This window comes from Coffea arabica, chromosome 9e (genome assembly GCF_036785885.1).
Source record: "Coffea arabica cultivar ET-39 chromosome 9e, Coffea Arabica ET-39 HiFi, whole genome shotgun sequence".
NCBI classification, from domain to species: domain Eukaryota; kingdom Viridiplantae; phylum Streptophyta; class Magnoliopsida; order Gentianales; family Rubiaceae; genus Coffea; species Coffea arabica.
The window spans coordinates 34418716-34489981 of record NC_092327.1 but is presented as its reverse complement, the minus strand read 5'-3'; the positions used below and the strand labels follow the sequence as shown (position 1 = coordinate 34489981).

Sequence of the window (71266 nt, the reverse complement as noted above, 5' to 3'; positions counted from 1 at the left end):
GGATTGGCAATCACAATGACAATGAAAAATTCCTCAATGGCAATAACTATTGGTAAAACTTTTCAGGGGTTTGGTATTGAAAAAACAAGGAATGGCTTTTCAGATTGAACTCCCCTCCCCCCCTCACCAAAAAAAAAAAAAAAAACTTTTTTCCCTTCTTCTTTGTCGCTTCCCCAACCTTCAACCACCGCCACCACCACTCTTCCAACAAAATGGTCACCTTGTGTCCAAAAAAAAAAAAGGTCACCTTACTGTCTATCAATTATATTTGGAGGAGTTGAATTCAAATTTAATCGAACATTTGATTGTTCCATTATGCCAAGAGTGAAGCTTAGAAAAGAACAAACAACAAGGTTAATCTTCTAATTTTCACCGTAAGTTTCCTACACAACATACCAGTTCAGTAACCACCAAAACCTGAGTATAAATCAAGAAACCCTCTCATGGCAGCCATAACACCCAGAACTACCAAGTGGCACCTAGAGCCGACGAGTTTGTGCAGAATGAAGTAAAGGCAACAAGTATTGAATCATGCATAGTGGAATTGAGAGATGGAGAGACATGAAAATTGGAGAGTTGGAGAGAGAGTGAAGCAAGGAGGAAGATGCTGCTGGGTTTTTTCATTTGTATTCATTCGTTCCCTTATTTGTTGGTGTTTCAAGTTTAAAAATTCAGGAATGGGCGAAAGTGCCCAATTTGCTTGGATATGAGCATTGCCCACCTTAGGGTTTTCCATAGTGATAGATACATACTCATAGGTGTCAACCAAACATCATGTATGGGTTTCAAGAGCTCAAAACCCATAGTGGAGTGGGGATTCCCCCCAACCAAACACCTGGTGAGTTACTATTATGTTGTGTGGCTGTCAGTGACAAGTCCATTATCTTTGCCATACAGTCCTCAAACTTCTTTCATGCAATCTGGGATTTTTTGTTTATTGTATTACCATTCCTGGAAATTTGGAAACTCTCTGTGTGTAAACTCTCTTTATGCAATAACATTTCATGATCGTCTATTACCTTTCTTTCAATCTATCTGATGCTTTTGCTTTCTAGGTTGCTAGTCAAGAAACATATGGAACCCTAGGTGCTATTGTGAAAAGCCGGACTGGGAACCGTCAGGTTGGTTTCCTTACCAACCGACATGTAGCAGTTGACTTGGATTATCCAAGTCAGAAGATGTTCCATCCCCTGCCTCCAAGCCTTGGGCCTGGGGTGTATTTGGGTGCTGTGGAAAGGGCAACATCATTCATAACTGATGTCCTTTGGTATGGCATCTTTGCCGGGACAAATTCAGGTATTATCACTTTAATTTTTAAATATGGTTGGTTGGCTTCCCCATTTGCTACAAGAGGAAAGTAAATTGTTTAGGATGCACAAATTTAGCTTGCTTTTCCTATATTAAGGAGCAGATAACTACTCCTAGATGCCAGAGTCTAAGTTTTGGGGATTAAACTACTTCTAATGGCCACAAATGTAACTTTTTTCTTTAGTGTACTGTGAAGTAGTTCCACAAGGTCATTTCTAATATTTCTGAACATAATCCTTGTGCTTCTTAAGATAACTGTTGTGTATAAATCATAGTAGGTTGATTTGATGAATCTTATTACCATGTTGATTTGACATCTATCATCAAGATACAATGCTTCAAAGTGAATCAAATTATTTCCTACAATTGACTTATGTGTTTTATACATTATTAAAGAAAGTACGTTTCAGTGAACAACCACTTCAAATAAGAACAATTGCAATTGTGTCTATCTAGTTAGCAGTGTGGAGATCTAGCCAACATGAAATTTGTGATTTGGGAGAAAATATCTCATATTTGCTCACCCATGGCATGGTGTTGTCAGGAGGTGCAAAGGTTTAATTAAGAATATAAAGATGAATACATGGAAATGTGAAATGACATTCTTTGCTAATGCGACATTACAGCTAAGCACTTTCTTATTATCCCATTTTTCTGGCTTTGTACAAATTTAAAAATATTGTATGTAGAATGATTAGTTGTATCTCTCACTAGACCTCCTAGTCATTCTTATAGATATAGATGTATGTAACTTGTGCTTGGCATGAACGTGATTGTCAGTACACATCTTATATCTTTACCAGTAACATGCATACTTGTCGTAAGGTTGATGTTGATCACACGGATGCCCAACACAATGTTGTGATCCTGCAGAAACATTTGTTCGAGCAGATGGAGCCTTTATTCCTTTTGCAGAAGAATTTGACATGTCCTATGTAACTACATCTGTAAGAGGTATTGGTGAGATTGGTGATGTCAAGACCATTGACCTACAGTCACCCATCAGTAGTCTCATTGGCAGGCAAGTGGTAAAAGTTGGAAGAAGTTCTGGCTTGACTACTGGGACCATAATGGCCTATGCACTGGAATATAATGATGAGAAAGGGATTTGTTTCCTCACTGATTTTCTTGTTGTTGGTGAGAACCAGCAGACTTTTGACCTTGAAGGTGACAGTGGAAGCCTCATTCTCCTGGCAGGTGAAAATGGGGAGAAACCACAGCCCGTGGGGATCATATGGGGTGGGACAGCTAATCGAGGTCGGTTGAAATTAAAGGTTGGCCAGCCTCCTGAGAATTGGACTAGTGGAGTTGACCTAGGACGCCTTCTTGACCTCCTTGAACTTGATCTTGTTAAATCCAGTGAAGGGCTCCAAGGTTTGCATTTCTGGATTTCTGGTTGTCATTGTGCATCATATAGCCTGAGGTCATCCTCAACAACCATATTATCTGCTTAGACATGAAAATTGCCAGTGATTGTATTTGGATTCGGAATAAAATTTGAGTGCGTCTAATTGTTACAGATAGTAATCCATCGAGTTTCTTATGCAAGTACCTATAAGACACATGGGTGCACACGTGCACTTTGAAAGCATAAGCACCTCATGTAACATGACTCTTGATTCTTGGTGACCTGTTCATGTTATGAAAAATCACTCAAATCATGCTGTGTAGTCTGGCATGTGAAAATACTGGACAGCTGAGAAGCCAGATGTGTAGCTTTTGCCCTTCATCTGCTGGGAAAGAGGATCTGTTGAACCATGTCCTTACAATGCTGTAAAGTCTGTTGTACTCTATTATCGGAAAACTCATTTCTGTGAAGCTAGAATAAACTGTACATTTTGTGCGAGTATTTTAGTGGCGAGATGGATCCTGGTATATGGTATATGTGAATCAGCAATGATGGTTGACTTGCTATGGATGCATCAACACAATAGATTGACGAGTGCATTTATATACATGCCTATAATTGTACGAGTTTAGCTGCTTGACCTATTGTCAGTTATATGACATCTAGCTATAGCTCTTGCAGTGAAATTATTTAAGCAAATGCCAGCGCATCTGAAGTAGTGCACTTGTAAACATAACCTTCTAGAATTCTAGTGTAAATTCTCTTTGCTATCTAATGCGTCTCTTTCTTTCTACTTCCATATATACAGAAATGTAAGAATCAAGGATCTTGCAAGCATTTTTTTCCTTCCATGAGTACTTCAGGTGTCTGTGACTGACCCTGCTTTTCTTTGTTTCTTTGTGAATAGCTGCACTTCAAGAGCAAAGAAATGCATCAGGGACTGGAATGGATTCTACAGTTGGAGAGTCATCGTCTCTCGATCGAATTCCTTCCAAGGATAATCTTGGTTTGAACATGGAACAAGTTCCTGCAGATGGGGAGTGTTGCCAGGAAATTGTTCCACCATTCAGGCCTGATGAATTTCACATTGAAAGTGGAAGTGAATCAGCCCCAAGTGTAGAGCTTGAATTCATTCCAAGGTTTGCTGGGACATCTCCCATGCATCAGCACAGAAGTCAAGGAGAGAACACAGTTTTGAAGAACCTTTCTGTGCTCAAGAATGGACCTGATGATGAGATTTGCGTTTCTTTGCAGTTAGGTGAACCAGAACCAAAGAGAAGAAAGCATTTGGAGGCCTCCTTGTGCATTAAGAACCTGAAATAAAGCCAGCAATCTTATTTTTTGCCTATGAACTTTCCCTTTGAGATTTATCCCATGGATGGATTTAAACTTTTTCACCAGTGGTGCAAACAGCAAACCTGCATGCATCCAAAGTTTTGAGCTCTGAGGAAAAATTTGTCCCTCCTTGGAGAAACAATAAGTATTCTTTACCCCATGTGTTTCTGAAGGTTACCGTGATAGGCTACTGTACAATATAGATAAGGAAATGCTAGAAGGGAACTGAAATATTTTCATACTGTTGTATATTACTTCGATTAAACAACTGGGGACTGTATCACAAGCACTTTTGGGGGGTATTGTTGTACCCGACAGCTTGGGAAGTAGGTGATAATATTCTTGTAATATACGAAATGTAATTCTTCTATCAGAAATTATCAGTGAAACAGCAGGCATTTGAAGGAATTAGGTGTTTAATTCCAATGGTACCTGGTTACTCCTTTCTTTATATAATAAGAAGTCCATAACACTATTAAGGCCAAGTCTGATTGATATGGACCAGATTTTTATACTTCTATGACAAGACTTGCTTTTTTGTTTTTCTTTTTTTAACCTCTCTCCGTACTTTTTTCAATCCTAACGGTTAAACATGAGATTCGAATTCTGAACCTGGAATCATTAGGTCGATCTAGTAGTTAGTCTGCTTGTTAATACTTTTTTCAATCATATTTTTATTTTATATATACCAAATTGATACAAACTTAGCAATCTAAATAATGTCCGGATCTTAAATAGCAATCTAAATGGGTTATAATGTCCAGAGTTCTGCTGTACACATGCCAGGTACAGTAAATGGTCCAATTATTCTTTGATTCCCATATCATAACAAAGTATAGTTTCTTTTTTTCCTTGCTTAATTTCTATAACTCTTTCACTCTCGATTCCATTTCTGTTTTTGGTTTAATATATAATTAGTTTCTAAAAGGTCATGTCCTTCCACTGAAAATCTAATTCTACCATGCAACGAAGTTTATTCTCCAAGAAGATTTCTTTCCTATTCTTGTTTGGTTTGTAAGAGCAATTCCAAGGAATTTTCTTTCTAATCAGCTTAATATCATTTAATATAAATGTCGACACAACTTATAGTTACTCAAATAGATCTAGAGTTTAAATAGTTCAAACCCAATTGTTATTTACTTGAAATAGATCACTTTCTTTGACCTTAGGCTAATGATTTGTTTGGATTGAGCATTATTTATCCAGTTTTATTTGCTTACATCATCATTACAATTTCCAATACACCTTTTTATCTTCTCAATTATCTTTTTATCTCACATAAATCACATCACAAAAAGTGCTACAGTAAAAATATCCCAAATAATCCCAAATAACTTACAATCCCAAATAGATTGTTTCGTGGTAGCTTTCCTCTCTGTGTGTGTATATATATATATATATATATATATGTCTTTCTTGTTTTTTTCTCTATTCTGTCTTTGATTGGGATTTCATAGTGGATGTGACTTCTTGGGTGAAATGATCTATTATTTTGTGTTTTCTTGCCAAATATAGTAATTGTAAAAGTAGTGGGCACCCCAAACTCCCTTTTGCTTTTTTTTTTTTTAATTTGATTTTCTTTAGTAGATTCTCTCTTTATTTCCCACGATGCACTTCTGGATGCATGGAGATGTCTTAATTTATTATCTATGCCATGCATAAGTGTATTATAGAAAATGGAGAGAGATTTGATTGGAGAGGAGCCGAGTCCTGTTTTCTTCTTCTTTTTTCCCCCCAATATTTTGGTCTTTGAAAGATAATTTCCACAATCTACCTAGTAGGACCTACTATCTATTTTAATTTGCACAATTATAGTTGAAAATCAATTTATAGTTTTTAGCTGAGGGTTTATCAATATTTCCAATTTTCTTAACAAGATAGAGGAAGAGGTGCTTGATACTACAATTTTAAGGAATTTGTTTTGTTGTTTCACTTTCTGGCCAATTAATGTACGTCAAGAGGAAAAAACACAAGATTTTTGTTTGAAAAATATTGGATCCAATATTTCAAACTCAAAAAATGTTTTTTTTTAAAGTTATTTAAAGAAATTAAAAGCCATGTTGTTTCACTTTCTGGCCAATTAATGTATGCCAAGAGGAAAAAGCACAAGAATTTTTTTTGAAAAATATTGGATCCAATATTTCAAACTCAAAAAATGTTTTTTTTTTAAAGTTATTTAAAGAAATTAAAAGCCATATGATTTATTCTATTTTGACGTTGACTATCAAAATTTCGCAAGGATTTTTAGTAGTTTAAAGAGTTATAATTTATATTAGTATAACCACGTGCAAAACAAATGATTTATTACTTTGACGTTCATTCCAATTTTGTGATCTCTTCAATCTTCATGTAATTAAGATGTATTAATCAACTAAGCATTACCAATCAAGCTCTTGATTGCTTTTGGACGGTATTTAGAAAAAAAAAAAAGTTTACAATTTTCCAAACGGGGCACATTCCATTACTCGGTTGTGCATGGAAAAAAAAGAGTTGATAATTTTATAAGTTTTGTCAAAAGCGGAGGACCTCTGAAGCAATTTGCAGGTCTCCGTTTAGCTTCCGTCATCTCTGTTTTTTTCATATATTATTCTTCCTCCATTTTTTATCTGTCAACTGCAGAGCCTTCTCAGCTTCACTTTACTCCTAATTTGCAGCTTTCAACAGTAAGTTTCAGACCCAAAAAATAAAAGCTAGAGCAGAAAAAGAAAATGGGACCCCAATTTTCTTCACTGTTTTTGTTCTTTTTTCTTGATATACAATTTTTTGGCTAATCCTTTTGTAAACTGCAGGCAACTTAATTATGGGAATCTTTTGTGTTCAAATTGGCAGTTTGTAATCTGGGAGGTTCATTGGATACGAAGATAACCCTATGCTACATCTTTTTTGGCCTTCAATTCCATGTAAGTTTCAATTTCTTGCGTTAATAAATGTAAAAAGTTGTTGGGGTTATTGTTTCTGCTTCTAAAGCTTTAGAGCTTTGAGGGTTATTTATGACATCTTTAGTTGAAAAAAGGATCAATTTTTTTTTTTGTGATTGTACTTTGCATGATTAGTTTCTTTAAGAATTCTACCTGGGCATTCAGAATTGGATGCATTCCAATCCATTTAGCAAAGCTCCTATTCTGTTGTTGGGTGGAGATGCTTAAGTGCTATATGAGGAACATGCTCATCTCTCTCTCTCTCTCTCTCTCTCTCTCGTTTCTTTTTTTAAGTGTATTTCAATTTGGAGTTGCTCTATTTTTAAGCTAATGGTGTCTGGTCGAAATGGAAGAGGACATGGGCCACCAGGAGTCTTCTCAAGTGAAGGAGCTCTGAATATGTAAGCTATTAGGTTTGTTTCTGATATTGTATTTTGAGGATGCTGGTTTTTATGTCTCTTTTTATAATGTTTGAACATTATTTGTGTAAATTTTGTATTTTTATCATTGTTGTTGGGGTTGTAATTGTTATTTCATAGGATGTTCAATTTAATTGGATGTTTAAACAGGTCTTTGTTCATAATGGAAAATAAGTTAATTGACTGAATGTTACCATTCATTACAAAATGAGTTAGAACAAGAATCAATATACAAGGATCTTGATCATTGGATTAAATGTGGAATATCACTGGCTAAAGACTAAATTTTAATCTAATTTTGTGGACTTAGTTTAGTTTCCAAGCTACATTTTTTCATAGCTTGAGAGAAGGATGTTCTGTGTAATACTTCATCCCCTGGGCTGGGAATGACAAAGTAGCACTGTAAAGATGTCTTCAAACCATAATCTACCATTTGAAGACAATGAAAGGGAGTATGACATTTTATAGGATATGTGTCTGGTGAAAGTCAATCTGGCTTATTTGTTGCATTTTGAACTTTTAACTAAATTGCACTGGAAGAGGGTTCATTTGCTGAAGCCATTTGATCACATTGTGTTCCCAAGTTCCAGTCTATTGAGTTTTGAGTCCATGATTATATTGGTCTCAAGTCAATCGAGGATGCAAAACTGCTTCTTTTATTATTTATGTTTGAATTCTAGATCTTTTGCTTCTTACAAGTCCCTTGAACAATTTAAAACTTTGGTTGCTAGAAAGGAAAGGTCATGATCAAAGGAGTTAGCTATGTCTCTAGATGTCAGAAGAGATCTTTTTTGATACTCCTTAACATGGTAATCCTGAAACAATTGGAAAAAAAAGGATAAAAAATAACGGCAGATAATGCATGTTCTGGTCAACATCATGGCAGTTGAACTTTTCTGCCGAGAGAAAGTATATGTATTTGTCCAGTTGGAAGGAGGACGAGCTATTGGATATTGCAAAAAGTTAATCAAGGATGAGTTATTGGACATTGCAGAATGTTAATTTGCTTTTGTAGAATAGAGGTTTTCATCCTTTCTTCTCCCCTTGATGCTTTATTGTCCTTGCCGTATTATGTATCCACTGCTGCAGAGCGAACAAAATTTTTGCATTTGATGCTTTACAGTTTGGTGAGTTGATAATTTTTACTCCATTTCTGATTTTTTTTCTTGTCAACTTGGTCATGGCATGGATGATGCCTCAAAGTGTATGACGGCCCCAGATTATTGTCAATTAGATTCTGGTGACAAGTTAATTTTAAGTCTATGTGCAAATATGTCAGGAATTAGTATTTCATACCATATGCCCTGAAGGCCTCATAACCATAATTTGTAAGCATTAGCATTCTGATAGTATGGGTATATGCTTGTTTGTCAGTGTCCTTATGTGTTGGTTTGTAGGAATTACTGTTAAGGTTGTCTCCTCATCCATCAATTATCCTTAACCTACAAAGTCATGCAGTCTATCTATTTGTTGAGCGAAGTTAGTTCAAAAAGCAAAACATGAAAAAGGGAAGAGGGGTCATCCATACATGGGGTGACATTGGTATGGTTGCTGGAAATGCTAGGAACAACTACATACAAAAAGATTTCTAGTATATTGTGTGTATTAAAAGTTAGATGTATTGGATTAAATGACTGATGGCATATATTTGGAGTAGGAATCAACTGTTCCCATTTCTTGTTGAAGAAATCCCATTTAAAATCGACAATTTCTGTTTTTTCATCTACAAAAAGCAGTTCAGTTTTGTTCTTATTTGGTAAGCTCATGAACTAATCAGATTGTATGCGCCATCAGTGTTAGAGGCGAAAACTGTTTCTTCTGGTGATGCCACTTCTAGATTCTGTTGGTCTTGTTTATGTGAAAATTGGATTTGGAGTTTATGGATCATATTCTGCTGATCAGTGAGATTACATTTTCCTCACCTCCTAATCAAGGAATTCTCTTAAGTCGACTACGGATCCGCTACGATTTCAAGTGGTGAGAAGATGGATTTCCATGGGTTAAGGGTTTGTCTGCTTGAGGTGGTGGTGTCGTAGTCGGCAAAGATCATTGGTGGTGGTAATTAGTCATAATCGTTTTGAGGGTAGGAACAAAGTTGAAAAATTGCAACCAAACACCCGAAAATTATGAAAATGCAAATCTTTTCTTAGAAAATCATCATGAAAATGTTTTACATCCAAACAAACAGAGCCTGATTGTTTTTGGTTTTCGTTCAGAACCGGCTGTAGTGCATGGTGGTTTTATGCTCCAAAAACTAAATTTGTTTTTGGAAAATTAGGACAAAAGCTAGTGCACGGCGCAGTGTGTCAGCCATGATGCTTAATATATGTAAAAGGTGATTAAAAACTCATTTCTTTATACATTTCCTTCTATTCTTTTGAATTTTTGCTTCTCAAAATTGGAATTAGGTGGAGTCCGACAAACAGAAAAAAGTATTAACAGTAAATAAGCTGCCAAAGGGAGCATGTGTGTAGATTTCATAATAAACAAGTAGGTTTGGGGGTAGCTCATTACTTATTTTGCACCTTGTTGGTTCCGTGGCAAGATTGTGCAGCTTTGGAACGGCATTCGTCCATTGCTTTCTCTCCCTCTCTCTCTCAGAGTTAATAAACTACCAAAGGGAGCGTGTATAGATTTCCGAATAAACAAGTAGGATTGGGTGGCTCATTAATTTTGTGCACTTCATTGGTTCCGTGGCAAGATTGTGGAGCTTTGGAACAGCGTTCTCGTCCATCACTATCTCTCTCTCTCTCTCTCCCTCCCTCCCTCTCCCTCCCTCTCCCTCCCTCTCTCAAGCTTCAGGGTTCATATAGCACAGAGATGGACAAGAACAGGGTTGACAAAAATTTTAGGCCCATGTTTTTAATTCACATGTACATGCGCAACAATTTTGCACCAGTGGTAAACTTCAAATTATATTTGAAAAGATGTACATTGAATTTCTAGAATTTTCTTTTCCCTTTTTTATTTGGGGCTTTTGAAATGCTTTGGAGGCATAAATTGTGTTTGTTGATTTTGTCATCATTTATGCATACATGAGTTCTCCAATTTTATCTAGATCTAGATTCCCGTATCTAAACTTAGGTTCAATGTCGTTAGCTATACAAGGACCATGAATGTATGAAACGATCTTACTAATGGCCGTGGACCTAATCAGCGCATATGACCTTAGGCTACTAGTGGTTGGTTTTCGGTGGTAGTTTGAAATGCTTTCCAAATAAACTCAGTGTCTTTTACTTAATGAGGTAAATTTTATTCTTTTTTTTCTTCTTTGTCATACTTTTCCCTATTTGGCCTTTGATCTGGTTTAGATGGTGGATATGACTTCAAGCATGAACTGATCTGTGGTAAAAATGCCAAAAAATTATTATAAGGCACCCCCAGTCACCTTTCTTGCTTTGTTTTCTTCTCTTTTCCCCCCAATATTTTGGTCTGTCCTTTTAAAGGTGTTTTGCACATGCACATCTTAGCTAGCAGGACCCACTATCTGAAATTTTAAGGATGCAAAGTGATAGTTAAATATGAATCATATCTATAATTAGTATATTTACACTTGTCATTGATGCACTTTTGTGTTTGTAATGTCTTCTCACCCACCTATTACGACAAATTTCTCCGCTTATTTTCACCATTGATATGGAAGATATGCTTGTAGCTGTTAGTTCTTCATACTCTCCATGATCATATAAAACAAATAACTGAGCAGTATTTGATAATTGGACAGAAAATTTGTTATTCTATTTTGTGTTGAGTAGTCGATTGCAGAATGAATGTAAAGACATGATCTATCATCAAGTTTCACACGTTTGTTAGAAAGAGAATGCTTATTGCTAAGTTCACCTATCATATATATGTATTTTTTGTGCTTTTGCCTTGCTTCAGATACTTGTAACCAGTAAGAATTTGCAAACTATCTGACTGGCACAATCTGCATATATGTCTGTTGGAAGTATTGGATCCTCAAGAGTAATGGTATAATTCTTTTTCTTTCCACACTCACTTGTAGGAAATTCCAACTCACTTTTTGTCCAAGATAGAGGAAGAGGTGCCTGATACTGCAATTTTAAGGGATTCTTCTGGTCGCTCCTGGTCTGTTAAAGTGCGTCAAGAAAGAAATGGCATCGTTCTTGCAGATGGGTGGGAAAATTTCTCTGTGCATCATTCTTTAGTGCCATCAGCGAGCTTTTTACTCTTTAGATATTGTGGAAATTGGTGTTTTGAAGTAGATATCTTTGCTTGTTCTGGATTGGAGAAGGAAATAGTGGATGCTAGTGGAAACAGTGAAGCTAGCCCTTCTGGTGTGAAAAGTAAGAAAGATGGACGAGGTAAAAGAACAGTTCGTTCTGTGAAAGACAACTTGCCAAAATCTTATGTTCCTGGTCCACGTAGCTTAAGTCTTAAAAATAAAAAAGACAGACGAGGCAAAAGAAGTGTTGGTTCTGCAAAAGACCACCTGCCAAAATATTGTGTTTCTGGTCCAGGTAGTTTAAATCTTAAATATACATAAATAATATTCATTGCATTACAGTGATTTGAAAATTGGTCTTTTGAAGTAGACATCTTTGGTGATTCTGGACTGGAGAAGGAGATAGTCAGTGCTGGAGGAAACAACGAAGCTGGCTCTTCTGGTGTAAAAAATAAGAAGGGTGGACGAGGTACAAGAAGTGTTGGTTCCGTGAAAGACCACCTGCCAAAATCTTGTGTTCCTGGTCCACTTAGCTTAGATCTTAAAAATAAAAAAGACAGACGAGGTAAAAGAAGTGTCGGTTCTGCAAAAGACCACCTGCCAAAATATTGTGTTTCTGGTCCAGGTAGTTTAAATCTTAAATGTACATAAATAATATTCATTGCGTTACAGTGATTTGAAAATTGGTCTTTTGAAGTAGACTTCTTTGGTGATTCTGGACTGGAGAAGGAGATAGTCAGTGCTGGAGGAAACAACAAAGCTGGCCCTTCTGGTGTAAAAAATAAAAAGGGTGGAGGAGGTACAAGAAGCGTTGGTTCCATGAAAGAACACCTGCCAAAATCTCGTGTTCCTGGTCCAGGTAGTTCAAATTTTAAATTTACATAAATAATGTTTGCTGTGTTACAGAAACTTGACGATTTAAATTCCTGAATCTGCATTTGAAAGAAAAATTATCAGAAAAGTGAAACAGAATGCATGGTTAGAAAAAACCAAGCTTAAACTTGCCATAGACAGATGTTGCACGTATTTATGCTTTAGTACTTGGTGGAACAAGATCAGGACATTTGATGGAAAATAGATAACTATGCTCTAGTTGGTATTTACCAGTGGGCTTATGGAGCAATATAGGAAGAGGCTAAGAACAATGGTACCTTGCTGTGTCAGTAGATAGTTTAGACTTTCATATTCTTTCACAAACATAACACTGAGAAGTAAATATTGTTCAATTACTTAGGTTTTCACCAAAATTGCCCCCTGTAGTGGGAAAAGAAAATTGCTAAAGACCAGAGTCACTTAGCTTAATTTTTAGGTACTCATTGTTGCAACGTAGTATGCTTAGCTTGGAATCATGAGTTGAGTCACTCTAATCTTTCTGTCAAGCACCCATTCGAGTGAATATCCTCATAGTTGAATGAGAATGACTTCTTTTGATCTTCTTTCCTGATGGCTCTTTCAACCCTTCAAGGTGCTTTTAGATTTTTTACTGTCTCTTTCAACTTGTCCCTCTTTAATGTATCTCTTTATTCTTTAGATTGTTATTCTCTCTAATAATTCTTAAGTTGAGGTATTCTTGCATATCTACTGTAAGTATGCTTGTTACTAAGTCAGTAGTAAATTCTCTTCAGCAGCAAACAGTTATCTAGAGATAAAGTTTGTCGCTTTTTAGGTTTCATGAAGTTAAAGTTAGAAAAAAAATGTTGGGACTCAATGTTAGATGCAAAACGTAATCTTGCTTATAGGTGTAGATTGCTATGACTTAGAAGTTTTTGTGGAGGTTGTGCCAATAATATTAGAAAACAAAACCTTGTTCAGGAAAATGTAAAACAGGTTTCACTGCCTGAATTTTTATTTGATGACAAGTTCACATATGCTTGGTTAACAAAATTATTTGAGCTGCAAAGCATTGGTTTTAACAATCCTACTTTGATTGGGTGCTGGGTCAAGTACTTGTTTTATGATTATGGTTGATGCATGTTGGTGGTCATTAATTTGTGTTAAATGGTTCATTCCTGGGTAATGCCACAAATGGTAGAATTTTAACGCATTCATGACGTTGATAAGAGTCTACTGGTGATCTGTCTATGATGTCTAACCCAAAGAATAAATGTAGGAGAACTACTGTTTACTTTGAACAGTTCCTTACTAGAGTTGATAATTGTAGGGGTGCCATACAGAACTAGAATTGCCTGGAACCCAGAGCGTCTTGGTCTTTACCTAGACTCATGTTTAGAAGAAGCAGCTAAGGGGCGCCGTCGGTCAGGCAATTTAACACCAGAATCATGGCAAAAGGTTCAGTCAGTTTTCAAAGAGAAAACAAATATTGATTTGACACCGACACAGTTATCAAACTTTTGGAGCGTTTTAAGGAAGAGATATATGGTCTGGTCAAAGATCATAGCAGAGGCTGGAAATGGTGGGTATGATCCAGTAGCCAATAAGATCAATTGGAATCAGAAGCAGTGGGAGGAGTATATAAAGGTGGATCTTACTACTATTTATGACTTGGTAAAAGTAATATACTTCTTTTATTATGTAAATATAGGACCTATTACTTTGTCTCAGGTGAATCCAGTTGCAAAGCGCTTCCGAAAGAAGAAGTTGGAATATCCTGAGAAGATGAAGCTATTATTTGGTTGCTACACAGCAGTACATGAAGATGGTGGGGTTTCATCTGATGAAATGTACTACAGCAGCATTTGAAGGTTGTTCACATGTGCAGACTTTGGAAATGAATATCCTGGTAAACTATTTTCAGGAACTGGCATATTGAAACCAGACTTTTGAAAGCTTGAAAAATGAGCAGTTATTGGAGGTTGAATAAAGAATCCATGGAAGAACGTTAGGTCTGTTTTGAAATCAATAGGCTTTGAAACTGTTAAAATTAAAGCATCTTCGTAGCTATATTGTTTGATGATTTTGATATTTGATATTATATTTTCCTTTTCTCATGATACTGAATATGTTAAGAGTTGATGCATTTTTGTGCAAGTAAGTTTTTCCAGCGTGTGCTGTTTCTTGTTTGCCTTTTGCTTTTTGCTATTAATGAGAAGTGCTGTTTCTTGATGCAAAGCCTCTTTTTGTCTCCTTCCTTTCAATATGGCCATCCCCAAATGCAATCCCTTGAGTTTTGCGTGGTTCCAACTTCCCCAATTCCGGCAACCTGATCATTAGATGCTCGTGCATAGTATGAAGTTTTGCCATAACATAGAAATTAGAAAGACCATTGCTTGGGATGTCTCCTTTTGCCCTCTTTCCTCAGCTTTCTTTTGGGTAATTTCTTTTCATAAAAAATATGAGGTTGATGGTTGACCCTTTCTTTTTGTGAAAATGTAGTTATTACTGGAACCCAGTTACATTTTTTCCTGGTAATTTTCCTTGACAGAGCGTTTCAGTTTGTTTTAGTACCAGAAACAAACATACCAGCTCCAAACATAAACACGTAGTTTTCACTTTTCCATAGTCTCTAAGACGGCCTAGATTGCAATCCGTATGTTTCAGTCAAATCTCCCTTCACACGTATTTTACTACAAATGTTGTTTACATCTAACTCGAATGTTTTAGTTCTTGCTTTTACTGGTGGGAAAGTGGGATTGTTGCCCACAGAGGAATCAAGGCAGTTGTGATGGTGAAGAAACCCTTTTATATTTTGATTTCCCATGGCTTTCTCATTTTTTTCTGGGGTCAAATTTGCTCATTTTATTGATCAGCAAAGTTAAAGAGTGCAAACAAGGAACTCAAAGAGTTCCAATTACATCAGAAGGAAATTCATTGCAATTTATTTCTCCATGGCATTGGAACTCTAGGTTTTAAGCATCTGTTGCAACTTCTTGTATTGAATCTCGTAAGGTTTTATGGAGAAATTGCATGGTCACTCTGAGACTGCTTAAACATGATTCGTCAGCTTGAAAGTAAGGTCTGCTTTTTTGTATTGTAATTTTGAAAATTGGAAGCAGCCCTTAACAATTTATGAATTTTTGTAAGGGTTTATAAATTGTAAGGGTTTAGGGCTGCACCCCAATAATTTGCACCCCAATAAACCCTTAGGTATAAAATTTTTTTTAGGTTCCAATAAGTCATTTCTGTTAAGTTTAACGGATTCCGTCACCTTTACAATTTAGTTTAAAGTACGGGATGTCGTGTTGTATATTTTGAAATCACGGGAGACTTTTCTGTATATTAGATTTACCACAGAAGGCTTTTTTTTTTTGTATTTTACCCTTAATATTTAGTTTTTGTATGAACTCTTTTGTTACTGTTCTTGTCCGTTGTTATGTTCAAAAGGAAATATCAAAAAGCTGGTCAGCAACCAAGGAAATAACACTTTGTTAAGACTTGACTAAAGTAAATGGAATACATGACTCATCCTATCGTTTCGACCAAAAAAAAAAATGGAATACATGACTAGAGCATTATGGAAGTCCTAGCTGCAGTTTTCTTTTATCCAATCATACCTAATACCCAACAACTTTCTACCATTTTCTTCAACAAAACACTTGCAAATGCCAACAGAGTTGCGACGAATGGACACGACATAGTAAGAACCAGCAAATTCTTGAACCTCAGCGATGGTTTCATTTCTGAATATTCCATCAAGATTGATAGTTTCAAGAACTTTTCCAGATTCATTAATTCTGACTCCTTGGGGAATCGTATTTGGAGCAGGCTGTTGCATAATTAGATTTGCTCCAATCCAGAAATCACCCAACAATGTCCTCTTTATGTTATCTGGCCTATGGATGCTCAGGATTGCCTCTGCTGTGTTGGCCTTTGGTCCTTTCAACCAATATTTCAGGATTCTGTGTCCAGTGTATTCTGAAACAAGGACAAAAGAACCATCCCTGCTGACCCCTGTACCACCTGGTATCTGAAGCCCACTCAGCAGCACCTGAACCTCTTTTGTCTTCGGATTGTATGACATTAGTCTTCCTGTTGAGTCACCGCTTGAAAGTGCTTGCGGCAGCTCTCTGTACATAATTTGCTCAATTATTTATTTGCATTATGGCTACAACATTACATAATATACGTGGTGATAATGTTTTGTTGACTACCTTACTCGTGATTAAATGCATATTTATAGTGTTGTGGGCATAGATAGAATCAGAAAGTTTATACATAGGGGGTGAAGTTTGACAAATCTGAAATGGACAAACTCCACTTTGCACCCTCAAACTGATATCACTTTTCCACTTTGCATCTTAAACTTTAATTTTGGACGCTTTGCATCTTAAAATCTCAATTTTGGACATTTTACACCCTAAACTCTTAAGTTTGTCCCATTCAAGTCTAGTTAATGACAACTTGTACAAAATTAATGGCATACAGAACCTAATAAATCAATGATAATATTGTAGCAAAAATTAAATAATACCTTGTCATTAATTTGCACCATTTTTTGGTTCATTAATTTTGCTAACAATATTAGTAACTGAAACCATATGAATAAATGTTAATGTGCTAAAAATGGTCAAAAAAGTTAAGGGATCGTTGTTGGAACAAAACAGTACTTTCTCATTAATTTTCACTTCACTTTATCTTGTTAATTTTGTGAACATAGTCATTGATTAGATTTAAACGATAAACTTGAGAGTTTAGCATACAAAGCGTCCAAATTTAAGAGTTTAGAATGTAAAGTATCCAAAATTGACATTTAGAGTGCAAAGTAAGAAAATGATACAAGTTAAAAGTGCAAAGCGGAGTTAATCCAATATGAAACTTAGGTATATAACATAAATATATTTTCAAGTTCTTGTGGAGAAAAAGTTTAATCTACAAAGAACATTTTCTAAGAGAGTGAAACCGAATTTCCAGAGCCTGGAACCTACCCCTCTCTATTTATGTCCATGACCGTGGGAACTTCATTCAATGTAGTTTGAGAAAAGTTGAATGTGTGTGTATATATGTATGCATGTATGTGTGTATGTATTATTGAAACTAACGTCTACTTATATATACATGTAAATATGTATGTACATAAAACACGAGGGTTAAAATTAAGTTTTACCTGAAAGTATATTTAGTGCTAATATCCGTGAAGTAGACCATTTCGGTTGTCGAATCTACATCTAAACCATCAAGCCATTTGAAAGGACCACCTTCTGCACTTGTAGCAAGTTGTTCTGCAAGGCCTCCATCAGGCCCGACCTTGCACAAACCAAAGAAAGCATCTGCTATGTAAAGCTCACCTGTTCTGTAGTTGAATCCCACACCAAATGGTCTACCACAGATTGGTCCTAGATTGGGATCATCTGTGCCATCACATTTTTCCTTGGTTCTTCAATATCAAAACCCCATATCAAAAAACAAAAAAAAGAGGGGGGGGGGGGGGGGTTCATTCTTACTAGTTAATTTCATGACTCAAAAAGTGTTAGATCATTGGCTAAAAGGTAGTTAACTCACCTGAGGGGTGAAGCATGAGCAAATTCGACAAAACCAATTCCAGGACCTTCATATTTGAGAACTCTACCATCAGAGACACCCGTATAAGGCCCTTGGCCAGTCAGATCAAAAGCAATAGCTTCGGGTCCAGAAGCATGCAAAATCTTGAAAGTATTCAGGGTTCTATCAGATCGAACCACATAAGCTAAAGAAAAGATAAGAATGACATGAATGAGCTTGGTCATGGTTTTGACCATTCAATCTCTTGTATCATGACATTATTATTCAAAGTCGAGGGACCTATTTATAGGCTACATAGATTGTATCAATTTCCTGGTCTACTACTAGTAATTTGCTAATTGACAATATATTTAATCAGTGGCCATAAGGTGGCTCTTAAGACCCTGCTTAGGTTGTAGGTGGGGGTTCAAATCTCACCTGTAACAAAAAAAATTCAAAGGTTGCGTCATAGTACTTCCTTGATCTAGTAAAGTGTGTGTACCTACTAGCTCCTAACATAAAACCTATTTAGGCTCTTCTCCCCCGTAATCTAGGATAGATAGGTTATACAATAGTTGTCGTCTCTGAAAAAAAAAATATATTTAATCAATTTTCTCGAGCCAAAAGATACATATGAATTTCAAACTTTCAGTATTGTCAACGCCTATACCTTTCACACAGCAAGATCTGGTGCACATTTTCCAAATTTCCGAAGTCTACGTTCTAGAATTGGTTGACAAAGCAATTCAGAAGTTAGACTTGTTTTTGTTTTACTAAAACAGTAATCCATTGATAAAAACAACTAGAGAAACCAATATATTGTCAGCCACCTTGCACTTCCACTATAGGATGAAGATATAATGAAGCCGGCAGCATGGAAGAAGAGCCATGTTTGGAGTTTCGTTTCCTTAATGAGAGAATAAAGTATTGGTCCGATTGGATCACATTGATCCAAACACTAAAGTTTGGAAACTAGAATAATAAGACCTACAGTTGAGGATTATTTAAGATTCATAAACAGTTTGAGGATGTTGACACCGTTCACTTTCTGTCTGTTATCCTATTCAATCATTTTGGTGCGGTAATTTAAATATTTTAGCAGAGCAGTTGATTATAACAATATCTAAGTCTTGATGGTTTGCCATTCTATTAGCTGGGTAATTTTTAGGACCTACAATTTAGGAGTAGTTTAAGGACATTCTAGAAAGTTTTCAAAGAACAAAAAGAAGTTAATCTTATGTATAATATAATGTGCATACACTATTGCTGTCAGATAAATGACATATATGTAAAATTTAGATTTCAAATTTAAATTTAAATTAATTATCACGCATCCAGTGATAATAATATATTCTTTTTTTTTTTTTTACTGACACAGTAGGTAGGATCCGACTAATTCCACTGTGTTTGTGCCCTCGCTCCTCAAGAGACACAAGACGTTAACAAGAATCGAACCGCAACCACTCGATGCCAGGATCTAAAGAGGCTTCCCCAACACCGGCCGAGCCAACCTGGAGGACAGTGATAATAATATATTCAATGTAGAGAAGATTAATTTAAACAAGAATATGAAACATGCATGGGTCACTTTGGAGATTGGATATGCCACACTCACTTTCCGAATAGTTTGACCACAGGAAAGAAGACAAAATTTTACTTCTCCTTTTTTTTTTTTTTTTTTGTGGCAAGGACAAAATTTTGTTTCTTGCAACTACTCTTAAGTGAAATGGTGAACCCAGAAGGAAGGAAAAAACAAACGATCAATTTGAATATTCTCCAGGGGATAAATTTCGCATGCAAAATAATTCAATTGACTGTTACTAATTTGACATTAGCCATTGACCGTTCCACGAGAAGAGTTGTATTACACTATTATACTGAGACAACACTTTGTCGTTTTGGTTTCTTCTTCTTTTTTCTTTTTTATTTTTTTTGGGAGGCAAATTGACTAGTATTAATTGGTACAAGTTATTTTGCAGGTTAAAGCGGGAAGGTAAATATGTATGAAAATGAAATGCTGAGTTGACTTTGAAAAAAAAAAAAAAACTCTGGCGTTTACGGAAATGAAAGTGGTTTGACCACTAAAAATGCAAAACGTCGTTTTCTTCTTTTGCATGCTAATCTAAAAACAAAATGGTTGACCAAGAAAGGGGATCAAACAAAAGTGGTGTCGTTTAAAATATTTTGAAAAAAAAAGAATAGTTTTCAAAGGTGAAATGACACCACCAATGTTTACATGTTTGCTATAATTTATATAACATTCAATATTTAAACAAGAAAAAAAATTGATGGTTGTTGCTTAGGAATTATTTTTGTTCACTTGGTTAAAATTCATAATATTGGTGTTAGTTTTGTTTCATTTTTTTAATGTAATTATTAAAAGTTGCAAAGTATTGATTATTCAATAGTACTACTAATTTTTTGAGCAATTAAGAATACATGTTTTCTCGAATTTTTTGCTTGTGCTTATAATTTGTCATCTTAGTTGAGGGCTTAATACTTATAAATAAAAATAGGAGCGAACCACAAGTGTGGACTAATTTTTTGTGGAAGTAATTCTATTTTGATACTTATGGCAATTATTTAGAAGAGTTAAGTAATTAATGCCCAATTAAAATCGTCTAATATATATGAATGAAAAGTTTGTGCATGTTTTATTTGTCATTAGGGCAACGATGTATATCAATTGTGCTGGACGATTTCCAACAATCCGTTAATGAAATATGTTTTGTTATCAAAAAATTAAAATCGTCTAATATATATGAATGAAAAGTTTGTGTTATTTTAAGTCGGAATTGTCTAAATGTTTAAATGTATAAGAAATGTCTAAATTTAATACTTCAAAACTTGGTCAGTTGCCATAGAATGGAAACTGTGGTGTATATTTCTGGGTCCGAAACAAGTAATCTAATGGCTGTTGTCAAAGGAAACGAATAAACCACTTGTATCCATGAAACATTTCGAGGCCATATAAATAGATCAGAAATGGTAGAAAGAATGAGAAAAAGTAAAAGAATTGAAGGCTGTCAAAAAAAAGTTTTTTTTTTTTTGTTTTGTTTTGTTTTGTTGGTGTCGCTGCAAATACTTTACAAAAAAAATTGCTTCTGACAAAAAAAAAAAAAACATGATTGCCATATTTACCAAATGCGGGAATTTTAAGTGAGAAACAATCCCCCAAAGCGCCCTAATTTTGTGACAATATTTCTTACAGCATTATTTGAAGAAATTTGCCCAAGATCATGTTGTTGAAATTCCATGACGGATCGTTGGATCACACGTCAATGACAGGGTAATTGTGATATTTTTCATTTTGTTTTCATGATTACGATGGATGGATGGTAGGATATTCCTGCTATATTATAGAGTTCCTTGTCCTCAGCATCCCTGTTCCTCCTCTGAGTTCTCTGATTCGATTCTCAAATCTTCATTTTCCGTATTACGATTTCATGAATTAAAACATTACATTTTTAACCGAAATTTACACCACCGAAAGCTAGAAAAATTAAAAATTTACCTTTGAAATTTGGGGAAAATGACAAATATTTATCTACTGAATGCTGATAAAGTTATGATTTTCTATTGACTTCAAAATTAAAATATATTCATTCCAACGTTTTGGTTTCCAAAATCTGACATAATTGTATTTTATGTACACAGACGTGCACACTTACGCGTGCGCGCGTGCGTGTCTCTGTGTATCTAAGCGTTGACCCCAATGGAGGTCCTAACAGTTTTCATTAGGATGGTATGGTCCAAAAGTCTATAGTTGTTTAACAATTCGTTTCATTCTGAATATTGTAATGGTCCAACATTAACGCTAGCATTGATTGTCGATAAAATCGAGTAGTCCTTGTTTGAATTGCCATTTCCTGTCAGCAAATTACGTCGTTTTTCGTAATCACATTTCTCTATTATTTTTTTTCCTCATATACATCAAATCGCTATAGTAATTTTTCCATGAAAAATGACGGAAAATGCAATCCAAACGATGTTATGACATTTCATTGTCACAAATAAGGTTTATCCCAATTTCTTGTACACGACCATTTCTATGCATTAAATTTCTGGAAAAAAAAAAAGAGAGAAAAGAAATCAGCAATCTCTGAAACATGGGAATCCATTAGAGTAGAGGATTATTACTTCTTATTCCTCAACTTTGGGAATACCACTTGTTTCAATTGTTGTAATTATTAAGACTGATTGAATGGCATCTCCTCAACTTTGGGATAAATGTGAATTATACTGCAAATTCATAAGACTAAGAAAAAGGCACTCCATTTTTTTTTTTTTTACCACAATTTGTTTTATCATATAGTTCAATAGATGAAAACTATATGATAAATATGATAGTAAAAAATGCGATTAACAAAAATCAGTGTGTAAATAACATTTTCCTTTTTCTCTTTCCCTCTTGGAAACCACAACATGCATAGAAGCCTACATAAAGCGAGAAAATTAAACCAAAAATAATTGAACTATACAAATGCAGTATCAGTGGTGGAGTCAGGATCTTTATTCAGAGGGTGCAATAACATTAATTTATATGTATAAGGCGTTGGTTTGTAGATTTCTAGAGCAACTAAATATTTGTAATAGTAAACCAAGGCTAGTTTGAGTTTTTTTTTTTTTTAGGTCATCTAATGATATAAAATTATGCATAAGAATATAACTTATATATTCTAATTAACATACACAGTAGGCAAATAATTTGTACACAATTCAGGGAAGGGCTTTTAAGGTCTTCCTTGCTATTAAATTTAGCATTCGAATCCTATATCTGATAGTTGGAAAAGAAAAGTGTACGGGAAAGGATGGAAAAGTTTCAAAAATAAAAAAAAAAAATTGTACATAATTGAATTGTCAAATGAATATTTAGTTGATTAGTAATGTTCTGGAAAGCTTTTTTATATTGACAAAAAAAAAAGAAGTTTCTAGAACATTACTAGATTCATCAATTTTAACCGCTTTAGAAGTCACAAATAAAGAAGGCTTTTGCACAAAAGACGTTTGGAGCAATCCAGAGATCACCTACTAAAGTCCGCTTTATGTTATCTTCTACTGTTGGTCCTTTTAGCCAGTATTTTATGATTCTGAAACAAGAACCAACGAACTGTCTAGTGCTTGACGCTCACTCTTGGCAATTCCTTAACCTCTTTTGTCTTAGGATTATGTGTTCGACATTAGCCATTTGACATTGTTCCTTGCAAAAAGCCCAAACTGTTCCCAAGAGAATTTGGCCTATTCACTGTTTAATGCTCTCTCTCTAGGCATCATCACTTTGTCCATTTGTAGATGTAACGGGACTTGTAAACTTGTGTTAGAGTAGAATGCGATAAATGATGGGCTCTTCTCTCTTGCATCGGTGAGAATATCCCATCACGTTAAAACTCAATACCATTCATAAAATATCTCATCACTTTTGGTAGCTATAAATAAATTTCGTATAAAATTGATTAAGTTTTATCTTCTGATTAATAATTACAAATTTTGTTTCAATTTTGACTCATTTTTCATCGTTTAAATGTTGTGTAAATTGAATGTCAAAGTATTTTGAAAAGAATCTTATTTTTTTGGGAAAATGACATGTTTCATCCTTCACATTTCGCAAAAATATTTTTTTCGTCCCTCACTTTTAAAATGAAGCAAATTCGTCCCTAACATTTAAAAATTAAAACTATTTTATTCCTGAACCTAATTTTCAATCTGAATCAAACCATTCAATAACCCGGTAATAAATTTCAAAAATAGAATTGATAGATCATTCGGTCAATTTCATCATATTCACATGACATTTATTAATCCAAAAAAATATAAATTATAACATAAAATATTCAGTGTAATGCCATTCGTCTTTTTTTTTTTCCTCTAGTTATTTTTAGGCAAACATTTAAGTACCGACAAAACTCGCATGACATGGTAAAAGAAGAAAAAAAGTGAAAGATCTCTAAAATGAGAACAATCGTTTGACGAAAAGCCTTCTTATGCCAACACTTGTTCTTGACTTGAAGAAAGATTCCAATCCTCAGAAGGATATTGGCATAACAATCAATCAGGCAAAGTCAGAGAAACTGTAGGCCAATTATGAAGTTGGTTGCGTGAACGTATCTAGAATGCGTGCAAAACATGGGGAAAATGTCAATGAAATGGAACCATCATCACGTCTTGATATGTCAAAATTAACATTTTGATGAATTTAGCAGCCTGGTCAATATGAATACCAAGCAGAAGAAGCAGAGAGAAAAGAGAACAACAGCCAACATCGACAACACCAGGAAATTCTCTCCAAGAAGGTAGGATTTTATCATCATCAGTCAGTAGAAATTTTATCATTCAACATCAATTCAATTGAATTAGGATTTCATAGCAACCAAGTGGAACTATTTGGATTCCGTTCTTGCTAGAACATAATGGATATCCCAAATTGAATTTTAGTGCTCAGACTCTACTTATATATCAACTTATGAATTGATGCATAGCACTTTACTTTTCTGATATGGGATGGGGTATCATATCTAATCCTTCAAGTAGATCTTATATAACCATTTCCTCACTTCGTGTATTTATGCATTAAGGACATTGTCCCTTTTACATTGCGGTTTGAACTTGTGAACCACGTCAACATGGAAGTTTCTTTGGAGTTATCTTTTAATGACGCTAAGATTTACTATATCAATGTCGGTCACTTGAAAGGTGATCCTAAGTCCTTTGAATTGTTCAAAGGCCGACCAACAGCGGCTGTCTGTCGAATTCGATAGTTATGACACAATATACATATATATATATATATATATATATATAATGTAAACTTTCATGCTTTTATTGAGCACAAAAGAGAGAGTGTGCAAAGGAAGTAAATCCAAATACACCACAACAACTTACAAAGAATTCATCTAAAGCAACTATGAGAAAGTCCAAGTTCCATCACTAAATCCCAGTTTTCTTTGTTTCGTGGGATTTTCTTCCATCCAGCAATTGTAATCTTCATAGCCTCCAAAACATTATTCACAAGTCTTGTAGCATCTGCAGGAGTTTATGTTATGAAATGACAGGTGCCGAACCTGTGCAATAATAATAAATAAAACCTAACTACCACATAAAGCAGTCAATAATCAATTCGAGTACTGGAGCAGGGACTCTAGGTGTGCAATAGGTTACTTGATTCACCCTGTTCCCGAAGAGTTTGCTTAATCCGATATACTTGAATTAATTATTTAACTGAATTTACTAACTTAGTAGACAGTGGTAAGCAGGGTCGTCTCCTCAGGGACTGGCGAGAAATTTATTTCTTTTCAAGTCAAGATTAATAGGGGGTTTTGGGATTAAACGACAACTAAATAAATTAAATGCAGAAAATAATTAATTAAAAGAAATAACTAAGAGAAACTCTAGCCAAGGGTATACTTCAGAAATGGTTCATGCAACTGATCATTGATTCAAAGGTAATTCCAACATTTATTAATAGAGTGGTTATAGTTGTCTCGCACGCGCTAAACAACCAACCCTTCCTTAATTTATCGATAGCTAAGGTACGACCGTTAACTATTTCCCTAACCCAAAAACAACCCTAGGTACGACCGTAGGATTTAATTTCTAGTTTGCATTAATAATTAGAAAGGCCCAATCCTAATTAACAAACACGCTACGAGGGTTTGTTTAAATTAGATCGTATGTTTCCCTGACATAAACCCAATTACGCCAGTTGCTACTGGGATAGAGATAACGAACAATTACGGATTCAATTACCTCTATTTAGCAAAATAGCCTGTATGAATAATTAATTATTGCGCACTAATCAATCATACACAAGAGCTATAACAGTTAAAAGCAGGAAACATATGAATACCAATAAATGGAGGAAACAATTAAAATAAATTAGATCTCACAGTAATTGTTGAACCAAGTCTTCAGTTGTCCCCTTCACTAGAATTAAGAGGTTAGTCCTCCATTAATCGAGAACAACCATGCGAAAGAGCTATTCGAACCTTACAAAATTGTTCCTGGCCAAATCGGCCAACTAGCCAAAGAAAAAGTCATAAGAACAAAGCAATTGTCCTCTTTTATTTCTGCCGTCAAAAGAAGATCCGAATTTGTTGCTGCCTTCAACTCTTAATCACGCGGGATCCGGCCTTCCTTTCCTATTTTCTAGCTTTCTAAAACGCAATCAACTTCCTCCCTCACAATCTGTAGTGATTGATGCCAAAGAAATCTCCTACCATAGGAAAACTAACTCCTAAAAGATAGCAAAACAAAGTGCTTAAAAGTCTCCTAAACCAACCCAATTACTAATTAGAAACTTGGCAGATAATATCATCTTCCAGTTGTGATGACGACTCCCACTTGAATTAGGATACTGCCCTGCATAGAATCCCACACACTCCAAGCTTGTTTGATGTCTTCTCACGCGTCCACACTTACTTGGAGGAAAATCTTCTAAAAGCTGCTATTTTTGCACTTTCCTTCTCCAATTGGATAAACATCCCCTAAACATACAATTCAAACAAAATATGTCTATTAATGCAATATCCAATCCAATAAGAAAGGGAAATTATAACAAAATTAATGCTAAATTAGCGTTCTATCATGAAACACTTTAATTATCATCAGTCATCATTTCATTGATTAATCTTTTATTTTGTTATCAATTTCTACCTACGTTCAAGCAATCAGTTTTCTTTCGAACATTGGATATGCATTCCCTAAAAAAAAAAAAAAAAAAAAAACATTGGATATGTACAAACATTTTAGCTCGAATTCTTTAATCCCAAAAAATGCACTACCATAGGAAACAGAGAAAAAAAGAAAGACAGGAGAGTGAAATGAATTGGGGCGCAAAACATCAACAGATGTAATGCGTGTAGGGGTTCTGTAGGATTTCGAACTTCCTAGAGTCAGTCCAATTTTATTTGGTCAGTGGCATTTAATCATGCACCAACCATCACTCTTCAATATTTTGGCTGATGTTACAAAATAATATCATTTTGATTAATTTATGTAACTTCGCCGTTGGGGTTAATGCAACATCTTATGGTGTAAGAAGTTTTATACACCATAATACTTAGGGATAATTTTAGAAACCTCCCTTGAGGTTTCTAACGATTTCATTTAGATCCTCAATGGCTTCAAATATTACACTTTCCTCTCCTATTTTGAATTTTCATGTAACAAAGTCAGTCCATATATCTCAAAAAACTGATATAAAAGGCTGAAAAATATTATTTTTTTCCACACTACCATTGCATACTAACATAATGGATTAAACTGAAAAAAAGAAGGACAAGAAAAATGTAATAAAAAGGAAATGAATTGATCTTACAAAATTTTTTTGGGTTAATATCACAACAAAATCATTAAGAGAATTAAATATCTAAAACTTCATGCAAAGAAATACTTAAAGAAAAATATCAAAATTTTCTTTTCTAATTCAGATATTAATTTTTCGATGCTGTTGAGTTTGATAATATGACATACAAAGGAAAAAAGTGTGATAATATCGCCTACTTTACTATTGCTAATAGGGAATACGCCCATTCTTTTTCTCTTTTACAATTTCAAACCCTTTTTAAAGTTGTATTTCAAGCATCAAGTTTAGATTTTAATTCTTCCAATATATATATATTAATGCGATGAGTAAGTTTTCAAGATAAATGTTGTTCATTTTTTTAACGAATAGGAATTTTTTTTGTTAGATTGGTTGTATCCTTCTTTATAAGCCATGGAAATGGACATTGGTTGACTTGTTACATTAAAATTCAAAATAGGGGTGGTAGCCTGGTAGGTATAGTACTTTAAACCTTAGGCATGCCAAGTGGAATTGTCAAAAAAACTTAGGGGGAGGTTTCTGAAATTATCCCTAATTCTTAAACATTTGTTCTTTTGTGTGCAAAACAAAATAATACAACATCATACACATTAATTTATATAAAATCCGCCGTTGAGAATACACTAATCACATGGCGTAAGAAGTTACTCATGTTTTGATCCCTTCCTCTTGCATTTAATACTCACATTAGTGATATATATAAGACTCCATCGCCTTGTTAATTTGTCTGGTCGAACTTGCCTTCAAATCTTATCTGAAGTTGCACCCCAATTTCTTGGGTATGTCACTAAACCTCCCCTCTTAACTTTTGGAAAACACCACAGCCCTAATTTCTTCGAGTCAAAAATTCATAAGCTTTGATCCCAAATTACCAACCAAAAGACAAGTTGGACATTTAAAATTTGGAATCGAGGGACTCAAGTTTTTGGATTTTAAAGAAAGGAGTTACTGAGAATGAAGCTACAATGCGTGAAAGTTGTAGAAAAATGTAACTTGAATTACGATCTAGAAGTACAACTTATGACACGTTATTTTTACCTAACATTCGATATATATGTACCTCTCAATAGAAAAAACAAAATATTACATTGAACTCATTGAGACAAAGAATAGAAGTCGTTAGGTTGCCAACCACGGAAAGGATAATTTATGCAGTTCACAATATAAAGGGTTCTTGATGTTTTTTCACCGGTGAAAGAACTGTTAAAATTTGACATATTTATTCAAGTTACCGGACTACCATGAATGAAAGACACAAAAATTGTAACTAGAAACTATGATACCACAACTGATATCTAACAGTTTGTTTAGGGATGTAAGTGCAAATAATCCCCGTCGCGGTTATTCAATACTGAAAATTAGAAAAGAAGAGAATAAGGTGAAGAAAAAGGAAGAAAGGCAGTACATGACATGAATAATCATTCACAAAAGGCAAAACCATAGATTACCCTTTGAAACTTCTTAAGCGCTATACGTAGTACAGATATAGATTGATGTAGTTACTACATACTACAACAAATGTTTCTTTATCTTCCATGAATTTACTGATCCTGGAAAGGATCGTATGCTTTCGCAACCAGGCACAGGGCATTTTTCCTGGCTATACCTATTCCAAAAACCTCATCCATGTCCAAGTCCTTGGGGTTCATCTCATCAGGAAGTTTCCAGTCAAAGTGGTAAAGTAAATGAGCTAGCATGAGCTCCACAGTGGCTAAACCTAACGTACTTCCTGTTCAATATAGTTTATAAGCTTTTTATATTGATTTTCTCTTATTCTCCCGTTGATAACTAAATGAACTTGGTAGAGTTAAATTCAATAGGAGATTGTGGGTGCCCAATCCTGGGAATCTTCATAGTTGGATTTTTATGGTTTCCCTGCAACCTATAAATTAATAGAATAGTGGTTTTATATTAATTTGGACTAGTGCTCTTGTTACTTCTGTTAAAAATTTCCCCGAGAGCAGGTTGTTAGGCAGCCAAATCAGCATATAGGTTGCAGGGAAACAGAGGGTTTTCTTATTCTTTTTCCCCAAAGCAGCAGATTCCCCAAAGCAGCAGTCGTACAAAATTATTGATGCATGAGTTCGCCGTCTAGGGGCCTAGACGGAGCAAAACGCCACTGTCTACACTATTTCTTTAGTAGCCAGACCAGTAGAGACTGGATTAGCGATCAAAGGGACCACTATCTAGGCTAGCCGGGGGCGGAATTCAATTCCACTCGACCACTTCAGGTTTGGGGTAGGGAGAGGTGAATGCCCCAGTACGTATGCGATAGAGTATACAGATACTTGAATAACCCTGAAATCATCAAAGAAAGCAAGGTGGAAGAGCTGAGTGGTAAGACTCGTTTACTACATAATAGTAGACCGGCTGGTTAATTTTGGTTTAGAGTTTTAGAGAATAAGAAAACTTGTGTTAACTTTGAACCAATTTGAGTTATTAAAAAATTGAAGTGCTAATGACAATAAGACACTTGGCGCAATTCTAATGGTAGCACTTGGGATCCTTGGTTACATTTTTCTAGTGCCAATCCAATGCCACCTATCTAGTGCCAACCCAACCAAAAATTGTAACAGATTGAACTCATTGAGACAGATAATATAAGTCGTTAGGTTGCTAACCACGGAAAGGATAATTTATGCAGTTCACAATATAAAGGGTTCTTGATGTTTTTTCGCCGGTGAAAGAACTGCTAAAATTTGTCATATTTATTCAAGTTACCGGACTACCATGAATGAAAGACACAAAAATTGTAACTAGAAACTATGATACTACAACTGATATCTAACAGTTTGTTTAGGGATGTAAGTGCAAATAATCCCCGTCGCGGTTATTCAATACTGAAAATTAGAAAAGAAGAGAATAAGGTGAAGAAAAAGGAAGAAAGGCAGTACATGACATGAATAATCATTCACAAAAGGCAAAACCATAGATTACCCTTTGAAACTTCTTAAGCGCTATACGTAGTACAGATATAGATTGATGTAGTTACTACATACTACAACAAATGTTTCTTTATCTTCCATGAATTTACTGATCCTGGAAAGGATCGTATGCTTTCGCAACCAGGCACAGGGCATTTTTCCTGGCTATACCTATTCCAAAAACCTCATCCATGTCCAAATCCTTGGGGTTCATCTCATCAGGAAGTTTCCAGTCAAAGTGGTAAAGTAAATGTGCTAGCATGAGCTCCACAGTGGCTAAACCTAACGTACTTCCTGGGCATAGTCTCCTTCCAGACCCAAACGGGATATAGCCACAATGGGTTCCAAGATAATCAACTGATTTTTGCTCGAATCTCTCAGGCATGAAATTTTCTGGGTCGTCCCAGTTTTTAGGATCTCTCCCTATTGCCCAGATATTGATTAAGACGCGGGCTTTCTCCGGTATGATATATCCATTTACCTCACAATTTTCTGCAGTTGCTCTTGGGATAAAAGCAGCAGCTGGATGAAGCCTCAGAGTTTCTTTTACCACCATCTTGAAGTATTTCAAGTTCTGGATGTCATCCTCATCGATCGTTTTCTTACCCTTGCAAACTCGTCGTAGTTCCTCTTGTGCCTTGGTCAAAATCCCTGGATGCCTCATTAATTCTGACATTGCCCATTCAATTATAACAGATGATGCGTCCAATCCAGCAGCGAAGATATCCTGCAAATTTAAATGATATGCACTGCTTACTTCTCCAAATTTATCCTCTATGAGAATAAAGTTTTGAACCTTGTGCTGAATATTGAAGTACTCATTTGGTGACTTATTACCATTTCAGCAACCCTTTGGGTTGAACTGTTCAATATATTTTTTTGGTCCCACAAAGGGATCAGTAGTTTATAATTTATGTTTTATTAGGGAAGGGGGCAAGGGACTAGATGCAATACAATACTTACCAAAAGGACACCTTTTATGTTTTCAGCTTTTATCGGAATCTGATATTTGCCACTCTCCTGTTGTTGTAGTAGCACATCAATAAGATCTCCATCTCCCGACTCAGCGTTACCCATTTTCCCACTTGCGTGGTTCGCCTTATGTTGCTTGATAACATTCTCGAGAACTTCATCCAAGTAATCGTGCATCTTTTGCAACTTGTGCTTCAATCCCGTAATGGCATGTAACAGTTTCAGGGATGGAAAGAAATCAGCTACGTTGATTCCAGCTGCAAAAGCAATTGCTGTCTTCAAATTCTGAATCGTGGTTTCCTGATCCTTGTACACTCTACCAAATGCTGCTCTACAGATCATCGAACTTACGTGGGCAAAAATCTTGTCCGTCAAATTTATTGCTACTCCCTCAGAAGACCGAATCGAGTTTGTAAGTTGGGAAATTTCATCTTGGAAAATAAATGTAAAGGAGCGCACTTTCTTTTCACTGAAAAAATCCATCATGCAAATCTTACGCATTTGCGACCAATAATCGCTGTAAGGAGCAAAGATCAAATCTTGATGGTCATACCAGATGATTTTGCTGGCTAGAGTATGGGGCCTTGCAGCAAAAGCAGGATCACGAGAGACTAGAATCTCTTTAGCCATGTCGGGCGATGATATAACCACAACAGGAACTTCACCGAGGCGAAGGTGCATGAGCGGCCCATATTTTGCAGCCAAGTCTCTAAGAATGTGGTGTGGAAGGCCACCAACTAGGTTGTGCATGTTTCCAATGATAGGCAATTTTGGCGGGCCTGGTGGAAGTTTTGCAGGTATGATTTTAGCAGATGTTTTTGCTCTCTTGGAAATCTTTGCTAGCAAAAACAAGAAGGAAAACAGGAGGAGCAGACTGGTAAGGGAGCTAGATTGGAAGGGGATAGGAATGTAGAAAAGATCCATTAGGAAATTTTGTTGAGAGGACACAATCCAAGTGGTGCTCAATTAACTTGACTAAACGTTGTATTTATAGCTCCAAAAAATGATTCTCTCCAACTATGATGCAAATTAAAGAATTTCTGGTTTTCTTTTTTTATCTTGAAAAATGTGGATGCGCAGTTGCGTAACCACCCCACTCTTGCAATTTGCAATTGGTTGTAACTTTTTACGTACGTAAGCATTTTGTGCTTGGAATTTCAGTTTCAAATCGGCACGAGTATCATCAGTTTGAGTACATCTAGAACAAAACGGTATTAAACAGACAATTTGTTGAACTCAGGAGGCTCACTTGACAAGGGAATAAGCGGTGATCATGGTAATATTATGAATTCTAAGATTCAACTATCTAATGGTGCTTCATAAATAGCAGTACTAAAGATTAAGCATTAATGGAGGGTTTCTTTCCAACATTAACGCTCGTGTCCAGATTGCATCACTTTTATGTTGAACTCAAGTGATATATTTCGATCTTGATAAGCAAACCACTATTTAACTTTCATCTTGATCATACTTGAAGAGATTATGTAACAATTAGTTCTTCTGCAGTGATTGTTTGGAAGGAATAGGAAGCAAAGGAAAGGGAAGGAAATGGAAAGATGACTGTTTTTCCTGTTTAGGTTGATTTTGGAGGGAGGGGGGGTGGGAGAGAATACTTTTTCTTGCATACTTTTTGTGAGAATAAATGGATGAATGCTATGAAAAGAGATTGAGGAGGGTAAGGTGGCAAAACAGGTTTTTGTTATTAAAAGAAGTAGTAACTAATTTTTTTTTCTCATCCTTTGTGGCACTTTGAATTCTTTGTGTTTGGATTACAATTTTTTGGAGTTTTTATAGAAAATGTACTGTAGCGATTGGATATGTGTGAGATCAAAAGGTGATTGAAAAATGTTAGGTTCATGAGTAAAAAGAATTATGTCCCACATTGGTCCAAGAGATAGAGAAAGAACGGTTAATATGTAAGTAAAGGCCCGAAACTTAACATTTTAAGCTTTTGGGTCATAGTTGGGTTCCTGACTTACATATTGGACTCTTTGGTGGACTTTCTCGAGATGTTTCTCCCTATCAAATTGATATCAGAGTTTCAGGTTACGAAACTGGGCTACTCATAGGCAAGTGGATTCTTCTCGGAGTTGGACCGATGAAAATTCTCTTCTTGGTGGTGGACTGAAGAGTGGGTCCATGTTTGGGAGAAGAGATGACATTGGTGATAAAGGTGGACTTGCATTGAGTATTAAAGTAGGTTCAAAAAAGAGCTTGTAAATTTGGATTTAACGTGGGGGTTACTCATGAAGGGGGAGATTTGTTAGGTTCATGAGTAAAAAGGATTATGTCCCACATTGGTACGAAAGATAGACAAAGAGCGGTTAATATATAAGTAAGAGCCCGAAACTTAACAATTTAAGTTTTTGGGTCAGAGTTGGATTCCTGACTTACATATTGGACTCTTTGGTGGACTCTCTCAAGGTGTTTCTCTTATCAGAAAATATATTCACGAAAAATATAGAAATTTTTTTGATAAAAAATCCCTTTCCAAACAAGACTATCAGGGTGTGTTTGGATTGCTATGTTTTCCGTGGACACATTTTTCAATCATTTTTTTACCTCACATATATTAAATTGCTACAGTAATTTTTCTATAAAAAGTCCAGAAAAATACAATCTAAAAATTGCCTTTTCCACCAGTATAGAATAGCTAAATTTGGTCCAACATCAATTTGTTGCACTACTTCACTGTAAAATTGTAAGTACTATGGCGCTGAGACGATAATTGAAGGGGCAAATTGTCGGACATAAAAAGTTTGAGGGTGCAAAGCATAATTAAATAAATTTTTGTTTTCTCACTTTTGACATGGAACAAGGAAAGTGACAAAGGAGAGCATATGTTACAACGGAGAAGAACATATTAGATCACTTTAACATATATATAATTATACAATGGATCATATAACAAAGACGTGTTTCCAGAAACACATTTTAAGTGAGCATAAATATATCTTTTAATTATAATTATTATTTTTTTAATTTATATATATTATGTCATGAAAAATATAGCAATTTTTTTAAAAAAAAAATTCGTGAATAATCTTGTATCCAAGCACAATCATTATCTTTTGTCACGTTCTCTTTTGTTGTTCTTCTTACGGCATAAATTGAAAAGGAAGAAAAAACAAGGCGTTGAAAATCATTCAAGGCAATTAAAGAAACTCATCGCACTTTTACATTGTAGATTGATATACACGTCTTTGAGAAGCTAACACGTATGTGCTCTATGACTTTCCAATTTAACCACTAGTATTATTGTGACACATAAGCCCTATCAGGATCATCCTGGAATATTTGGAGGCTGTCATGTTCCCTCATCTTGGGTTAAGCAAACAATGTGCGGATGTGATGGCAAAACGTGGAGTACAAGAAGAAGAAGTTTTTGTTATGTATCTGCATCCCTCATCTTTTGTTAGGAAATTATGTAGGACAAGTCATAGATAAGGTATAAGTTTCCTCTTACGAGTACGATTGGCCATTTTTTCAAAAATAAAATTTTTAAATATATATTATAGTAATACACAATAACAAAATATAGAATTGGTCATTTTAAAAAACAAATATTACAGTAATACACAATAACTCAAAAAACATTCATCCATATAATATATCAAATATTTCAAAAAAATTTATAATAAAAATTTTTCATAAATACTATTACAGTAAAATTTTTTAAAAACACCCCCCAAAAACAGTTAATCCAAAAATAATTATTTTTGAAGGTGCTTTTGAAAAATTTTACTGTAACAATATTTATTAAAACTTTTTACTATAAAAATTTTTTGAAATATTTGATATATTGTATGAATGAGATTTTTTTGAGTTATTGTGTATTACTGTAGCATTGTATTTGAAAAACTTTTTTTTTTTTTTGAAAAAATAGTCAATCCAAACGGAGAAGTCATTTTAGCAACCACAAGAGGAAACCTATAACTTATCTAACATCATCACTACATAATTTCCTAACAAAAGATGAGGGATGCAGATACATAACAAAAATTTCTTCTTATTTGCCATCACATCCGCACCTTGTTTGCTTAAGAAGAAGATTTTGTTATGAATCTGCATGCCTCATCTTTTGTTAGGAAATTATGTAGTGATGATGTTAGACAAGTCATTTATCAAGATTCAATACCAGATATTTATTTGCCAAAAAAGAAACAACCCAGATATTTGAATGTAAGTATTGGACATATGTAGATTTTTGCCTTATCTAGCATAGGTGGGTTGTCTCTCCTTGTCTGAGTTCTATATGGAGGTTATCAACGGAACAAGATATGTCAAAAATGTTACTCTTGTTGTAGATGGAGATGGGGACCGAAATTTATATTATTGTATCGAAACTTTCGTTATGATAACCCTAATTTTAATAACACTTCATATACCTCTTTTTTTAATATATAAAAATTTCGGCAGAGTTTCCCCTTATAAAGGACAAAACTCCCTGCCAGCAACCCATAATTCAACAACAAATTTACATCATAGTGAAAATTTTAATCATTTAAGATCTGAAACTAAGATTAAATCTTCTCTTTTCAAATTCAGCTCTTCCAGTAAATCTGAAAGATAATCCTTGAATATCAGCGGTCAATCTCCCCCCCTTGATGTCCTCCTAACAGATTAACAGAGACACTTCATATAAATAAGATTAACACTTCATATACCTCGCATATCAATAACAGAGACAGACTTAGACTCAAAGAAGTAGATCAAGCTATAGTAGGCTTTATCATTCTTCATTTAACCTATTTTTAATAAAATAAAGTATAAAATACAAAAAGCCTCCCCATGATTTAGCCAATGTACACATTAACTCGTCGTCATTTGAAAACCTACACAATTTAACTCTTTATAGTTGTAATCAAAGTGAACTGTTAAATTTTCTATTAGATTTAACGGTGAAATTTGGATAGTCAAAATTTTCAAATAAAATTATTATGAAATTACAAGACCACCCTTCAATTTAAAGTTAACATAATTTTCTAAATAAAATTTGAGGGCAAACTATACTTTTAGAAAATTTTGAGGCAGTTTTTATTTGTTTAATTCCTTCAAATGGTCAAAATTTACTGTTCAAATTTGGGCCACGCTATTTCAGCCCAATACTCCATCGGCAAATTGTTGATGCAATCAATCCGTGTTAACCTAATGTACGAGAGGGTCATCAAAGAGCATTCACACTCATGCTGAGTCCTGCATAGTCAAGACTGTGTTTTGTCGTCACTATACCACCAAGTAAACATCATAGAGAGCCGGCAACAAAAGAACACAAAATATTGCCGATGCAAGTTGATTTCACTGGTAAAAGACGGATCTCTTTCTCATAAAAGGTCGTATGTTTAAATCTCATTATCAATACGAGGATTATATTAATAAGCGATTTGTAAGAATATTTGTAAGTAACTTATGGTTTTGAGAGCATGCTCTAGCATGTGGTGGATCTAGTGATGACCAGAGGTAAACCCAACCCATTGAAACTTTCTTTTCTTACCAAAACAAAATGTTAATGTTGAATCAACTAAAGTTCTATTTGCAACCTACTTGAAACACCTGAAAACTAGCAATGTTCATCAATAATGTCCTTTCATAACATTGAGCCCATATACAATCACCTAGCAATAATAGAATACAAAGCTCTCAATTGGGCCGTTTGGATTAGGCTCCACTAACGATGGACTTAGTCCTAGATAAATGCTAATCTAAAGCCTGGGTCGGGCCAATTTAGGACAGGTTAGGCCCAAATTATAATTTACACAAACGTCACATGTGATAGTAATTTTCAAGTAATATTATATAGTGAATAGGGTTAAAAGATGAACCAAATTACTTGACATTTGAATTGAACTCAACTTAGTAAGAGTTAGTTTGAACTTGGTTCGCTAACTAGTCAAGACAAAGTTGAACAGCGTTTTATATTTGATAATATTTAATCTTGATTTAAAAAATTATTTCAAGTTTGATTCGGTAAATAAAACAAGTCAAATTTGAACAAAATTTTAGTGTTGTTAAAATAATTTAAAAAAAAAACATGAACACTAGGTATTAGATTTGATTAAACTCATTTACACCCCTAATAATTCAAGTATTTGACATATCTAAAAAGGAAAAGAAGAATGTTAAAAAGGGTCTAATTTTGAAAGTTACAAATTACTCTTAGGGCCCGTTTCAAATTGCGATAACTTATTAAAAAAATATTTCACCTAATAGTTTAGGTATTTTCACTAATTTTTTCAAACACTTGAAAATGGGGCCTTAATCACTAATTTTTTTCAAATCTATCATTATCCCATCTCCTTATCCTTATAGTTTAGGTATTTTCACAAATGATCTTTAGACACTTTCACGGTTATTATGATCCCAAGCTATACAAGTCAACATACAGGTAGTTTTATATATGTCTGTAGCTTTTTAATTTACAGTGTCTGTACTCAATTTAGTACTCCATCAGTCTATCATTACGGTGTTAGAGATCTACTAATTGGTAACTTTGTGAGAGTGTAGAACACTAGAAGACCATGAGCTCAGTGTTTTGATAATTTAAGGGGCAAGTTACATTTTATCCTCTATGATTTAATATTTTTGTACATAACCCCCCTATAGTTTCAAAAACTATATACATAACCCTTTCATGGTTTCGATTAAAGTGTTAAAGTGACGGAAATGATCATTCGTAATGGAACATTTAAAAATGTCGAAATTACCCTTGTTTAAAAATTAAAATAGCTTAAATGACCAAAACATATAAACATAATATATATGACGCACTAATTCCGTATGATTTTATGTTTGATCATATAACCCCCCTTATGATTTAATGTTTTATCATATAACCCCCTTATGATTTTCAAAATATATACATAACCCCCTTGTGGTTAATAATAATTTTTAATTTTACATAGGGATGTTTTTGATATTTTAGATGACTCCATTATGGATTGCAAATTCTGTTACTTTGACATTTTAATCTAAATCACGAGGAGGTTATGTATAGTTTTTGAAACCATAGAAGGGTTATGTATAAAAATACTAAACCACAGAAGGGTAAAATGTAATTTGCCCTAATTTAAAAACATGAATGCAATGCTTGAATTGGAAAATTTTACTTATCAATTTGATTGAATTTATGAGTATTGTCTATGTGATGGTTGTTCTTAAGTATAAATGAAGTACCAATTCACAAAACTCGTTTAATATGTAAGAAAAAAAAATGAAAGATCTCTAAAACGTGAATAAAGTTTTCACTAGAGGTCAATCTCATACATCATATACTGCCTACAATATTTGGAGCATTAACACCCTGATTACCATATTAACAAAGCCTTATAGTCAGAGGACACCTGTCTCCTTTTTAGGTTAAAATATTAGTCTGAGTGAATGCATAACACATGTGTAAAATATATTTTATTATTTAACAAGTACCCATTACCCAATCACCTCCTTATTTTTTTAAGCTAGTTTTTCTTAAGTGCCACTATTTAAAAAAAAAACACTCAAGTACCACTAGTTTTTCTTAAGCTACATGTCTTTAGAAACAAAAGCCTAAGCCAAAGTTGCCAAGTCACATCACTTATTATTATTTTTTTCCCAATAAATCATTTCCACTTTCAATTTAATTCATGGTGATCATTGGTTGTCCTCATGGTTCTAAGAAAGGTTTCAGACATTTTACCAAAAAGAAAAAAAAAAGGAAAAGGATTTATGCTTTCTCTTTAGACTGACTCTATATATAACGCCTATGAAAGGAAGCATTCCCTGCAAATTAAGTGTGCTCGAGGTCCCTCTTGTGTTTCAATATAGATTCTTGAAGTAAAACAAAGTAAATATATGATTATATTCTTCTTTTCCAGTACACTAAGGTTTTACGTCATCATCTTCTTTCAAGTAAGAGGATTGAAGTAAAAATTTGTGGTAATGTATGATATCTTGCTGTTTCAATTAGAACCCACCCCCCCCCCCCCTCCCCCGGGAAAAAAAAAAAGAAAATTCTTACTGTTTCAAACACATTCCTTGAGCTTCTTTTTCAAAACTTCATTGCTTCATTCTATTGTTATAGCTTTCCTAGTCTTTGAGACCAAGATCACATTGTAGCCAGACTATTGATACAGAGGCTTATTATCAACGAAGCTATACAATCTGGGAATTCGTCTTGGCAAGCTCATGCATGCTGTGAGCCCATAAACTAGTACAACATCAATTTGAAGTCTAGTGTACTAATTAATAACAACATATAAGTAACTGTAAAATTCTTTTGCTATCCAAATTACTTATTTAAGAATAATTTGAATCGAACATCTTCAGTTTTCATGCTTCGTATATAAACTAATAAGAACTTCAATATTTTATTAGATGAGTTTAGATAAATAAAGCAAGATCTTGTGAATCAAAACATCACCAATCCATTTAATATTTTAATTTCTTAAGGACTTTATTATTTCCTTATAAAAGAAAACATTAGAGAGAATCTTGTTAAAATAGAAAGTCGGTAATGAAAGTATATCACATTTAACTAATTTAAGTTGGTCATTCATTGTGTTCTTAAGTATGAATTAGACTTGAATCATTGTATGAGTCTCAACTCATGATAAAAAAGCAAAGATTTAATGGGATTATATATATGGCCTTTAAAATAAAATTTGATTTTGCTACGTAAATGTAAATGCACCTTTATATATTATGCTTGGCATTCACGACTTAAAATGATGCAAAGAAGAAATCAAGATTTGCATATTAGAAACTGAACTTTCATGTGCAAGTAATACTGGTAAATAAAAGTTACATCAGGCTCGTACAAGTCCTAAATAAAGGATGGGAAGACTAATTAAACTAATTATTACCTAATATGACAGATATAAATGTTAATTAGACTAACTTCTTACCTTTCTAATACCATGGATCTTACTACCACCATAGTATTGAGGTCAAATTAGAAAAACAACTCACGTTATGGCATTCGTCAAAACAAAAAACAAAGTAAAAGCAAGGGGACTAAAGCTGCAATTCCAGAAAAAATATATATTCATCTTCTTCGTTTAACCACTTACTAGCATCATTCTTTTGAACCTCTCGAGATTTTCTCTCTCTAAGTGAGAGCCTCTCTTTCTAAAGTAGAGTGTCTTCTACTCTTCTCCTCGTTGTGGGAGTGTGTCTGAAAATCGAAAGGAATTAACTTTGATCCTTTTCACACTAAAAGGCAAAGTATGTATATGTATAAATTGGTAGGTGGAAAGGGAGGATTGTGGAAATTGAAGGGTGGAAATTATATATTCCCTTATCAAATCCACTTTTGTAGGTAGCTTGTTTCCATATTAGAATCTTTTCTTATTGATGGACTAAGCTCCTCTCTGTTGAATTAGATATAAATTCTCTCCACTCCATTATTACATCACAACAAATGAATTTGAAATCAACAACGTTCAAAATATACTTCATCCACTCATGTTAATTATATGCAGAAACTCATATTAAATTGACTTAATTTTATTCGTTGGTTAATTATTGCAAAATTTTGTTGTGTGATGAATTTTTCACCATTTACATATTTCAAGCAAATTGAATGCCCAAGTATTCTTAAAGAAAATATCGATTTTCAATATGTTGATCTATACACCATCAAAACGAGAAAAAATAACATAATCAGACGATTCTAAAAAAATTCTATAGTAATTTGAATATAAATAAATGGAAAGAAACCTAGCGTAGCTAGTGGATTTGTCTTGATCGATGTCTTGACTATACCATTATTGCAGGTGCCTTTCAATGCACATAAAATTGTCGCTCTGTTACACTTCCTTTTCATCTCCATCGCATTGCTTGCTGTCAAGTTTCCATTGGCTCTCTCCATTATTTTCCACCATAGAAGGGTCCTGGTAGAAGGGGTCATTTTGCCATTATGTTATGTTGCCACCATGAGAAATAAGCTGGGTGGTGACGGTGACTGCAACGGCCTATGTTTAACATGCTGTAGATGTTCAACCCAACGTTCATGGGCACACCTTAATATCATCGAAAGGACGTTGATGAGTGTTTGAAACGAGTGCTTTTAGTAAATGGTTTTGTCGTCCAGTTATATCTTGGTTTTGTTTTTCTTCTATTGCGGATAACAAATGATTGTTTCTCTTTAGACTGACTCTATATATAATGCCTATGAAAGGAAGCATTCCCTGCAAATTAAGTACGCTCGAGGTCCCTCTTGTGTTTCACTATAGATTCTAGGTAATCAATTTTAGTTTCTAATTACTACTACACTACTACTAGTTTTCCCAAGCATGGCTTCTGGAAATATTGGGAACGATTGGTCTTCCGGCCTCTGTGATTGCATCAAAGATTGCCGTTCCTGTAAGTTCTAAGAATTCAAATGCTCAATAGATACCATCGTATAAGGTTTCTAAGGGTCTTAATTGTTCTATTATAATGCAATCCATGCTTCATGTTCATGAACATTTTGGCTTGACAGGTTGCCTTACCTGCTGGTGCCCTTGTATTACCTTTGGGAGGGTTGCTGAGATTGTGGATAAAGGCCAATCTTGTAAGTACAAAACAAGAACTTTTCTTATAGTTGTTCATCATTAATCTTGCTAGCTATGATCAGATATGAAATGCATTGATCCTTAATTTTTTTTTTTTTTTGATATATAGCTTGCTGCAAGATGGGGTGCATTTTCTGTGTGCTGAATCTACTTCTGTTGAATCATGGGTCCTTGGCGTGGATTATTAGCATGGGCTATCGCACTAAGATCAGGCAACAATACGGTATTATGGGAGGCTCATGCGAAGATTGTGTCCTTCATTTCTTTTGCGGGCGTTGTGCCTTGTGCCAAGAGTACCGTGAACTTCAGTTCCAAGGATATGATGTTGGTGCTGGTATGAACATTTTGCTACCCATGTCCTCCTCCTTTTTTGTATTTTAAATTCTAGAACGATTTTGGATGGTGTAGATGCAAGTCTTAGTAAAAGAATGGATTCTAGCAGCATCATAGGCAGAGTTAGTGAGTTACGTCTCTGTGTGTGTGTACATATATATTAGGATGATAAATACTCGTGAAAGTGTCTAAAATGCAGGATGTTAAATACATAAAGTATAGGAATAAAGAGATAAAATAATAATATGTTTAAAAATTCAGTGATTAACAGCGCCTATAACATTCTTATTTTCCTCAAAAAAAGCGCATCACTAAACAGGAAGATTGAAAATGTTGCATCTTACGAATGTATTAAAATTGTTTTGCAATTAACTTGAGTGATTTTGAATCCTTATTATTGACCTCAAATTCTCAATTTTATTGGACAAGTATGTCTGGTATTACATTTGCACTAAAAGGTAGGGTGAATCTATCCCGTTCTCTTGTAGGCTTATCTTGTGCCTTTACTGTTCATATTAGCAAAAAAAAAAAAAAAACTCTGACATTTTAATGATCTCAATAACCTCATTCTTTCTCATTAGAAGTTAGAATTAAGTCTTGAGTTGAGGTACATGCTGTGTCAACTAATTATTCAATCAGAAGCTAATCATAATTGACACATACTCAATATTGTACCTTTATGGACCATTCTCCCAGATTTGGGGCAGGAACAGTCAACAGAAAAACCATCAGGACTGGTTTGTGCATTTTGCACAATATGTAACTCAATTTACACACGATGTAACTCATTTTGTACAATACGTAACTATAGAACAAAATTTTGTGAGTTCCACACATGATGTGAAAAATGATATACAAGATGAAATCTAGACCTTACATTTTTTTTAACCAATTCTTGGCCATTAACCTTGCGAAAAGGTTGCTTCGTGCAGCCGTTCCTGCCCCAAATCCCATTCTCCCTAATTGTACTTTGGTTTTCAGGTTGGGAAGCAAATGCTGCTAAAAAGGCTTCTGGGGTAACTATGGCTCCAGTTGGAGAAAAGATGACACGTTAGCTCAAAAGATCTTCTGAATTATGGCCTGAACTCATTTTCCACCTTCAATTCAAAAACCTTATCCTGTTAATTTTCCTATCTAATTATCTGTTTGCAATAATCTTAGAGTAAATTTTATATACATAAACAGTGTATATACTATAACCGTTGAATTCATGACATGCGTGCAAAAGTTGAATTTCAAATTCAAATTTTACATAGTTGTGATTCATCTAACGCTGAGAGTGTATATCCTATTACTATAGGAAAGATTAATCCATAATCTTAGTACCCAAAATTCTGTGCTGTACTTCAAAACTTTCGTAGTTGCAAAATGAGATTAGTACAACTTTATCGAGCGTGCGCTTGTCTTCTGCCACATCATCCATCCATGTCAGATGTTGCTGAGAATCTTGTTATGTATGCTCAATTCTTTGTTTTTTATTTTTATTTTTGTTTTTTATTTTGAAGGTGTGATGTATGTAAGGCCCTGTTTGATAACTCTAGTCATTACTTAAATTAATAGGTTCAGATTTTAATATGTTCAGACGTATTTGATAACCAAAAATAAAATATGTGAATTGATTTAAAGCATTTTCGAGCTTCAAATACAACGCAAAATCAAGTGAAGGGAGCACCACACGAATAACATCAGCTTGGCGACAAAATTTTCTAGGATAATGGATTCTCTGTGAAATTCAGCTCCCTTTATGATGTATTCCTTCTCTTTTCCCTTCCTATTTTTGCTTGTCAAGATTTCGAAGAGAACAAAAACATCTATTAGTAATCCCTCAGTCCCATATTATAAGTCTTAATTTCTATTTTGATTTATCCTTAAAAAATTTGTCATAATTTAAAAAAAAATAAATACAGATGCACTCCAAACAAATTATGTTACAAACTATGATTTTTTTTGTTTGTAATTGTTCCTTTTTTTTAAATTCCAAACTCAATTAGCAAAATATTAAAACATAATTGAGAGGCAATAATAGAAAAACATTCTTTAATAATTGAAGTGTCTGATTAAATTTTACTTTTCTTAAATTGTGTGTAACGTTGACCGTGACATATAAATTGGGATGAACATGTATACACTGTCAGTGTATATACTATCACCATTAGTTATATGACATATGTATAAAATTTAAATTCAAAATTCAACATTTGCTCATGTAACTAATAACACATGTGCAAAATTTAAATTTAAAATTTGTTCATATGTCATTCATCCAACCGTGATAGTGTATACACCGACAGTGTATATAAAATTTACTCATATAATAAATACAAAGCTTCCACCGGAAAAGATTCTATGTTAGGAAGTTGCTACCGTAGGTAAAGCTACGACAACAAAGCAATTGTGAAACTGGTGAGAAAGCGTACGTGTGAGCGGACAGACAACCATTGAAATCTGGCAAAGTGACCCAAAAGATCACAGGAACCTAAAGGAACCCACTTACTATGTTGTATGAATGCGTCCCAACCACCAGTTATTTGGGCCGGTGGCCACCATAAAAAACTGTAAGTTTTGATGAGTAGAATGTCAAAGGTTCAAATCTTGCCTCCAATCATTTGTCACAATATGTGGTTTTCTCGAATCCATATAGTGCATCCGTCTTATCCGATGGTGGTTCATTCCCGATTTCCCTATAGGTCCAGTTGGGCCTCCTTCTAAATTAAGTTGGAATAAGAATAAAGTAGATAAATGACGAATAATAAAAAAAAAGAATATGTCTCGGTATATTTTTTTTCAAATATTTCGCTTATTTCATAGACACATTTTTTATATATATTTTATATTTTTAACAATTTTTATCTTTTAATACATCAATTCCCAAAAAGTGTTATAGTAATTATTTCAAATAATCTCATATCCAAACACACCTATCATCAAAGTCAAAGATACAGTTGCGTTTGAAAATACACAAACTTAAGGAAATATGCAATAAGTGCAAAATGAATAGAAAATACAAGAACTTGAATTATCGAACGTCGTTATTTTTTTGTACCTTTTTTTATAGCATGGGAAGAATGGAATTTAAAGAATGGGGAATTATTAGGGTAATTTGAAACTAAAATTTGAAATCTCAACCTTAATCATTAGATCAAGACCTTAATCCATTATTGTTTCACAAGTAAAATTAGCTATAGCTCAATTATGATTTTTTCTGAGTTTACATTTCAAGAAGATAGTATAGTCCGTACTAACCAAATAATTTGAAACTACAGTCGCAGATAAGGAAGGACATAAAGGAAAATTAGGGAAAAATCCACTTTTCATCCTCAAACTTTGTGACAAAGACACATTTGGTCCCCAAACTTTTCGTCAGAGCACACTGAGTACATGAATTAACGATTTTTTGTCACATTTAGTAAAAAAACGGGAATTTACTCAATTTGGACGGTGAAGACCACGTGGCCGTTAACCAATGTCCAAATATCAATTTATAACCAACACAAGTCAGCTTTTTGTGGACATTACACAATTCCTTGAACAAGTTGTCCATTTTGGTATTATTTTAAGTTCTTACTTAATGGGCATTACCTATTCAAAATATAGCTTTTTGTGGACATTTTACTCTCAAACATTCAATTTATAATAAATATATAAATGTTTTTAAGTAAAATTCAAAAAGTGTTACAGTAATTTCTTACAAAAAAAACTAGTAGGTATCTATTTAACATAAATTAAATATTTTTTAAAAAAGAAATATCCCATAAAGTACCAACTCTTTATGGCTTATCTCCGTTACATGAACCAAGTACCAGATTTTTTTGGGCATTTTATTCTGAATCATTTAATTTATGTTAAATACATAAATATTTGCAAATAAAATTCCAAAGCCGTTACACAAATATTTTTACGAAAGGAAAACTAGCATGTTTTGTATTCAATATAAATGAAGTATTTGAAAGTAAAAAAAAAATTGTCCATAACATACCAGTTCTTTACGAGTTTCTTCCATTATATGAATAAAGTACTAGCTATTTATGAGCATTTTATTTTGAATCATTTAATTTATATTAAATACATAAATGTTTATAAGTGAAATTCAAAAAGTGTTACACTAATATTATTACGAAAGGGAAACTAGTAGGTTTTGTATTTAACATAAATTAAATATGTGAAAGTAAAAAAAGAAACTACCCACTTTTTACTAACTCTTTACGGGTTTCTTCTATTATATGAATAAAGTACTAGCTATTTATAGGAATTTTACTCTAAATCATATAATTTATGTTAAATACATAAATGTTTGTAAGTAAAATTTAAAAAGTGATATACTAATATTTTTACAAAAGGAAAACTAGTAAGTTTTGTATTTAACATAAATTAAATACGTGAAAGTAAAAAAAAAAAAAAGAAATTGCCCATAACATATCAGCTCTTTATGGGTTTCTTCTATTACATGAACAAAGTAATAGCTATTTATGAGCATTTTACACTGAATCATTTAATTTATATTAAATATACTGGATTAGAAAAGCTTTTTTGAATCACTCCATTAACTCTGCTAATCTCAAGCAGCTTTTCACTTCATTAACTCGGTGGGAAAGGGGGAAACTTGGAGAAGAAAAGCAGTGGGTTAGAGAGAGAGTCAAGTGTGGACTTGTGTCTGACTTGTGTTGATTATAAATTGATATTTGAACATTTGTTAACGGCCACGTGGTCTTCACCGTCCAAATTGAGTAAATTCCCGTTTTTTGATTAAATGTGGCAAAAAATCATTAATTCATGTACTCAATGTATTCTGACGAAAAGTTTGGGGACCAAATGTGTCTTCGTCACAAAGTTTGAGGATGAAAAGTGAATTTTTCCCAGGAAAATTGTGTGGTCAAATGACATTATTGAAAATTTTTAGTCCTTTTAAGAAACTTAAATAAGCAATATAACTTTTATTATGTGTTTTTATCTTATAGCCTTATTAGAATACCTCAATTTACATGTGCAATCCCGCGAGAATCCCATAGACTGAAGCATGAACTAACTCAATCAATCGAATTTTGTCATCATAGGTTTTATTCTACCTTACTTTAGTTCTCTATTTGAAGTGCGGGAAAATGCCGGTTTTCATCCCCAAACTTTGGGTTATGGACACATTTCGTCCCTAAACTTTTGGGCACGACACATTTGATGTCTGAATTAATAACTTTTGACCAATGTCATCCTCAAACGGCAATTTAGCTAATTTTTAACGGAACTGGTCACGTGAAAATCACATGACCGTTAAGTAAACTTAAATGTCCTTGTCTGAAAAACAAAATCAGGTGAAAATGCAGCTGTCTTCACTTTCCCTTTTTCTTCACTTCGGCAACTTCCTCTACAAATTTTTCAAGACTAAGCTTTGCCTGCAAATTTCTCCGAGAGTAAACCCCCTCTTCCAAATCAAATTCTATCAACAAATCGAGAAGAAACTAGCATAAGGCAACACCCAGCGTTGTGGCTGCATTTTCCTAAAATGAGATCGAGAGGTCTTGAGTCGTCATTATCATTAGGGATGGCATGGGGAGGGGGTTGGGGCGGGGGGAATTTTTTTCCCCTAACTTAGAAACTGGGCAGGGGGCGGGGGTACACTCGCTTTAAAAAATAAATATATAAAATATATATGTATATAATTATATATATAATATATAATTTAATTAGTTACAAACTTATGATAATGATATTATTAGTTATATGTATTATATAATGTCTATTAGTATATATAATATAATTGATATTATTAATTATACTAATAATTATATATGTGTACTAATACAAATTATTAATTGGTTATACTAAATTTACTAATACACTTATACTAAATCCCTAATTACACTTAATACAATAACATTTTTTTTCTTAAAAAAAGTACAAGCACAATAATGAATTAGTGATTGTATTTGTGCCAAAAGTGAAAATTTGACTACTTTAGTTATATTTATTTCATCATGTTGGATTGTATTCAAATAATTTTTATTTGATTGTTTTTATAAGTTTCAATTATAAAATTACAATGAATAATAATTTGATGATGTATTGATATTTTAGTACTTGATTATTTGCTAAAATTTAACCATAATAAAATTATATAACAAACAGCAACACCCGGCTCTGTGGTTGTGGATTGCGGGCAAGAATGGCAACATCATGGCGGGATGATAATCCTGGGAGACGGTTCTATGGTTGTTTGAGATGGCCTGTAAGAAAATTTTTATTTTTGTTACTCTTTCAACTCAAATTAAATTGTGACTGTGCTTTGCTGATGTTTCTAAATGGGATTATATTTGTAGAGACCTGACATGTGTAAATATTTTGAATGGCATGATTAACCAGTTTGTACAAGAGGAAGGATGATTATATAAGGTTTGCTAAGGAGGGTGAATCGGATGGAAAAAACAATTGCAAAAAGCCGTAGAAGGGAAAAAATATTGATTGGCATCATCATACTATTGGCTATGCTGCTGATTATGTCTATTATTATAAAAAAGACTGGACATGCAATGGAGCGAAAGTTAGTGCTAAGCTTGGAGTGAGTTATTGAATTGGAACTGCTAAATCTAGTTCATTTTGATTTTTGTATTGTTTATTATTGGATTAGCAATAGTAGAACTAGCATTGGCTGGTTCTCGCAAATGACGACATGTATTGACTCACCTAGCGAGAATGTAGGATTTAGGTCTTGAAGAACCAGTGTATCCTATGTATCTCTCTTGTTTATATGGAATGTTGAGGTTCTATGTATCTCTTTTGTTTAGTTTATGTAATCTTAGTTTGGTAATTTGATTGTCCTTTTGCTTGTTTAAACTGCGAATAATTTGTCAATAAAACTAGTTTGAAGATAGCAAAATGTATCAATAAGCATCATTTGGACAGGACTAATTTTTGCAAATGATGATTTCCATTAATAAAGCACCAAAAACATACTGTTTCATACTTTTTTTTTAATCATGTTTTTTTTTGTCCTATTCCTAGGGACCATCCTTTTCCGCTCGGTCATCTTGGTGATCATGTGGTTCTTGCCTTTGTAAAAGAGGTTATTACGGTCTAATGATTCTTCTAGCCTGAAAGGCTTTTAACAGTATTTTACTTGTCAAGAAAGTTTAGATGTCAGCATAACTAAGAGACATCTTTCAGTAATAAAAATTTAGAGGCACGAATACTCATAGTCAGATTAAAGCAGATAACGTAGTGCATTTGATAGCAACCTTAGTGTCTAATTAATGGAACCTTTGTGCTGAAATTTCCTTGTTGAGGTACATCATAAAAGTCAGTTTTTTGGGTTAGTTTACCAGTGGCAAGAAAGCAGGTGCAGCAACTGGAACAAACATCATAAGATTTTCATTCATTTGACCACCAAATTTTCATTACAAAAACAAGCTACAAGGCAGAAGAAAATACAATCAGTCCATCTCAACATTTCAATTGTGTTCCTATTGTTTCACTTTGGGGACCATAAACAAAAAGATGATCACCATCAACATCAAAGTAAGATGTCAGCATCAAAAAAGGACAATTCCAATTGTCAACTTCAGTCCATAATCTACATCAAAATAAAAGAACCATGTAAGGCATCTACTATGAACATTTATAGTAGTTTGTTTTTCCCCTTCATTCTTGAAGAACCAGCAACTCGTTTGGTAGCAGCAGTAGCAGTAGCAGCAACTTCCATATGGATAGATTTGGCCTTGACAGGCATCTGCACATTCTCTTTCTCTTTTCTTGAATGTAGTGGTTGGCTGTATTTCACTTGAGATCTTTTTAGACCGAAAACTTCATATAGTTGGGGCAGAACTTGTAACAGTAACATCTTCCAAATGATTGGTCTCCTACACCATCTAAATAAATAATTAGAAGATACTATGATAGACTTTGTTGTTGTGGTGAACATGTACCACACTCACAGCTGAATTTGCAAACTTTGTTGCATCATGCATTGAACCATCTTGAACTCTACTTTTTGCATGTGGTCTTTTCTACAAAAGAAAGAAAAACAACCCACAATGACTTAATTTTTATAAACTATTGAATAGAATGTGAGAAAATGAAACTGTAACATAAAAACAGTTGTAATAAAAGGCTTACTAGTATTTTGGCAGACTTATTATTTGGATTCTTGTCAAATATTTGGGGAGTACATGTAACCAGAACCTCGGTGCAATTAGCTTCATTGCAGTCTCCACTGTCAACTTCATCAGATCTTGCATTATTGGCAGCTTCATTGCTCTGTATACCAAATCCCGAGGCATTGTTTTCAGCCTTTTTAAGCTTATAAGATCTCACATTATGACTTTTTTACAAACAGTATTTGTATCTTATTACCTGCCCCACTCTACTTATTTTGTTGGCCTTTTTTTCCTTTGCTTGTTGTTCGTCATCAGCAGTCCTTCTCCTTTGTTTTTTTGGTCTTCCAGCTGCTTTACCATATAAAGGGGGTTTTGGACCATCAACATTAGTCTTCTCCCAATTTCCTTTCCCAGTCATTGGATAAATAGCTCCTTCATAGCATTTTAGGTATGTTTCAACTGTATACCAGCTGGATACATATAACACGGGATCCTTTTTAGCTAACCAAAGTGCAGCAATTGCATGGGGACAAGGAATTCCTGTTAGCTTCCATCTCCTACATGAATAAGTGTGCTCTTTAATGTTCACAGCATAATGATCACCATATGGACATGAAACTTCATACAAGTCATCATTCGACCTGAAAGGAAAACATTGTGTTGCCTTATCCATTATTTTTTGTACTTTCTCAATGATTCTAGGACAATACATATAGTCTTTTCATTTCTATCTAGCAATGTCTCTATTCTACTGCATTCTTTGCATCATATACAGCCTTAGTAATTTCATCATTTCAATGATTGGCTTCTCTCTAGCATCCAAAATTCTACTGTTGAAACACTCACAAATATTATTCAATAGGACATCACACTTTGAATAGGTGCTAAAGTGAGCTCTACTCCATTGAGATGGTGGTTTATCATCAAACCACTTGGCAACATCCAAGTCAATTGCTGCCATGTCTTCCATTTTCCTAATAAATTCTGCTGGTGTAGTTGCATTTGCAGCAGCCCACAATGCTCTCCTTTGAGCTTCACCTTTGAACCCAGAAGTAGAAAAGTTGTTGTGTAAGTGCTTTACACAGAACCTATGAGCTGCATTTGGAAAAACATGGCCACAAGCTTGAATTAGTCTCTTTTGCTTGTCACTCATGATAGTCCATTCATAATCTCTCTCAATTTTCAAATCCTCTTTAAGTAAATTGAAGAACCATGTCCAGAATTCCTTGTTTTCACCCTCAACTGCAGCATATGCAACTAGAAAAATGCTATTATTAGCATCTAGTCCAACAGCAATCAATAAAACCCCCCTACTGTTCCTTTTAAAAATGTGCCATCTATCCCAATCAAGGGCCTACACCCACCTAAAGAGTCTTGTTTCACTCCATGAAAACACAAGTAAAGTCTTTGGAACCTTAATTTGCTGCCCGTTTGAAGTGCCATCCACAGTTTTTAATATGATAGAGCTACCAGGATTAGATTTTTGAATTTCATGCATGTAGGCTCCTAACTTGCGGTATTGGTCACTTTCACTATCATGAATAATGTCCAAAGCCTTTTTTCTAGCCCTATATGTTTGTTTTTTTGTGAAGGAGCATTTGTTATCCTTCATCACTATTTTTCTAAAATGCTCCACATCTACCTTAGGATTGGATTTAAACTTCTCACAGTACTTTCTACCAACCCATCCAAAATTTACAAGTGGATTTTCATAGGTAAAGCCACATTTGTGAATGTCCTCAAATGTTCTAATTTGCACACTTCCTTCTCCACCCAATTTTCTAGCATAGATCTGCCAATTATAGCCTTCACTTCTGCATTTTGACCTCAATCTAACCAAATCCTGCTTCACAAATTTACAAAGCCTACCCTGTCTCACACTGTAGTTTATAATAGCTAACTTGCACTCTTTGATGGTACTAAAAAACATCTTTAATTTCAATTTTGGATTATCCATGTGCTTGGGATTGAACACAACACACCTATTACTATCATTTTCATCATCAGGCCCATGCATATTCTCAAAATCTGATTCAGAATCAGAGGCTACATCATCATCTTCAGGTTGAACCAAATTAGCTTCAACCTGTCCTTGTTTTGCCGAATTAGTTTGCAATTCTTTATAGTGTTCTACACTCAACCATTCAACATTTTTATCTTTGTTATCATTGAAATCAGCATCATCTTCTTCACTTTGATTATAATCAGAATCTACTGCTGAGAAGAAAGATTCACTGGATGAATCAGCTTCATTGTTATCATTCCCTCCCCATTCATGGCCATGATTTGCAATTATATCTTTACCATTACTAGGCCATGATAGCCAAGTTGGTGAACTAGAATTTCATGGAATGAGACTTCAAGGTACAAGATAATTTCCCTAATTGAACCAGCAGTCCTCTGAATATATCCATGCAATTCTCTACTATTGTCTATCCTTTTAAAGCTATTGTTCTCTCAACCATAGTACACTTTGTGACCAAAGACACCAGCAGCTTCAATCAATCTATCCACTTCAAAAATACTCAAACCTATACTCTCAACGTAATCAAGGACACATACATCTCCACCCTGATAATGTGATTGAGGAGTGTAAAAAATCAACCCTCCACAATGACATCTTAGCGTAATCAGTGAGCTACCTTGTTCTGATAATTAAAAAAATGTATATATCAAATACTGAATAAGTAATCAAACCATAACTTTCATATTTTAACAGAATCGGATAACCAAACCATTACTTTCATATTTTAACAGAATCGGATAAACTCATACTCTTTATTATAACTTAACTATCCAAAAGAGACCACAAGTTTATTATTCAAACATATATGTTCTAACCATTAAAAAAATTAATCTTTTCAAACAATGTGGACCAAACATTAACAAGATTACATCCACAAAACAGACATCAAGGGCCCCTATGTATCATATTATAAAAAAAAAGGTCAAACTTTGTAGCTGGACCCAACGAAGTCAATAAAAACATTATAAACAGACATGAAGGACCACATCTACACAGAATGCCAAAAAAAAGGTCAAACTTTTCATTATTAACACTTTAATTAACAAATTACTAAACCCTGGACAGCTTACCATAATTTGGGGGTGCACGATTGTTCAACTTTTTCTTTCGCATCGACATATTTCTCCACTTTCTTACTTAATCACAGCAGGTTAGCTTCTTCGATCTTCTAAAATTTCACGGAATGCGATTTTAAAGAGCAAGGGAAAGGGAAAAGGGTAAGAAGAGAAAGAGAAAGTTCAGATTTGGTTTCGGACAAGGAAAGTGAAGACAGCTGCATTTTCACCTGATTTTGTTTTTCAGACAAGGACATTTAAGTTTACTTAACGGTCATGTGATTTTCACGTGACCAGTTCCGTTAAAAATTGGCTAAATTGCCGTTTGAAGATGACATTGGTAAAAAATTATTAATTCAGACATCAAATGTGTCGTGCCCAAAAATTGAGGGACGAAATGTGTCCATAACCCAAAGTTTGGGGATGAAAACCGGCATTTTCCCTTTGAAGTGTAGAGACATGTTTTAGAGCCTGCTTAGGATTGTGATAGTTTATTGAAAAATACTTTACTTAATAGAGTTTTTAATAAAAGCACTTATTAAGTGCTTAATTGTTTTTAAGTATATTATTTGGATACATAATTCAACAGGTACTTATTGTATTGGATACTATATAATTTGAAATTTTTATAATATATTTATCTCTCTATTTAGTTCATAATATATGATAAAATAATTAAATTTAATGTTTTATTTTTTAATACATAAAAACCATTTTAAAAGCTCCAAATTTGAGCTTTTGTTATTAGTGCTTTTAATACTAAAAGTTTCACTCCTAATTTTATGAAAGAAAAAAATGCACTTTTCATTCTTAAAGGTTGGGTTGATGACCAATTTCGTCCTCAAAGTTTCATCAAAAATACATTTCATCCTCAAAGTTCCTAAATTTTGGCCAATTAGAGACAATTGACAGAATAATACTCAATTTGGACGGAAAGCAGTACATAAGAAGCATGCCCCGTTAGAGCCAACTTTGCATTCAACAAAAAACAGGTAAAACCTGTTCTTACTTCATTTATGTCCTCTCCACTCCTTTTCTTGTTGTAGTTCTAAAAAAATTTCTAACCACTAAATCCAATCATTTGCTGGCAAAAAGGTTGACATAAATGGTCGATATCCAGTTATTCATGGATTATAGGTGACTTGGATTTGAGTATCTACCAGACGCATTAAATTAGCCCAGTCCATTTAATTTAATTTAATTTAATTTTTTATCTATCAAAAAAATATATAATAGAGGAAACCCTATTTGCAAAAATAGAGGAAAGCCATAAAAAGCTGGTAGGTTGTTGTTACTTTATCTTGTATAGAAACTACCAGCTGTTTATAACTTTTAATTTTAGGGATAATTTCAGAAACGTCAGGGGAGGTTTTTGACTATTGCAGGTAGGTCCTCTCTAATTTAAAAGATTACACTTACCTTCTCTACTATAGCATTTCAGTAACAATATAAATCCACTATGCTAAATCTGTTCTAAAAATCCTAAAATACCCATTTGTTAGTTAGAAGGGGGGAAAACTCGCTCATGAATTTCTTCCACATTGCAACTATTGCAATTCGCATAACTACCACCCTAATGAAGTCAATAAGCCACCTTAACTTAATCCTCGTATTCTCATAATTTCGAAAGCCCAACTTTGCAGCCTTAATGCTTCCTGTGCAAATCAATTATGACAATTAAAATTTGCATTCAACCTAATCTTTTTCCTCAATTTTTTTTGCCTAAATTTTACATCTAAATTGACCAATGTCATTTTTCAAATTCAATCAAAATGGATGCAAGCTTGTTGATGCTAAAATAATATAACCCCCCAAAAATACCAATATGGAGCAACCAAAAGCAACATTAGAGACCACATTCTATGTCTTTAGGCAAATTTGATTATAGTTCTTGTATCCCAAAATTCTTTTTTTTTTTGCACAATTAGTATAATAGTGTAATCTTCCTCAATCTATGTTTCTTTTTTAGCCATCATTTTTATTTTCTTGTTTATATTCTGTATCACTACCATTCTTTTCATTTTTATTTAGTTTGACAACAAATATGCTTTGACAACCTATCATTTAGCAATGTCAATTCAATAATACTTACAAAAAAGGAAAACAAAAAAAAAGAGGATCTATTTCCATAATATTGAGGATTCGGGATGTATTAGATGGTTGTGTAGATGATAACTCTGAAAAAAATGTGGACTATGAAATACAGGGGAGAAAAGGTAAGAGAGAGCATCGAAGAGAGAGAATAAGAGTTTGTTTTGTATGGTAGCCGTTGTTTTAAAATGAAAGATTAGTTTTAGTTGTAGGCTTTTTTAGAAATTATCTATAAGTGAAAGATATTATAGTTATTTTACTGCATGAATGGAGGTTAATGTAATTATTCAAAACTAAGGGCAGTGAGTGAAATTGTCAGAAACCTCGGGGAGGCATCTGGAATTATTCTTTTCTTTTATCTTGTCCAAAAATTATCACCTCTTTATAACTTCTTTTTTTTTTTTTTACCTTCTCTAGAAATGAAAAAAATACTAGCTGTGCTTAGGATTCTTTGTGAGCTTCTTTTATTTCCTACAAACTATAAGCTGTTTGTTGCTTTCATCCATTATTTGAAATAACTACCAGTTATTTATGAGTATGATTTTCAGTTCCAAGCTAAAATGGGCATTATATAAAAAAACCACCAACTGTTTTTATCTTCATGCTGATTTGCATGTCAATAAGGTAAGAAGGAAAAATTTGGTAGAATTTTGCCTTAAATTTTAACAATCCGAAGTAACAACCAAACTGGATACTGTAACCAAATTAATATAACCAACTAAAACCATCAAAAAAGAAGGGGTATAAGCTTGTCAAAAATGCATTCCAAGTGGTCCTTGACATGGTTCCTACTGAATATGGACCATAAACAAAATAATGTAAAGATACAAATTTTAGAATTCAAAAGTTATAACACTGGTGTCTGCACTTCCGAACGGGTTTTATCCTTTTTTTATTGGTTCTAACAGAGCATGCTTCTCACGTGCAGCATTCCGTCTAAATTGATTGTTATTCTGTCAATTGTCTCTAATTGGCAAAAATTCAGGAACTTTGAGGATGAAATGTATTCTTGATGAAACTTTGAGGACGAAATTGGTTATCAACCCAACCTTTGAGGATGAAAAGTGCATTTTTCCCTTTTATGAAATGATATTCACCAAACGCTTTAAAAGTACTTTTTTTTTTTTTTTTTTATCAAAGACCACAATCCGAAACGGGCAAGGGTTTAGCTACTGTTTGCTTCATATTCTAGCTCAAATCCTAAAGTTTGCGCGGAATACTAATCTTCAATCCTCCTTTGACAATAACTCCTTTGACAATAACTCTTAGGAACAAACCGAAGACTGAAAACCCATTTTTTAGCACTAGCGCTTACAGGTATGCTTACTAATTTAAAGGGTTTAATCTATTATAAGAAATTAGGAAAATTCTAAAATGACGATAGGATAAGCTTACTAATTTAAAGCGTTTAATCTATTTTAAGAAATTAAAAAAATGCTAAAATAACGATTGTTATGGTAACAAAATAATTTGTACATGATATAATAGGTTATCACAACAACTATTTGATTATCTGCTTTTTGCACGCTATAAGATGTGGACCAAAAACGCAAGATAAGAAAAGGGTTCTTCTTTTTCCATGAAACATTTTTAAGTGGTTCACACATAAGAAGTCGGCCTTCAGCACACACCAAAAAAAAGGGTAAATTACATTTTACCCCCTATGATTTAGTATTTATTTACATTACCCATCTATGGTTTCAAAAATTATACATAACCCCCTCGTAGTGTGGATTAAAATGTCAAAGTAATGAAATTTGCAATCCATAACGGAGCCAACTAAAATATCAAAAATACCTCTATGTAAAGTTAAAAATTATTTATTAACCATAGGAGAGGTTATGTATATATATTGAAAACTATAAGAAGATTATATGGTAAAACACTTAACTATAAGGGGGTTACATGGTAAAATATAAAACCATACCTAGTTAGAGTATCATGCATATTATATTTATATATTTTGATCACTTCAACCATTTTAGTTTTTAAATAAGGGTAATTTCGATATTTTTATAGGTTCCGTTATGGATGATCATTTACATCACTTTGACACTTAATTTAAACTATGAGGAAGTTATATAGTTTTTAAAACTATAAGGGAATTATGTACAATTTAGTTATACAACAAGGGGTAAAGTGTAATTTGCCCAAAAAAGGTAGACCACATGCATATTAATCAGAAAAAAAGAAGTCTTCTTTTTTCACGAGATTGTAACAAAACTACGTACTTGTAAAAGCACCAGCACTAAAGATGTTTAATAAAATTCCAATTACCTACATATTACCAACCACTGAGATTCGTCTAAGAGAACTCTTAAAATATTTCCGATTATCAAGTTTAGAGTTAAGGTTCGAATTTTGTACTGACAGTTATAATTAGGGTAATTAGGGGAGGAGGGTAGGAGAAAACTTCACATTGCCGACAACGCACACAGAAAGTTCATGCAGGGAGAAAGAAAAGGTTTGAATAAAAGAAGAGAATACTCAGTGAAAAGACACACAACAACCAATAGTCTGTCCTCCCGACCTTGCTAGGACAAAGATAAGTCTGATGACTTGCTTTATCCTGTTAATCTTCAAATGGCTCATCAATCAAGCTAGGTGCAGGATTTGAGTTTGAGCCAAAATGAGTGAAGCTTTTCGCACAAAATTTCTGGACAAACAACTAGCCACCCATACAAGTTCACAAACCGATATATGTATGTGTGTGTGTGTGTGTGTGTGTATATATATATATATATATGTAAATGTTCTGGAATGTCTGAAATCTTTCATTCAGATGAAATACAAGGCCAATTTTCCTCATTATTCTGCATGCGTCTTCCTAAGTTTGACACTTACTACACACACCAAACTCGATGGGCTAGGTTTTATTCAACGATACTGGCTTGCTAGCTCCCCATCCTTGACAATGTAATGTTGTGGAGGGAAATCTTCTCCCTTGAAGTACCTATCCAGCATGTCCTTGACTCCAGCTGCATAGCGTATCTGCAGCATTTTCTCATCATATCAAAGTTACGTAAAAGGCTGGCAAATAGAGATTGAACATCTGCCTAAACATAGCAGCTATGTGGGATAATATGAGTTTGCCTCGGTGACAATTTGGAAGCGCTTAACAGAGCTGGAATCTTGAAGACTAATATATCTAAGAGATGAATTGAAGTCCCAACTATAATTTGCGAAAAATCAAGCAAAAAGTAGAAGAACAGAGTTTGGGGAGGTGGGCGTCACAGCACAAAGAAGAAAAATTCGAAAACATGGGAGGATATTACATCTCGAGGAATGGTACCTGTGCATCAATGGTAGTACCAGAAATATGAGGGGTCATAGCTTGGTTCGGCATGTAACGCCAAGGATGGTCCTTTGGAGCTGGTTGTGGATTCCAAACATCCCCACTGTAACCTAATCTTGTGGAAAACAAGAAGGAAGAGCCAGTTAAGGAGGGAGGTTGATAAAAAGTTAACCTTTTTTTTTTTTTTTTACTTCCTAGCAAAAAAAAAAACTAAAACACAGAAAAATTGAAATGCTCACCCCCGAAACCCCCCCCCCCCCACCAAAAACAACAAAAAAGAAAAGAAAAAACAAATCTGTTCATTGATTTCTATCAAAGTAAGAAATTTGTTCATCGATTTCTATCAAATTTGACGCATCAGACGTGCTATCAGAAACTAAAAGTTACAAGGAAAGTCACATCTTTGTATCATTTGAAGTCATGAGAAAAACTGAATGATAATATCACCTCCAATTTGTCCGCTAGAACAACCATCAACAACTGCTTGTGTGTCCATGATTGCTGCTCGAGCATTGTTTACAATCAAAACTCCTTTCTTTAGCTTAGCAATTCTATCTTTGTTGAACATCCCTCTGATTCCAAAAAAAAACAAAACATTTTTTTATGAGTACTCAAAGAAAAGGGTTATGCTGATTGTCAAGCAACAAGTTTCAGCGTTTCACAATAGAGTAAGGTGCAAGTCTGCCCCATATTATTAGCTCAAATGCAACCAGCGATGGTTTCAAAATATAGAGATTGATTCAAAAGAATAAGCAGTTTACCATTCTCACAGCAATGTATAGCATGACCCCAGCTTACCTAGTTTTTTCTGTAAGAGGCATATTAATAACAATTATGTCACATTTCGGCAGCATCTTATCGAGATCTTCCTCGAATTTGGCTCCAATTTGATTCTCCAACTCAGGATCCATCTTGAGCCGATCATGATAGAGAAGATTACAGTTGAAAGGTTTCAATCTCTGCAGCAAAAGCCTGCCTATACGCCCAGCACCAACAGTTCCTACAGTCTTGCCTTCAAGATCATAAGCTCTGTAAGCAATACCTGCAACATTCCAATCCCCTGTTATGACTTGATGGTGTCCAGGCACGAAATTTCGAACAAGAATGAGGATCCTCATCAATTCATCTTCTGCAACCGAGACAACGTTACTCCCAGTGACCTCTGCAACTGTTAACCCAGCATCTGCTGCAGCTTTCAGATCAACATGATCTGAGCCAATTCCAGCAGTCAGCAAAAGTTGCAGATTTTTTGCCTTCTTAATCCTTTCAGCCGTGACATATGCTGGATGAAATGGGGTAGTTATCAACACATGGAGATCCGGAATGTGCTTCTCAAGTTCTGCAAATGATACATCAGAATTGCCAATTTAAGTAGTGCCATTTAAACAATGTCAGAAATCACTACTGGAACAGGTTCTAGGTACTTGGTCACGGAAACAAGCCAACTTGAAATTGATATTAATAGTCCAGAGCTGCTTTGGATTTTGAATACTTAAACCTGAGGTTGAGATCCAGCAACAAATTGTCCTCGAACATGATTGTTAAGATGTTTAGCTAGCGGTATATGTTAGAAAATACAAATACTCTCCACACCAAAATCCAATATACCAAATGCCTGATCTACACTCACCAAATAATCTCCACAAAAACAAACTGCCAAGCGATGTACTACTTGGTCATGGGCCAATTGCAACACAATTCATTCTCAGGAACCGAAAGATTGTGCTCTAACTAAACAAACATGTTTATTTACCATATGATACTGAATTCCTTACCACAATATGGTCCTTCTTTGTCCGAAGTGACTATGTATTGATGGCCCTGTGATTCTAGCCATTGGCGGATAGCCAATGCATTTTCTGTGCATCCAAGAAAATTGGGATTCTTTGCAGCATATTCTTTTGCATCATAGAAAACACCAACAATCTTTTTGCTACCAGGAGAGGCCTGTAATTCAGTGCGAGTCTACTTGTTGAAAGTTTTATTGCATTTAAAATCAATGATTTCATGTACAACTGAGATTAAGAGTGAATATTGCAAGAGTTTAGCTGTTAATTTAAGCGTAAAACCAAAAAAAAAAAAAAAAACGACTTACATGGAGGTGTCTGGTGAGGAGTGATGAAGTTGAATTCCCTGAAGAGGTAAAAGCACGAAGTGCAGAGGCAGCTACACGCTTCATCGCCATCTCTAACTGGATCACTTCACCTCACTCAATATCTCCTTAAAACCAAAATTGCTGGTCTGTAAGCGGATCGCCCACTAGGATATCCTGTTTTTGCAACTCTGTGACTGGCTAGTGGCTACAGGCTTATGAGTTTTATAGGTGAGGCAACCTTTTCTCAACCATCTATTATTATCAATTAGTCCCTGCCTCCATTATTATCAGTTCGTCCCTACCTGTGTTTCTCTGTAGCACTAAGAAAAAGTATCAGATAGACCAGAAACGATATGAATCAAAATTGTACAGAGAATCAAATTTGTACTCCCTCTGTGAGATTGAAAACGAAATGCTTTCCATTTGGGATATTTTAAAATATTTATTATTGTATCGAAGTCAAAGTTTATTTTAATTTTTTTCAATTTTATCCTTACCTTTGTCTATATTTTAAATTAAATTCAAATTTAAAATTTAAATTTTAAATTTTTGAAAACAACTTTGAAAATAAATTTACTAACATCACCGTCAAACCACTACTATTTTTAAAAAGTTTGAATCCCGAAATGTGACAAACAATTTAGGATAGAAAGAGTATTTGACGAACAAAAAAGATGAAAGAAAAGAAAAAAAAAACTTGAAATGCATAGGCATACACATGCTATAGTCCTATTCTAGTAAAAAAAAAAAATTGTTTGACCAGATTCTAGTGCAAATTCAAATCACTTTTTTGAACATAAGTCATCAGCTATAGTATTCTGGTAAAAATTCAATTCACTTTTTTGAGCCTAAGTCCCGTGGTCAGGTTAGCCGCCTAGCAACTAGCTGAATTGAAACTCTAATGTCCAATTTCAGTTTAGCGGGTTTGGATTTTTTTTTTTCCGAATAAAAAATGAATGTTAAGCTTTAACTGGGTTGACAATTTTTGCTAATCAAAATTTAGTTATATACCCTGTAACTATTTTTTTTCCATTTTTAAAAAAATATCTGGATAGTTCTTAATAATATGAACTTGAGCATCTATTAATAAAACTCAACCAACAGCCCAAGGGGCAAGGGTCGTTGGCCATCACAAAGACCTTTAAGTGTTTTTATGTCATTATGAGATGTAAGTTCAAGAGTTTGGCCCTTGTTTACTATCACTTGTCATTAATATGTGACTCTTTTAAATTTAAATGGATGTATAGTACGTTTGTCTGATCCCATAATGATTCAATTTATGTTGATTTTTTCTGATCCAATTGGACCCTTTCTTAGATAAGGTGGGACGAAAATCCTTCCCCCCGCCCTTGTCCAGACATTCATCTCACTTCGTCCAGTCTCGCCTCACTTCTCCTAAGGGTGACTGCAAGAAAAAGTGCAATTAGTAATTTAATATAAATATATAATTACTAAAAAAAGTATATAATAGAATAAATATATAATTAGTAAAAAGTGTAATAAGTAATTTAGTATAAATATATTATTATAATTAATAATATTAATTATATTATATATATATATATATTCTGATACTTATAACTAATAATATTATTATTATAAATAATATATGTGTGTGTGATGGGACGAGCGATGGGACTGGGGTTATATTCCTCCATCCAGTGCCCCACCTTGTAACGGGGAGAGAAAATGATCCTCGCCCCAACCCACCTCCGGCCCAGTTGCCATCCCTAGGTGGAGGTCGTTTATAATGGGCAAGGACTGTGAAATCCAATTTGTGCTTGAACTCTTCTGAGGCAGATTTTCTCTATTGTAGTGCCGGCGTGGGTGTCCACCCGTTCATTCTAAAGGGCTACTCGTTTGTCAACTTGTGAATGATGCTCAGGCGAGAAAATTTGTAAATGATACGTTGTCTTGTCATTTAAGATGTTAAATATAGGGAGAATTGGATTAGTCGTCCCCACATATTAAAAATGTGAAAATTTAGTCCATAGAATGAAAATGATCAATTTTGATCCCTAGCAAATAAAAAAGGATCCATTTTAGTCCTTTTGCACTTTTCCGAGCAATTTTTGGCCGGAATGTGTCACACGCACATTACGTGCCTAACTTTTAAAGGGTAAAAAAGGCAAACCACTTCAATATTGACCAAAAAATGTAGGCAAATACTTGCATGAACTTGGTCCACCGCCTAGATTGTAGATCCCCTAAACAGAAAATAGCCACATCACACTTTGCATATAATAATATCCAAAAAGTCTTCAAAAGTTCAGATCAACTTGGACTCTTAATTAAATGAAAATAAAAGGAGTTTGACTAAAGAAATCAAATGCACAATCAAAAAACTTTCAAGCAATAATTGTATTTGTCTCTGGACCATTCGGATCCAGGAAGGAATGAAGAGAAGGTCGAGGGAAGAAAAAATGAGTTTGAACCCAAGGAGAATAAAAGGATAGGAGATTGAAGTGAGATGAAGTGAATCCAAGAAACATCCCTCTCCAGATCTTGATTTTCCTTTTAACTCTTTTAATTAATTTTTTCCTGCTATTTCGTCTTATGTCAAGGATGATTCTTATCTTCAGATCTGAAATTGGGGGCATTCAGACACTTTCATCGGTACAATTTATGCTGAAGACTTCAAGTGAGAAGTACTACTTTTTAATGGTTATTTTCTATTTCAAAATTTAGTTGCTCTTCATGGATAGATTTTCACCTTGTCCAATAATGTATAATAATAGAAATGGTGGATGTTCTGCCAAAGGTGGGGAAAGAGTTAAAAGCATACGAAACTATAGAGACATTGAGAAAGTTTTTTTTTTTTTTTAATGATGTTGAATATTTGGTGGCCTTTGGGAGATCTTCAGAAGCCATTGTTGGATATTGGATAACCTATAGGAGGATGCTGGCGGCAAGAGTTAATTGGGGTCTCCTTTCTTTGTTTTATCCATTGTTTTGGAAGAAAAAAGGTTGGAGTCTAATAAGATTCTTGCTTGATGTTCTGCATCTTGGTTTCTGGGTTCTTGTTTATATCTTAGATGTTGCAATTCTTTTCCTCCAAATTCTTCCGTTCCACGTATGAAGAGGAAAGCCCTCTATTTAACTCTAATTAATTAACACCAGAAGACGTGGGAGGATCAAAACTATACAAGCATTTTTTCCTTCCTTTCAAACTACTAACCGAGCAAATTTTTCATACTTCTGCCATTAGTGATAAAGCTTAGATTTAGGGTTTGGAAGAGTTGAAGGAGGTTGAGGAGTAATGGTCCCTCACATTTTTTTTTAATCAACATTAAAGTTGTCTATCATTTTTACTCTTTAAAAATTGTGTACGTGATGTGTGCATGACACATTCCGGCCACAAATTACTTGAAAAAGTGCAAAGGGACTAAAATTGATCCCTTTTTATTTGTTAGGTACTAAAACTGATCATTTTCGTTCTGAGGGATTAAATTTTCATATTTGCAATATGTGAGGGACGATTGGTGTGATTCTCCCTTAAATATAATAGCATAGAGTTTTAATCGGTGCAACAATATTCACGCAGGTGCGGAGTTGTCGTCATTTATTGAAAAAATTTTATTTAATAGAATTTTTAATAAAAATATGTATTAAGTGTTTATATGCTTTTAAATATATTATTTGAATATATAGTTCAGTAAGTATTTATTGTATATGTATTAGATAATGTGTAATTTAAAAATCTTTAAATATATTCATCTTTTTATTTAATTTATAATATAAGATAAAATGATTAAACTTAATATTTTTCTAAAATACAAAAGTTATCTTAAAAGCATCAAATTTGACATTTTACTAGAATTAACTTTTGCACACATGTCATGAATCCAACGGTAATAGTGTATACATTGTCAGTGTATATAAGATTTACTCTTACTTTTAGGATTAATCTTTCTTGCACTAACAATATATACACTGTCAGCATTGAATGAATGACAACTATGCAAAATTTGAATTTGAAATTTAACTTTTGCACATATGTCATAAATCCAACGGTGATAGTGTATACACTGTCAGTGTATATAAGATTTATTCTTACTTTTAATACCACAAACTTCACACTTAATTATATGGAATGATATTCACCAAATGTTTCAAAGTATTTCTAGCATCTAAAAGTGTTTTTTTATCAAAAGCACCGTAACTCCAAACGGACCCTTAATTAGGCTTTAGAGCACTAAACCCTCTTTTAACTATACAGCAAATGACAGTTTACTCCCCTAAACTTGTTCTATAGGCACTTTACTTCCCTTAATGAGTTGTTTAGACAAAACTATTCTTCCTATCTTAATAGTTTTTTTTTTCTCCCTCCTATTTTTCCCATTTCTTTTTCTCATTCTTTTCCATTTCTCTCACTTCACTAGCCAATTCTTTCATTCTACTACAAAATAATTACTTTGAATTTTTTAAGTTTCTTAAAAAATAAACAAAATAATTACCCAAAATTTTTTACTACAAATAAACAAAATAATTGTTTATTTGCCAAATTAACTCTTAGTAATTCATTTATCATAAACTCTAGACTACTACAAAATATATGTAGCTTACATCTTAAAGTGTATTTGATGTAGTAATTCAACAATTTAAGCACATATAAACTAGTTAGAGTTCACAATTACTCAATCAAATATAACATGTAGATCATGCAAGTAAGAAAGATTTACAAGTTATTTATAGCAAAGTATACAAAGAAAACAACAATTTTATTAGTTGATTTGTTCCTTTGTCACTTATCACTATTAACAATTGATTAATCAATACGTCTGTTTAGCTAGTACGTATTTAAATAGTTCAAGTTCTTAGGTCAAATGGGCTCCAAAAATGTAATAAAGTATATCTTGTCATTAATTATTGACATTGGAAACTAACAAATAAATAACCTACCATTAATCTAGCATATAAGTTAAACAAAATAAAAATTTTTATTAAGGGTATACAAGTAATAATAAAATGAGGGCTAAAAAATAAAAAAGAAACTAAAAAGGAAATGGTGGAGAAAACACAACATATGGGGGCTGGGGTAGGGGGACTACCTATTAAAGACATTTAAGGGTGAACTGCAACTCATTGTATAATTTAGGGAGGTTTAGTGCATTCAACCCTATTAATTATGATGTCTTTTTGATTAATACAGTATAATTGGAATAAGTTCTTCAATATATTCCCAAATTAATCCTATATCCTTTCTCCAAGATAACAATTAGACCTTCACCCATTAGTTTCGTACCAATACAAAATTCTAGGGCAAATTACACTTTATCCCCTATGGTTTAGTATTTTTATTTTACATAACCCCCCTATGGATTCAAAAGTTATACATAATGCTCTCATGATTTGGATTAAAATGTCAGAATAACGGAATTCGCAATCCATAGTGGATCCAACTAAAATATCAAAAATACCTTTATATAAAGTTGAAAATTATTTATTAACCACAGGGGGTTATGTATATATTGAAAATCATAAAGGAATTATATGGTAAAGCACTAACCATAAGGAGGTTATATGGTAAAATATAAAACCATAAGGGATAGAATGTTATGCATATTATGTTTATATATTTTGGTCACTTCAACCATTTTAGTTTCTAAATAAGGGTAATTTTGATATTTTCATAGATTTCATTACGAATGATCATTTTCGTAACTTTGACACTTTAATCTAATCTATGAGAGAGTTATATATAGCTTTTAAAACTATAAGGAGGTTATGTAAAAATTAGCTATACCACAGAGGTAAAGTGTAATTTGCCCAAAATTCTAACGAGTAAAACCTTTTCAAGTGATTGACTAATTCATAATGTGTAAAGAGGAATTAAGAAAGATACCGTATTTTGCACTCGTATCACTAAATTATTATAAAGGCGGCAATTGCAAACCACAGTCCAGGTTACATGAAAACTAGTTTGAGTATCACAAATTTGTTTAGTGTCACAACAGTAGTATACCAATTACCTAAATGTGATTGAATAAGAATTTCCAAAACTTATTTTTTTCTCGTGACAGCCACCTTAAGTAAAGCAAATCAGTGACCTCATTACATGCGCTAGATAGCAATGAAAATATGAAGTTGAAACAAACATCAAGCCCCACACCAAACTCAGAAGTTCTTTGTTGACACAATTCGAGCGGTGCTGTAGGCTAGGCTTTACCTACGAGAAGAAGTTCCTACCATAGTCGGACGGTTCCAGGAGGCCCGTTAAAATCAATATTTTGAAAATCGGACCGGATTGGCCTGTTCGACCGATCGTAGCTTCGATCCGATTCTTACTTTGGATTAACTAGACTTAAAAACTGGTTCGAATCGTGCAAACCAGATTGAACCGTTGAACCGATGATTTTTTTTTTATCTATTAAATTGAAAAAAATTTTAAAAAAAGAATAGATTTTCCTTAACATTAAAGACTAATTATTAAATGTCATATCCACTCACTTTTTTCTCATTATTTTGCCTCTTATCAAGTCTGTATCTCTATTTTCTATTTTCCTAACTTCCTCCAAACTCCAATCTTTTTTTTTTTAAGTTGCAATCTTTAAACATAAAAAATGTGCATTGAAATTTAAACTCATAATGTCTAATTCCCATAAACATGAATTTTATATAATTTTAGAATATTGTGGTATTTTTGGGTTGGATATAAGATTATTTTTTTGATAAATTTAATTAAAATTGAGATAAAATTTATTTATTTTAACTTATAATTTTAAAATTTTATTTGTGAAAATCCAAATTCTTTGAAAATATTAAATTTTTCATCATATAAAGTCTTAAATTAGTCCAATGCATGTCCTATTCTGTGCATATATATTTATATAAATTACTTGTTAAAAAATTTATTGAATCAGGGTTGAATCGGTCTGACCAGTTAAACCTCGATCCGAACACTCCACGGTTCAATCAACGGTCCGAGTTAAAATTTGCCTCTCATGGCAACCTTAGAGGTTTGGCAGCAAAACATGGCCGCCCCTGTGGCTGCGGCTTGGGATTGGTGAAGTTTCTGTGGTGGCTGTATCATCACCCAACATGGCTAAAGAGATTCTGGTCACTCGTCGTCCTATTTTACTGATAGGTGGGTTGTCACTCCTCATCTAAGTTCTATAATATAGCAGCTATCAATGGGATTCTGGTTACTCTAGTCGTTCATGGTCTTCTGTTGTAAGCGTTTTGCTTTGTGCACTACAAATACGCATTGATTTCGCAACATGCTTAATTGTCAATCTCTCGTTGCACCACAAATACTCACTGTAGACGGATCCGTTGCGAGTGTTCTCGGGAGATAAGGAAGTAACTTTTCATGATTGCACTGAAACTTCTATTACAACAATCCTGATCTTAATAAAGATCTTGCATACCAATCAATAACTGAGACCGAACGAGAGAAGACACCTCAAAAATGTTGCTAGTGTCCTAGATGAGAAATAAAGACGTTAACTTGTATGATTGTTCTGAAACTTCTATTACAACAATTCTAATCTTAACAAAGATCTTGCATATCAATAACTGAGATAGAGTAGGGGCAGAATTGGAGCAGGTCATATTTGCCGTGTCAACGCGACATATTTAGTCACTAAATTATATCGGGTTAATTCCACTTTGTCCCCCTAAACTTTGGACGATTACCCACTCCAGTTCTTAAACTTCAAAATGGGACACTTAAGTCCCTAAACTTATAAAATGGGACACTTAAATCCCTAAACCCTTATAAAATGGGACACTTCGACCACCAACGGCATTCAGGATTTGTTAACAATTTTCCTTAAGTGGGAGGTATTTATAAGTTTAGGGATTTAAGTGTCCCATTTTGAAATTTAGGGACTGAAATGGGTAATCGTCCAAAGTTTGGGGGGACAAAGTGGTATTAACCCAATTATATCATACAGAGCCGGCAACATAGAAACACTAAATGTTAATCTTGAATCAACTAAAGTTCCATTTGTAGCCGACTTGCAAACACCGGAAAACAAGCAAATTTTCATCAATAATGGCCCTTAACATTGAGGCCATGTATGATCGCCTAGCATTAATAGAATATAGGGTGATTTTAGAAACCTCAGAGGAGATTTCTAACACTTTTACATGACTTTCCTTGAGTTTTCAAAAATTACACTGACCTCACTTACTTCTATATTTTTTTGTAACAATTCAGTCCAAACACTATTAAAATATTATTTTCATGAGTGAGATGATATTTCTATTCCACAAATGCCCTTTTGCTTATTGTATTAGTAAAAGATTGAAAATCATTAAAAGGTGAAAAAGAATTCAGGACGTATAAGTGCAATTTAGAAACTTGAAAGCTACAGTAATAACTCGAAGCCATGTTTCAGCAGCAACACCAATGGCTAGTTTTGTGCAACCGCCATTTATCTCATTCTTGTGCAACAACATATAAACTCCACAACTATTTCTATTTGGGGTATAAATTTCAATATTTGAGGTGAAAAGAAGTGATTCTGCTGTACCATATTGCATGTTGATAGTGTAAAACTAGAAATTGTGGCATTTTCAAGCCATAGTGGGGAATCATGGAATTCACCCACAGTTTTCACCGTCAAGAACAGATATTGCAGCTGCAATTGTAAGGCTATAGTGAAGATATTTGAGAGTTAAAAGAATCCAAACAAGCTATATTTCTATTATGCCAAGTGTAGGTACTTCAAATGGTATGATAGAGGTGAAGAAAAAATTAGTAGTAAAAGAAGAGATAACAATTTAGTGAGAGAAGAAGTTAATAGTAGAAGAGGAGATGGCAGTTTAGTGAGGCAATTGCAATTGTTATTGTTAATTGCACATCAAAAAATAGTCTAGTGTGAATGATGGTAATTACACATAAAAAATAATTATTCCTCTTAAGAATGGTCATTTCTTTTGATTAATTCATGGAATAACTTTTTCCAAATAAATATTAGTAATAAACTCAATAATGTCTTTGGACAAATAAGTGAATTTAGCCCGGATGATGTACGCAAAGGGTCCCAAAAATCTGATAGGGGGGGTCAGTGTAATTTTCAAAATCTCAAGAGAGGTCAATGAATGTGGTAGAAACGTCATGGGAGGTTTCTGAATTATCCTCATAATATAAAGATCTGAATTGGATCAGATTTCTTTAAGAATGAACTTAGGCCCAAAGAAAAGATATTGCTAGAGCCTGTGTCGGGTCAATTTATAGTTCAACATCATACCCCAAATTTGGCCCTTTTAATTCAATAAGATTTGGGCTTAGAACGGGTTAGGCCTAATCAAAATTTCCACAAACTTCTTCACGATAGTAATTTTCAAATAATATTTATATAATGCAAGTACTGATATATCTAAGAAGGAAAATAAGAATTGATTTTTAGACAGTTTTGGCGATTGTGAAGATCCTAAGCTCTACACATAAAAATACAAGTAGTTACTTTTAGATATGCTGGGATTCATTCCAATTCTTAATTCTTATACCCTCTACCCAAACACCACCTTAGTGTTTAAAAGCATTTTGTTATTTAGCAAGTTCAAAATCCCATCAGGATTGTGCTTGTTTGTTTAGTAATCGAAATTCAAATGAGCTTTTTTGAAGTCGAATCCGAGTAGATTGAACTATAAGCACATAAATGTTAAATTTTATGTTAATTGCACGAAATTCAATCCGTATTTGAAATTTTAATGAAGTCAAAATATTGTTCATATTTACTTTAATTACTTAGCAAACTTTTGAAGAATGTTCCTATTTGATCTCTAAACTTTTAAAAATGTCCATTTGCTTCTTAAACTTTTCAATTTGGTTTTGAATGTTCCACAATATATTAGGCCAAATTCAGGTAGGATAAATCTTATTTTTCCAATTATATATTGTTTCATTTAGTTGAGCTTTTTTTTTTTTTAAGCGGGAGGTTTTGAACCCAGAATTTCCTTTTTACAATCCGTCCCACTTACTACCCAACCCAAACCTCTCCATTCTAATTTCAAAATTAGGAAAATACTTCCATTCTATCAAGTTTGGATGAAAACCTTAACCAATAAAAATGACAAAACTACTACTTCGATAAATGATATCCAATGTGTATGTTTTTCTAATATATTAATAAGAATCTTATGAGTTAATCACAGTTTTCAAATTCTAATGACCAATTTAGGGGAAAAGGAATAGTTGTGCAATTATGTACTAGCATTTAATGTAAAGATCTAAATTAAGCAATATCTTTGTTGTGTATGCACGTGAACTTGAGGTGATTTGAACAAATAACTAATGAACATTTCTTAAAGCTTGATACTGAAATCTATAATCCAATAAAGAATTTAGAAATTGTCAGCTTAGTAATTATTCTCAACTACAGGCTCATGAATGCAATTTATACGTTCCAGAAAATTAATTTCTCAGTGAAACTTGAAAGCAATCACATCACTTATTATTTTTTTTCCCTAATAAATGATTTCCTCTTCCAATTTACTTCATGGTGATCATTTGTTGTGCGGCTCCAAGAAAGGTTTCGGACACACGAAAAATGGCAAATGGTTCCAACATTAAATGTGCAGAATAGACTACTTAAACTCATCAAGGCTACACCAATGGGTCATAAATAGACAAGACTCCATTTCCCGTCCCCCAAAGGAAACTCATGCTCAGCTCTGCAGCTGCAAAGCGCAACAACTTTTTAAT

The 71266-nt window shown here is 33.9% G+C and overlaps 6 protein-coding genes across 13 annotated transcripts in view; 3 read left to right on the top strand and 3 right to left on the bottom strand.

The window, feature by feature from the left end:
• Window positions 1–4399, top strand: part of LOC113709587 (protein NARROW LEAF 1) — an 8206-nt gene extending 3807 nt beyond the window's left edge. For all 4 annotated transcript variants that reach the window (XM_027232387.2, XM_027232388.2, XM_027232385.2 and 1 more), the window contains exons 4-6: window positions 1056–1296; window positions 2182–2682; window positions 3564–4399. In XM_027232387.2, the coding sequence (XP_027088188.1) occupies window positions 1056–1296; window positions 2182–2682; window positions 3564–3979 (1158 nt within the window). In that variant the 3' untranslated portion in view covers window positions 3980–4399. The remainder of the gene's footprint in view (window positions 1–1055; window positions 1297–2181; window positions 2683–3563) is intronic.
• A 2931-nt stretch (window positions 4400–7330) lies between these two features.
• Window positions 7331–14515, top strand: LOC113709809 (uncharacterized). Of its 4 annotated transcripts, none has more exons than XM_072066087.1 (6): window positions 7331–10229; window positions 11335–11809; window positions 11882–12139; window positions 12212–12373; window positions 13676–13992; window positions 14077–14515. In XM_072066087.1, the coding sequence occupies exons 1-6, from the start codon at window positions 10149–10151 to the stop codon at window positions 14212–14214; spliced, it is 1431 nt and encodes a 476-aa protein (XP_071922188.1). In that variant the 5' UTR covers window positions 7331–10148; the 3' UTR covers window positions 14215–14515. The 4 variants fall into 4 exon arrangements, with proteins under 4 accessions (XP_071922188.1, XP_071922189.1, XP_071922190.1 ...); XM_072066088.1 differs by having other exon boundaries at window positions 7333–10229; window positions 11885–12139; XM_072066089.1 differs by having other exon boundaries at window positions 7333–10229; window positions 12215–12373.
• A 1295-nt stretch (window positions 14516–15810) lies between these two features.
• LOC113709525 (strictosidine synthase) lies at window positions 15811–18182 on the bottom strand. Its single transcript, XM_027232309.2, has 3 exons — window positions 17911–18182; window positions 17516–17785; window positions 15811–16478 (listed from the first exon to the last, which is right to left on the bottom strand). The coding sequence occupies exons 1-3, from the start codon at window positions 18144–18146 to the stop codon at window positions 15935–15937; spliced, it is 1050 nt and encodes a 349-aa protein (XP_027088110.1). The 5' UTR covers window positions 18147–18182; the 3' UTR covers window positions 15811–15934.
• Window positions 18183–30103: 11921 nt separating this feature from the next.
• On the bottom strand, window positions 30104–32050 carry LOC113709810 (premnaspirodiene oxygenase-like). The gene is made up of 2 exons (XM_027232665.2): window positions 31096–32050; window positions 30104–30859 (listed from the first exon to the last, which is right to left on the bottom strand). The coding sequence occupies exons 1-2, from the start codon at window positions 32026–32028 to the stop codon at window positions 30239–30241; spliced, it is 1554 nt and encodes a 517-aa protein (XP_027088466.2). The 5' UTR covers window positions 32029–32050; the 3' UTR covers window positions 30104–30238.
• Window positions 32051–41177: 9127 nt separating this feature from the next.
• LOC113709533 (cell number regulator 9) lies at window positions 41178–43379 on the top strand. Its single transcript, XM_027232319.2, has 4 exons — window positions 41178–41442; window positions 41561–41632; window positions 41743–41967; window positions 42948–43379. The coding sequence occupies exons 1-4, from the start codon at window positions 41373–41375 to the stop codon at window positions 43019–43021; spliced, it is 441 nt and encodes a 146-aa protein (XP_027088120.1). The 5' UTR covers window positions 41178–41372; the 3' UTR covers window positions 43022–43379.
• A 14470-nt stretch (window positions 43380–57849) lies between these two features.
• On the bottom strand, window positions 57850–60964 carry LOC113710260 (formate dehydrogenase, mitochondrial-like). Of its 2 annotated transcripts, none has more exons than XM_027233166.2 (6): window positions 60610–60964; window positions 60290–60461; window positions 59313–59853; window positions 58962–59086; window positions 58512–58624; window positions 57850–58210 (listed from the first exon to the last, which is right to left on the bottom strand). In XM_027233166.2, the coding sequence occupies exons 1-6, from the start codon at window positions 60697–60699 to the stop codon at window positions 58097–58099; spliced, it is 1155 nt and encodes a 384-aa protein (XP_027088967.1). In that variant the 5' UTR covers window positions 60700–60964; the 3' UTR covers window positions 57850–58096. The 2 variants fall into 2 exon arrangements, with proteins under 2 accessions (XP_027088967.1, XP_027088968.1); XM_027233167.2 differs by having other exon boundaries at window positions 57971–58210; window positions 59313–59796; window positions 60610–60838.
• Window positions 60965–71266: the final 10302 nt, after the last annotated feature.

What these genes read in the sequence shown, in the direction of transcription:
- LOC113710260 (XM_027233166.2), bottom strand. Translation starts at nt 60,699, where the DNA reads ATGGCGATGAAGCGTGTAGCTGCCTCTGCACTTCGTGCTTTTACCTCT. An exon ending in TCCTCACCAGACACCTCCAT is followed by an intron (nt 60,462 to 60,609) that starts GTAAGTCGTTTT and finishes ACTGAATTACAG; the next exon opens with GCCTCTCCTGGTAGCAAAAA. An exon ending in CCTCTTACAGAAAAAACTAG is followed by an intron (nt 59,087 to 59,312) that starts GTAAGCTGGGGT and finishes TTTTGGAATCAG; the next exon opens with AGGGATGTTCAACAAAGATA.
- LOC113709533 (XM_027232319.2), top strand. Translation starts at nt 41,373, where the DNA reads ATGGCTTCTGGAAATATTGGGAACGATTGGTCTTCCGGCCTCTGTGAT. An exon ending in TGTGGATAAAGGCCAATCTT is followed by an intron (nt 41,633 to 41,742) that starts GTAAGTACAAAA and finishes TTTGATATATAG; the next exon opens with CTTGCTGCAAGATGGGGTGC. An exon ending in AGGATATGATGTTGGTGCTG is followed by an intron (nt 41,968 to 42,947) that starts GTATGAACATTT and finishes TTTGGTTTTCAG; the next exon opens with GTTGGGAAGCAAATGCTGCT.
- LOC113709525 (XM_027232309.2), bottom strand. Translation starts at nt 18,146, where the DNA reads ATGGTCAAAACCATGACCAAGCTCATTCATGTCATTCTTATCTTTTCT. An exon ending in GCTCATGCTTCACCCCTCAG is followed by an intron (nt 17,786 to 17,910) that starts GTGAGTTAACTA and finishes TTGATATTGAAG; the next exon opens with AACCAAGGAAAAATGTGATG. An exon ending in AGCACTAAATATACTTTCAG is followed by an intron (nt 16,479 to 17,515) that starts GTAAAACTTAAT and finishes AATTATGTACAG; the next exon opens with AGAGCTGCCGCAAGCACTTT.
- LOC113709810 (XM_027232665.2), bottom strand. Translation starts at nt 32,028, where the DNA reads ATGGATCTTTTCTACATTCCTATCCCCTTCCAATCTAGCTCCCTTACC. An exon ending in ACATAAAAGGTGTCCTTTTG is followed by an intron (nt 30,860 to 31,095) that starts GTAAGTATTGTA and finishes TTAAATTTGCAG; the next exon opens with GATATCTTCGCTGCTGGATT.
- LOC113709809 (XM_072066087.1), top strand. Translation starts at nt 10,149, where the DNA reads ATGGACAAGAACAGGGTTGACAAAAATTTTAGGCCCATGTTTTTAATT. An exon ending in GCAACAATTTTGCACCAGTG is followed by an intron (nt 10,230 to 11,334) that starts GTAAACTTCAAA and finishes ACTCACTTGTAG; the next exon opens with GAAATTCCAACTCACTTTTT. An exon ending in ATCTCGTGTTCCTGGTCCAG is followed by an intron (nt 12,374 to 13,675) that starts GTAGTTCAAATT and finishes TGATAATTGTAG; the next exon opens with GGGTGCCATACAGAACTAGA.